Raw genomic sequence first — 72089 nt, 5'->3', positions numbered from 1 at the left:
CCTCGTGATGCACGGGTAACTTAAATAATTTCTACTCATCGCAAATTCATTAGACATAGACCTTAGACCTCATACCCTCTATGTTGCAGACGAAAACAATTCTAGCCATTTAGAATGCTATTCAATAATCAATTCTTGAAGAATATTTTATGTGAGTTATCAATAAATGTAAAAGTCCTTTAATTAGATATGGAATTGATTCGAATACACTTTCCCTTCCAGTGTGATGTTGCTCATTACAGAGCCACCAGTGGTTTACAAACAGGTATTGATCGTCCCAGCCCTACATGGGTCTGATGATACCTGGGGGTCTATAACTATCAGGGAGTTGATCTGGCCATCAGCAACCACCTCAGTTTCCCCCCATGTGCCATAAGACCACCATTTAGTTTGATATTCATGTCATAAAAATGGTTGAGACGTGCTGCTGTAACAATTAGGTTGGTCTTCTCTTATTATTCTCAAGTTCACAAAGGAAAATAACACAGCTAGTGAACGTGACAATTTTTCATCCACTGTTAAATTTAGTGATCTTGTAAAAATAGAAAAATCTAAATTATTTATATATGATAGATATTTTGTGACATCTCAATGTTTCTTTTCATGGTTCTTGTTCATTGTTCACTTAACTCTTTTTCTCCTTCTACCTTTCAACTCCTTCAGTCCTTTCCGGTAATATTTCTCATACAGAGGTCAAAGCAGACACAGCCTTACATTCCAAGACAGCAGTTCCTAAATTCTGTATGTTTACATTCCCAGTGCTTGATTTCAAATAATTCTGTTTGCCCACCCCATCCCAAAGTGATGCCTGGCATTTGGAGAGAATGCTTTTTGGACAAAAATCCCATTTTTTTACATGATAAGACATAAACTAATACATTTTTAGAAAGTTCTTTCTAAATTTCTAAAGATTTGAGCTCTCTGCTGATATTCTTGAAAGACAGAGACACATATCAGATTCCCTAACTAGGACTTCAGACATGGAAGAGAAATCATGAAGACACTGAGAGACCTGGGAGAAGAAAATTTCAGAGTGGACAGAACATTGGACCTAAACAATGACTGGTAAGTCTTATAATTCAGCCATCTCCTTGGAGGAATGATTAAACAAAAAGCCTCAGAGGATGTGCTAAAGATCCTTGAACTTGGAATAAGAATCCTTGCCATTCCCTGTGTGTCTTTGGGGAAACGGATTCCATTCTCAGAGGTTGGTTGTTGTACCCTCTATTAAACAAAAAAAGGTTTGGTACAATCATCTCTGAGCTAATTTCCAACTTCAGTGTTCTGTGACACAGAATTTAAATAATGTGTGTTTACTTTTCATTTTAATTCTCATTGCTTTATTGTTTGCTTCATCGGCAAGAATCCAATCACTGCAACTGAAGTGGACTTCATCTATCTATTTGCTACAAATAAGAGTATAAAGAGAATTTTTCTTGAGATTATAGAAGGTGCTCTGGGATATTTCTCAGCAAAGACCGGCAGTCACTAAATTTTAAGTCCACATTATAAGTAAAAAAAAAAAAAAAAGAAGTTGATGTAAATACCAAAGAGCAGTCTTGAGCAGAATCCACTCAGAGCGCACATGAAGAATTAGGCACCCAAGACAGACGGAACGCACAATCTTAGGATGAAAATCAGATCTCGGCCCAGAGATGGAAACAACATTCTCTAAACTCATCTGGCTCACTGTGGAACGGTAGATTCTAAATGTTGTGGAAATTCCAACTATTTTAGGCTAAAAAATTATTTATATTGATGCATCAGAACCAAAGAGCCCCGTTGAGCACACAATGAAGAAAGCAATGCTAGATTTACCTACATTTTCCATTGGGCAAACCTTCTTCTGGCTACAGCTAAGTGCATCTAACCAAGACAAACACATCTGTGTTAAACGGCTTTCCATTAAAAACCCCTCTATATTAAAGCCTCATCTCCTTCTCTCTCTCATATCATTGCCAATACACTTCAGAAGTTCATTTTAAAAGGCCCTGTGTTTTTCATGTCCCTAGTTATCCCGGTAATCTTAGGAGAACTAAAATCCCATCTTTCACTCGGGAAGAGCAGCAGTGGGGCTGGAGCATAGTCAAAATTACAGAAAAAGTGGGGATGGATAAAACACAAGAGCAAGGGAGAGAAAAAGGAGATAGAAAAGGGTTAGGGAGGTAGGGATGGTTAGGAATGGAAGAGGGAGGGGTACACATCAGACAAGACAAAAGAAGTCACAGGAAAAAAAAGAGGGAGATAAAAAAGCTAAAATTGAGGGAAAGAAGAGCCCACGAAAGGCAGATATGGCATGAATTTCCCAACACTACTCTAGAGGGGAGAAAATAAGCTGATGTTGAAAACAAATACATTATGACCCATGTGATATTTATTTTATTCATTCAATTTATATCATTTCAGTGACAACTGTATGTCTAAAGCTAAGCTGGAAAGCAAATGCATGTGGCCCCTTTTAATTCACTGGGTGGGGAAGGAGGGAGTTCAAGCCCTGATAGATGGTTATACAGTTTCCTTCCAAGAAGAAGCTTTCTTCATATTAGGACACGATTGCCTGTTTTCTTCAGTTTCTGAAGTTAAGTGGAAATGAGTCTGAAGTGACCTTATGCTATCCAGCCCCTCACGACGCACTAGAGGCAATGACTATTATTTTATCTCAAGGATGCGTTACGGTCAGATTAACATCGGTCCTTGAAACGTTTTCTGTATGTTTTATTAAAGGTCTTATGTTAAAGTTACAGGTCATCAAACACCTTTATAGTCTCACCTCAACAAAAGAAAATTCTGTGTTAAGTGCAATGTCAAGAGGTAGGGCCACTCCTGGAAGAGAAATGGGTGAGAAAAGTAGGTTTCACCGCCCCGTCTCTACAGTTATGAGTCAGTTACAATAGTACCTCATGGTATATAGTACCTTCCAAAGCTAAAGTTGCATTGCATCGGTTATCTTGTATTCTCTTAAAATGATCCCTCTGAGATAATAATTAGGTTAGAATATCCTAATTTAAGACTTTGGGAAAGAGGGTTTCAAGAAATTAACTTGTCCAACCTGGGATAAGCAAATGCATGTATAACTAAAGCTTAATGAGAGTTACAATCTCAAAGCATCTTTTTAATGAGAATGTAACATTTCTAAACTCATGATTTCTTTCCTAACCAGAATCCATTTCTAAAACATATTCACCATTTCTATATCAGAAAAGGCCAAAACTTCCAATCCTGGTCTGAATCATTCTCTCCATGACACAGACATCTGTGTGAGAAGACACATTTCTAACAAAATGAAAAACTGGATTGAGAGATCCTAGGAGATCAGGACACAATTGTGAAGTCTGAAAGTTGATTCCAACTTCTGATTCCAGTATGGGTTTTACTGAGGGAAAATAGGACAGATGCCTGTATTTAAGGATAATAAACAATGTTATCTTTCACCCACGTGGAAATGCAATATAAAAAAAATAAGATGCCTTTGAAGTTCTGTAATGAGCTATTTCTCCTTTTCTTTTCCAAGGTGTAGAAGCATTAGATTTTCTGAAACATTTTGTCAACTCCCAGATGACTTACCTATACACACTAAAACCACACCAATACTAAAACATTATTAAATGAGCTTATATATAATTACATTTTTATTTTTGTAATGCAAAGTATTCTTAGGGTTAGATAATGAAGTATAAGCAAACTCCAATATAGAAATGTAGAAATATAGAAAGACTCAGGACTCAAAATAGAATGAGTTTAATCAAGTGGAGAAAAGTGTGGAAAAGAGAAAAGATAAAAATTAATTTCTGTACTTCAGAAAAATACTGGTCAATTATGAGTATTTAAATGATGAAATAAACTAAGCTAAATGAAAATATTATGAAAATTCAAAATAGTGAGTAGCATATATTAATTTCCAAAAGAATAAATCTCAGAAAAGCCCCTTTCTTTTGCATTAAAATCTTTGAAAATGAAATATATTAGGCCATCAGACAATTTAAATATAGTGAAAAATATGGGATTTAAAACTGCCCTGGTTGTTCCCATTAGATTATATCATTAAGAGAATAGAAAATGTAGAAGCCATCGAAGTTCACCAAAGCCTCAAAACCACGTTGTTTTTTTACATTGAATCCACCATTCTGGGATGATTTTAGCAAAATTTTATGGAGAAAAAGAAAAGGAGTTGGTCTCCTCCAAAAATTGATGTGTACTCTTTTGTCTACTAGCCATGCTAATGGAATTCAACTAAGAAAATTAATTATATAGATGCAAACCAATTTTTAAAAAAGAATAATGATAATGCCAATACTGCCTTGATTGAATAAAAAATTTGGAAGCCCCAAAATCACCTGTAAAAAGATCAATCAGATATTGAAATAATATTTGAAATATAATCAGAATAATACTTGACATGTTGATGTCTTTGAAGCAGTCGATTTGTAGTGTCTGAGGAGAGACTGTAGCGAGAAGTTAGTGGAGTAGCTGAAGATACACATTTCTTTTGGGATGACTGACATAGTAGGAAACAGACAACTGCATGGTCTTCAGAGGAATGCAGGGTTTGCTGAAAGCAGATGTGTGACTACTGAAATCCCTGTTTTATTCCCACTCCATTCAAAACCATCCATTGTTCAGAACCCTTATGGTTTTCAAAAAATGATGAAATCTTCAAAATCTCACTGTCAGCTTTCCAAATCCCAGAATGCCTCACGATTGCTGACATAGGGGTGACCTGTTATTTTCAGGCAGACAATATTCAAATCCAAAGGTGATGATGAAGTCCTATTTCTTTTCTTCAAACCTCTAGCAGGAAATACGGTTTCTTTAGAAGGTGTTTACCTTCCTGAGGACAAGCACCTCCCCCGAGCTTTCTGTAGGGCCCCTGTGACGTCTCTGTTTCTGAGACTGTAAATGAGCGGGTTGAGCAAGGGAGTGAGGATAGTGTAGAAGGCAGACACAGCCTTGTCCTGCTCAGGGGTATGGTAAGAGTGAGGCAGCACATAGGTGTACATGGCAGCCCCGTAAAAGAGGCTGACAACCACCATGTGGGAGGAGCAAAGTGGCCACTGCCTTTCGCCTCCCCTCTGCTTCACTCATCCTGTAAACAGTCAGGAGAATCCTTGTGTAAGAGGCCGAGACGACAGAGAAAGGAATGAGGAGCATCATGATGCAGCAGACATACATGGCTGTCTCATAGGCTGATGTGTCCACACACGAGAGCTTCAGAAGGGCAGGTACCTCACAGAAGAAGTGATTGATTTCCCGGGAAGCACAGAAAGGGAACTGCATGTGACTGGCATGAGCAAGAAGCCATCTATGGACCCTCCCAGCCAAGCTGCCACCACAATCAATAAGCAGATCTTGCGGCTCATCAGGACAGGATAGCGCAGAGGGTTGCAGATGGCGACATAGCGGTCATAGGACATGAGTCCTAAAAGGAAGAACTCAGCCCCTGCTAAGGTCAAGTAGAGGAAATGCTGGGCAGTGCATCCTGCAAAGGAAATGGCCCTCTGGCCCACCATCTGGTCAACCAGCATCTTGGGCACAATGGTGGAAATGTACAGAATGTCCATGATGGAAAGCTGGCTGAGCAGAAAATACATTGGAGTGTGGAGGTGGGAATCCATGTGGATGAGAATGATCATGACGGTGTTGCTGGCTATGGAGATGACAAATACCAGGAAGATGAGGACAAAGAGAAGCCAGGGAACGCGAGTGTTGCTGAACAGGCCCAGGAGGACGAAGTCGGCATACATAGAATAATTGCCCCACTCCATAACTCTGTAGGTTACGCAAAAGAGAGATGGATATGATAGATAAAGCTGGGCACAAAAGACAAGTACTGGGTTTGCTTAAAACATGACGCAACCACAGACAAATCAAGACATATTAATCACATCCCATTGTGTAATGTCCCACTTTTTCTAAAACTTTCTGGGGTTGATTCCAGTTATATGTTGCTTGAAGAAATTAGTTTTTACCTTTAGGTCCTAAGTAGACCCACCTTCAATCATGAAGCTCAAAATTTTTAATTTCCTGGAAGAACACTCATAGCAGGATTATATTATGTCACATCATACCATCATTTACTTAAGAATGATATTCTCGATTTACTGTTACTTCTTAACTTGGAGGTCACAGTGAAATAATTTTACGTCCATTGGCTCAAGAATATTTATTTATTTATGTACTTGCTTATTTATTTATTTATGCTCAAGTACAGTCTTACATTGAGGTAGATATGCATAAAATAGATAAAAATAAGGGTTCAAGATGGCAGTGTAGAGATATTCTAAACTCATCTCCTCCCTAGGACACAGTGACATGTGAAATAAGTTCCTCTTATAGGGACCTAAAAACTGGATGAACAGAGGCTTCAGAACAAAGAGTAAAAAGACACCATCAAGACAGGTAGGAGAAACAGAGATATGGTAACACCAAAGGGGAAAAAAAAACCATCCAGCAGTGGCAATCAACACTTGTGAAAGATCACAAAGGTGAGGTTATTATTCTTGAAGACTGAGGAATTTCAGCTCCACATCAGGTAATGCAACACTTAGATCCTGCATAGGACAGACAAGCCCCCAAAACACTTAATTTTAAAAACTAATAGGGGAATACATCCAGGAAAACTGTAGAAGTACAGGGAATGGAAAACCTGCCCTCAAAGGTCTGACATGCAGACTTGCCCCCAAAACCACTGCAAAAGCACCAGATTGAAAAATGCATGGACCTTTTCATTACTAATCTTGAAGCTCGTACCAGAGAGGCAGGAATCATCTGGGACATTCCTGGGGGACTGAAACATTGATGAGAGACAATTTTGGGATCTCGGGCTACATTGTTAATACTAGTCCTTGCAGGTGCCACTTTAGAAAGTTCCACCAACATTTTATCACCAGTGAGCATGCCCTACTGAGAGCCCCATACACCCCTAAGCCTCAGCTGGACCTCACAGGCAGCTGAGCAATAACGTCACCCACCAGCACTCTGTAGTTGCCACGGACAGACCCTGCAGCTATGCTGGGGGGTAGCCCTGCCCACTAGTGCACTGCAGTGGTAACTGCTGCCTTATCCCAAAAGCCCACATAGAGGACACTCCTTGAGTGCTGGGCTCTGATGGCTGCATAGGATTGCTCTTCTGAGCCCTACACAACATTTGCTACATAAGCCACTGTTTTTGGTGCTGATAGAGATACCTGATTTATTTAGTACATAGAAACAAATACAGAGAATTAGGTAACAAAAGGAGATATAAAAATTTTTTTTCCATAACCTCAGAAAAAGAACCCAATAAAACAGAGATAAGCGTTCTACCTGATAAAGAATTAAAAGTACTGGTCATAAAAATGCTCACCAAACTCAGAAGGATGGATGAACACAATCTGGACTTCAGCAAACAGATAGAAAATACCAAAAATAATAAATAAAAATCAGAAATAGAAAGATATCACAATTGATGCTACAGAAATATAAAGGATCACAAGAGGCAATTATAAATAATTATATGCCAACAAACTGGAAAACCTAGAAGAAATGGAAATATTATTAGAAATATACAACCTACCAAGACTGAATTTAGAGGCAATAGAAAAAAAAATCTGACCAGATCAATTATTAATAAGATGATTGAATTCATCAATGACAATCTCCAAACAAAGAAAAGCCCAGGATCAGATGATTTTGCTAATGAATTTTTCACAAATAAAATTCAAAGAATAGTTAATAACTATCCTTCTCAAAATCTTCCAAAAACTTGAGGAGGAGTGAAAGTTTCCAACACATTTTGCAAAGCTATCATTAGCTTAATACCAAAATCAGACAAAGACAACACACACAAAAAAAGGAAATTGCAGGCCAATATTCTTAATGAACATAGATGCAAAAATCCTCAACAAAATACTAGCAAATTAAATCCAACAATATATTAAAAGGTGCATACATCAGAAACAAGTGAGATTTATTTGGGGGATCCAAGCATGATGCAGTATTCACAAATCAATTAATGTGATACATCACATTAACAAAATGGAGGATCAAAATCTTATGATTATGCATAAGAAAAACATTTGACAAAATTCAATAGTAAGATGAATAAGAAAAAGATTTGACAAAATTCAATATTCATTTATGATAAAGTCTCAACAAAGCAGGCATGGAGGGAATTTACCTCAATGTAATTAAGATCATATATGAGAAACCCACAGCTAATATTATTATCAATGGTGAAAAGCTGAAGTATTTTCCTTTAAGATCAAAACAAGACAAGGATGCTCTCTCTCACCGCTTTTATTCAACATATTACTAGCCACAGCAATTAGGCAAGAAAAATAAATAAATTCAAATTGGAAAGGAGAAAGTAAAACTGTCACTATTTGAAGATAATGTGATACTGTATATTAAAAAAAAAAAACGTAAAGACTTCATCAAAAATTTGTTAAAACTGATAAATAAATTTAGTAAAGTCACAGTAAACAAAATCACTGTACAGAGATCTTTGGCAATTCTACACACTAGTGATAAATTATCAAAAAGATAAATTAAGAAACAATCTCATTTGCAATCACAATAAAAAATAAAATACATAGGATTAAGCTTAACCAAGGAGGTAAGTAACTTGTACACTAAAAACTTCAAGATATTAATGAAAGAAATTGAAAAGGATACCAATAAAAGAAAATACCATATTGGCATGGATTAGAAGAATTAATATTGCTAAAATGTTCATACTACCCAAAGCAATATACAGATTTAATGCAATCACCATCAAAATACCAAGGCATATTTTTTAAAAATAGAACAAATAATTTAAAAAATTGTATGGAACACAACATACCCCAAATAACCAAAACAACCTTGAGAAAGAACAAAGCTGTAGGTAGCATGCATTCTAATTTCAGACTACACTACAAATCTATAATAATCAAAAGAGTATGGTGCTGCCACAAAAGCCCACGTATAAATCAATGGAACAGAACTGAGAGCCCAGAAACACACACACACACACATATAGACAATTAATATATGACAAAATAGCAAAGAACACACGACAGAGAAATGTCTCTTCAATAGATGGTGCTGAGAAAGGTGGACAGTCACATACAAACGAATGAAACTAGACCACTATCCTACATCATATACAAAAATTAACTCAAAATGGATTAAAGACTTGAATGTAAGACCCAAAACAATAAAATTCCTAGAAGAAAATGTAGGCAGTACCTTTATTGACTTTAGTTTTAGTGATGTTGTGTGGCTCTGACTCCAAAGGCAAGGAAAATAATTGCAAAAATAAACAAATAGGACTATACGAAATGAAAAAGTTTCTACACAGTGAAGGAAATCATCTTCAGAATGAAAAGTCAACCTATTTGAATGGGAGAGGATGTTTGCAAATGATGTATCCAATAAGGGGTTAATATCCAGAGTATATAAAGAACTCATACAACTCAGTGACAGACAGCAACAATCAACACACCAATTTAAAAAAGGGGCATAGGATCTGAAGAGATATCTTTATTCCAAAGAAGACATACAGATGGGCAACAGTTACATAAACAGGTACAAAACATCACCAATTATCAGAAAAATGCAAATCAAAACCACAATGGGATATTACCTCACACCTGTTAGAATGACTATTATTGAAGAAAGAGTAACAAATGTTAGAGAAGATGCGGAGAAAAGAGAACCCTTGTACACTGTTGGTAGAACTGTAAATTGGTGCAGCTAATATAGAAAAGAATATGGAGATTTCCACCCCCCCAAATTAAGAATAGAACTACCACATGACCTATCTATTTCACTTTGGGTATTTATCTGAAGATCACCAAAAACCAGTATTTTGGAAAAGTATATACACCCCTATGTTTATTGTAGCATTATTTACATTAGCCAAGGTATGGAAACAACTGAAGGATCCATCGATGAATGAAGGGATGAAGAAGATCTTTCTATATACAGTGGAATACTACTCAACCATAAAAAATAATGAAATCCTGCCATTTGTGACAAGGAGGGACCTTGAGGGTATTATGCAAAGTGAAATAAGTCAGACAGAGGGAGAAAACACCATACGATTTCACTTATATATGGAATCTGAAAAACCACAATGAACAAATAAAATAAAACGGAAACAAACTCAACGATACAGCAAATAGATTAGTGGTTAGTAGAGGGGAAGGAGGTTGTGGGAGGGTAAAATGGGTGAAGGGTCTCCACTGGATGGTAACTCGGTTTGTGGCAATGATTACTCTGTAGTGTATACAGATGTTGAACTATAATGCTATACACCTGAAACTTACATATATATATATATATTTTTTAGAAGGCTAAAAACAGAAGGTGTGTAACTGTATAGGGATGGAGTGATATGTTAGTGGTGGGAATCCCCACCATATACTTCTCTCCCACACTAGGCTCTAGTTCTCACAATTAGAATTCAGATTGAAAACCACCAATCCAGATCATACACTTTGGCTGTGAGATGATAATAACCTTAACTGATTTTACCTGACATTATCCTTGACACATTTGTACACTGTAAAATCTGAGTGTTTAGCTTACATTTTTTTAGGTGTTGGATATTTGAAAATGATAGTTCCATGTTGAATTAAAACCACAAGAGCTCTGAACTCTGAGAAATAAGTTGCAAATTATTAGAAAAAAGGCAGTCCAGGGAAAACTTTCAGAGTCAAGTGGTGTGTATTTTCCTTATTTCAGCCGGAAATCAGTGATTAATAACATACAACTCTCGTATGATTAGTTAAATGAAAGCAATAACTAATATATAAATTTTTAATAGAAAAAAGAGTGAAAAAGCTGATTTACATAATACTAGGGGGTATTGTCTCCCCAAAGAGGGGGTTTTCTGTTTAAACCTGATGTTTAATTATGCATAGATAGTTATTTTACTTAAGCAATATTTTATCACACTTAGGAACTGATAGGTTATTTAGACAAACAGTTCCTATTGGTACCATATAGATCTGCACTATGCAGTACGGCATCACAAACCACATGAGACTGTTGAGGACCTGAAACGTGACTTTTCTGAATGGAGATGTTCTGTAAGTACAAATTATATCGAGAATCAAAGACTTCTTAGTACGAAAGAAGATAAGCAACATATCACATTAAAATTTCTATATTGACTACATTCTGAAATGCTAATACTTTGGATATCTTTGTTAAATAACGTAGATTAAATTAGTTTTACCTTTTTCTTTTTTACATTTTTAATGTGGCTACTAGGAAATTTTAAATTACCTCTGTGGCTCCCAACAGATTTCTAGTGGAGAGCACTGGTCTAAAAGCTTCACTTTCCCAGAATATGATGGCTCCAAATATCTCCATCCAAGCAAGCCCACAGACTTGAATAGAACCCATATTAGAAAAAATCAAGCAAAAAATTCAGGTGTAATAGCAAATTAGAAAGTAGTAAGAACCCACTAATAACAGAGGGCTTAGTGCTTAGTGATTCATAAATATGATTTAATTTACTTTCCCCAATAGCCCTATGAAACACTGCTTTATCCATTCTACAGATGAAAAGCAATGAGACTTAAAGAGATTAAGAGATTTTCTTGGAAGCATATGACAAATCGGAGGCAGTATGCTGTTTTCCAATAATTCAAAGTAGATATCAATTCATTCATTTCATAAGTATTTCCTGTGTCACACTGTGTGAGGTATGGTTTCAATTTATGCCACAGACCATCTACATGTTTCATCAAAACTAAGTTATGACTGATAGATTCGTAACTATGAAAAGTATATTCTCAGCCAGGCTTTTCTGGATGAGACTCATATTACAGACTTTTCAGCTTTTAACTCTTGAGATATTACAACCTTTACACCAGGGCTTTATCAGCTGTTTTCCTGATGTGTGTCCTTCTTCAGTTTCTCTTTTTTTTTCCCCCTCTATTGAGCTAAACCACGGGGGAAATGAAAAGCAAGCCTTCAGCAGCAATTCACATGAAGGAGAGAGAAGAGAATGCCCACTCAACCCTGCCAATCAGAAGTTTGATAAGAACGAGTTCCTTAGAGAACTCTTCATTATTTCACTGTAAATTCAGATGGTGGCTGGTTAGTAGAGACCAAGCACAGTGATTGTTTCTGGTCCCTGGGAAATGTTAAAGCCCACGAGGGACAGATGGGCCCCCAAATCTCTCTTTCACTGCAAAGGTATCCCCAGCCCTGACCATGATTATTTAAAGCACTGAAACTCACTAATGAGTCCCTAGAGATCCCCCCAGCATTCTTCACAAAGGGAGAGATTTCAGCATCCTCCATAATTCCTCAAATTTTAAAAGCATTTTTGTCCCACTTTGTTCGTATTGACTCATGCCCTGAATTTAAAAAACTACAAAGCAGATAACTACACTAAAGAATATTTGAAAATAAGAAAAAAAAAAAGCCAACTGGAACACTTGATGCTCCCATATAATAACTATTAATATTACTTCTATGCCTATGCATAAATTTTTTTAATCTTAGCATACTTTCAATTATATGTACATTATATAACGTATATAATAATATATTAACACTATTATCAAAATAGTGTATTAAATCAATGCTATTATATAATAGTATTTTATACTATCAAGTATGCCTTTTTATGTAAAGTACAGTTTTTACACAGAATATTGAATAATTTAATACATAATTCCTCAGTTGGTTGACATTCACATTGTTTCTAAGCTTGCTTACAATGTGCAATACTGTGAGATTAGCTTTATGGAAATAAGTCTTGGAAAATGGGTTTATTAGGCTTTTGAAGTCCATCACCAAATTGTTACAAAGCTAGTGACTAGTGATACTCAAAGAACAACACTGGAGCACATTTGTGGCAATGATAATCTGGTACCAGTATCTAAACTTGCTTTAATGTGACTTTTTTTGATACTGAAAAAAAAATTATACATGTTATTATATGTAATTTTGTCTTTCTATTGGTTATTTTAGAGATTTCATTCTTCATGACCCTTGCCCTTTTCTATATTGGAGATTTCTCAAAAATCAATATTACTCTATAGGTAAGGACCTTTTTTTCTGTGTCTAATATTTATTGCAATTATTTTACCTAAATGATTACCTGCAATTATAACTTTATTTAATTTTTAGGTCAAAATGTTTTAAATACTTACTTAATTAAGACATTTATTTTGTCCCTTTGAAATCTGAGTTTGGAAGTTATTCCTCATAGAGGTAGGTCTGTGATTCATATGAAATTCTATTTTAATCCAGTTATCAAAATATTTCAAATGTGTAATATTTGAATTAAAAATAGAATCTATTTCACTCTTCCTTGAAAAATTTAGGACTATAGATTCCTCTTCAAGGAAGAACATAATAAATTTGTCCTTTCAGTTCATGCCAGTGAACTTTAATTTCTACTTATTCAAATAAGCAAAAGAGTTCAAATGCAAATGAAGACTAGGATTACCTCGCTGAAGTTCCCCACTTCCCTCTCTGTTGATGTGGGAAACACATCGTCATAAATGAAACCAATTTTCACTCATGTTGCATATGTAAATGTTGGCATAAAATGTGAATACTTAAAAAACTAATGGGTTTTAGTTTAGTCTTAAGCAACACTGCAATGGTAGTGACAATTAAATTCTGGGATCTCACCCTCTGCTTTCTCACTCTTCTCTCTCTAGTAATAGCAGATTCAACAGAATGTAGCTAGGTTTCTCCCTCCCTTCCTTCCTTCCTTCCTTCCTTCCTTCCCTCCTATTCTTCCTTCCTTTTCTTTTCTTTCTTTCTTCCTTCCTTCCCTTTCTTTCTTTCTTTCTTTCTTTCTTTCTTTCTTTCTTTCTTTCTTTCTTTCTTTCTTTCTTTCTTTCTTTCTTTCTTTCTTTCTTTCTTTCTTTCTTCCTCTCTTCCTTCCTCTCTTTCTTTCTTTCTTCCTCTCTTCCTTCCTCTCTTTCTTTCTTTCTTCCTCTCTTCCTTCCTCTCTTTCTTTCTTTCTTCCTCTCTTCCTTCCTCTCTTCCTTTCTTTCTTTCTTCCTCTCTTTGTTTCTTTCTTTCTTCCTCTCTTTCTCTTTCTTCCTTCCTTCCTTCCCTCCTTCCCTCCTTCCCTCCTTCCCTCCTTTCCTTCTTTCTTTCTTTCTTTCTTTCTTTCTTTCTTTCTTTCTTTCTTTCTTTCTTTGTTTCTTTCTTTCTTTTTCTTCCTCTCTTCCTTCCTCTCTTTCTTTTCTTTCTCCCTCTTTCTTTTCTTTCTTCCTTTCTTTCTCTTTCTTTCTTTCTTTCTTTCTTCCTCTCTTTCTTTCTTTCTTTCTTCCTCTCTTCCTTCCTCTCTTTCTTTTTCTTCCTCTCTTCCTTCCTCTCTTTCTTTCTTTCTTCCTCTCTTTCTCTTTCTTCCTTCCTTCCTTCCCTCCTTCCTTCCTTCCCTCCTTCCCTCCTTCCCTCCTTTCCTCCTTCCTTCTTTCTCTTTCTTTCTTTCTTTCTTTCTTTCTTTCTTTCTTTCTTTCTTTCTTTCTTTCTTTCTTCCTCTCTTCCTTCCTCTCTTTCTTCCTCTCTTTGTTTCTTTCTTTCTTCCTCTCTTTCTCTTTCTTCCTTCCTTCCTTCCCTCCTTTCCTCCTTTCTTTCTTTCTTTCTTTCTTTCTTTCTTTCTTTCTTTCTTTCTTTCTTTCTTTCTCTCTTTCTCTCTCTCTCTCTCTCTTTCTTTCTTTCCTTTTCTTTTTTTCTTTTTCCTTTTTCACATTGTCATTCTCCTGTTAAACTCTGCTTCCTGTCAAACACTGGAACAATTCTAAGTGACCGTTTAATTCAGATTTTGTTAAAAGTTTAAAACAGGCAGGAGAGCATGACAACTGGCATAAATGGGACCTCACCTGAGCAAACAGAAATAAAGGCAGACCCTCACTATAAGTCATTTAATCCTATGTATAGTCTAATTCATTATGATTCTCCCTTACCGTGCTTTTATATAAAACCCCACTTCTAATTGTGGAATAAAAAAAGCTTTTTCTAAAGTAAAATCATTTGGGCATCTTTAGAAGGGTAGAGAAATTTTGACAGAAACAAAGGATCATTCTTTTTTCTGAAAGCAGACTAATAACGTGATCATCCCATCAGCTCAATCTCAAGAAGAATTAAACTGAAGTCTTCTCTTGTCTATTCCCACCCTTGAAATCTATTTTCCTTGACATTTGGTAAGAAGTAGTATGTACACTAAAAATATTTGGGAACATAAACCTGTTTTCACATTCTATTTGCATCATGTATGAGATTCTGGATGCCTCACAAGCCACTCAAATTTTCTATCCTATCCAATAATTTCCAAGTATAAAATGAGAAAGTGTGGTCAGTTTTTTTAGGGCAGGATATGTAGAATTTCCTTAACTAAATTATTTTTAAAGATATTCATCAATTACCTGAGGAGATGGGCTTTTGGAAACAAATGAGATAAACTCTCGCCCTTATAAATACCTCAAAATTATAAAAGTGAATATACTTTTTCAAGAAAGTAAGCTTTGTTGAAGCCTTACATTAAAACAAATTTGCATAGAATTTTCCTGAGCAGAAAAATCACCTGTATTTTAATGTACATGACAGAGAATTGAGTCTATCTTAGAGACTGAAAGAAGAAATCAAAATATATAAAATTTATATGAGTCGTACTGATTGTAATTAGAATACTGTATAATTCTATAATTAGAATAGTGAAGTATTTCAACTTCAAGATTCCCTAATATGCCCCTAGTTTGAACCAGCTTCCCAGTAAGTCCAGAATCAGATACTATTTCAAACACCACATAATTAACTGAGAAAAAGTCCTCAGAGTTACTTACCTCACACGGTAGCCTCCCTAAAATCTGACGGTCTCAACTGAAGATGAATTACCTACTGTCTGGAGAAAAATCTTACAGAATTAAAGTAGTAAATGGAATTGCTCAGCAATTTTTAAGTAAGTACGGGTAACTTAAGAGGGAAGAATCAGACCTTTCAAACTGAAAGCTGGTATTCTGAATGGAAGCAAAACAAAGAAGGGGAAAGAAAAGCAAAGAGTGTGTGAAGTCACAAGTGGCTATAGATTCAAAGAATAAAATTATGCATTGACTTGAACATAGAATTGCATCTTGTTGGCCGAAGGTGTGGGCCGGTCTCTACCAATGTAAGATACTTTCAAATAGGCAAGGATAGGTGAATAGATTGAAAACCTAGAGATGGTCAAGCAGAGTCCTTAAATGCCTAGTAAAGATGGTACAAGGAAAGTTGGCACCAGCTACATGATGTAGGCTACTACAAGCGAAGAGTTCAAGCAATTTAAATAAGAGAGCTTGCATTATCAAGGTAGACTAGTACTCCCATTTGGAAGAATAATTGATATCAGAATATCAGTCCCTGGGCCATTTGTCCCTAACCTACAATTACACAGCTTATTTAAGGGATAAGCTCATTCACCTTTCTTTTTCTTTTTCTTTTTTTTTTACTTATAAGAATATAATCTTCCAATTTTCAAAGAATTATAGTAGTTAAGGTTTCCCCCAAAAAGTCAGGCATCAGGCTGTGGAACTCTGCGTTCAAATTAATTACTCCCCCCCCCCCACTTTTTTCATGGCATGATTTTGGATCACTTTCCCCCTTTTTACACTTCTAGTCTTTATGAATTCCACTTTTGAAAGTTAATGAAAAAATCCAACCCTCCTAGGGGTGCATTGTCTTGCTAAAGGCAGTACATTTTATGCCTACCCTGTCACTAAAGTATTCACTTGGTATGTAACCATCTGATCTTTCATATAACGTGTAATTAGTTATAAGAAAATGTTCATCACTGAAAAACATTCACAATATATAGAACAACAACTAAAACAATAAGAAAATAAAATTTTTGAGTTATTTCAAGAATAAGATACTCTTTCCCCTTTTTTTCTAATAATCTCACAAGTGCCCACATTCTACTCTTTGGGAAACAAAAAAATCTTTGGCCAAGGAACTTTGCTATGTTGTTATCTCCCTCTGCATTATCTGTTGAGTCTTTATCATGCAATTTACATTTAACACTTCCTGCTACGTACATAAATGAAGTTTGGATTTCAGATTTTCTGATCCTGAAGTTCTGAAGATTATGTAATATAAGGAGCCTTATTCATGTTTACACAGTTAGATACAAACATAAATATTCTCCTTGGGTAAAAAAAGAAATCCATTCAAATTACAAATTGAAAAAGCTAATAAATGCCTAAATGAAATTCATAAAAAACAGTAACATAATATTGTGATTTAACTGCTTGACACACAACTTTAACCATTTTTTCAACAATTTTGGACTGCATATTCTGTGGTTGAACTTTATAAGACAATGACATTTTCTGTGAAGAAAAGACAAAAATAATTCAATTATTCTAGTATTGTTGGCTGAGAATTATTTTCTTATACTTTAGAAAAGTTCCTGTGCTTCCTACATTTTTAGGATTGTGGTCAACTTAAGATAACTGTTATTAAATTATTTTCATATAGGACCTCCCTTAACTTGAGTTTCTCAGAAATTTGATCTTAGAAAATAAACACTACATTGTACATTTTCCCCAAGAAATGTGATCCAGGAAGCCAAAGACGGAGAGAGAGAAGTAGAGATTAAAGCAAGAAAAACGAATGGAATACTACTCAGCCATAAAAAAGAATAAAATAATGCCATTTGCAACAACACAGATGGACCTAGAGATCGTCACTCTAAGAGAAGTAAGCCAGAAAGAGGAAGAAAATTACCATATGATATCACTCATATGTGGAATCTAAAAAAGAAAAAAAAAAAGAAAAAAAGAGGAAAAAAGGACACTATGAACTCATCTGCAAAACAGAAACAGACCTGCAGACATAGTAATCAATCTTATGGTTACCAGAGAAACGGGGTGGGAAGGAATAAATTTGGGAGTTTGAGATTTACGAATGTTAGCCACTATATACAAAAACAGATTTTTAAAGTTTCTGCTGTGTAGCACAGGGAACTATGTTCAATATCTTGTAATAACCTTTAATGAAAAAGAATATGGAAACGAATAGGGAGCAGCATCCATTACCAGCTACCAGGACCCTTTTTGTGTTTTCCTCCAGACAGTGCTTGTATAAAATCAGAATTTATCTTTCCTGGTGACCCCTTCATCTTAAAGGGTGGGAGAAGATGCCTGGCAAAGATAAGAGCCCATCTGGCTGACCAGCATGAAAGCTCTTGTCTCATTAGAACCTTCTTTATAATAGTCATTGCACCTTTAGATTGTCTTTTGCAAGATTTTGTCATTTTTGTGGATATCTACATCTTCTGGGGCCACAGTTCTTAGACATAAATGAAGCAGATGGGCTGGAAAGTGGCATGCTCAATTATTTGGAAGTTGAGGATTCCACTTTCTTTGCTAAGACTTGGGTCTCTCGGTGCCAGACTCAAACTAATACCAAAGCAGCATCCACCGCTGGGTTGGGGGTCATGGGATGTTTTACTGTGTACCTCATTTGTTGCACAGGTTGACCTAGTGTCAATCTAACTCATTCCATTACAAACGTACTGTCACAGGTAGTCTGAGAAATAAATGACATGCACTCTAACAGCTTTTATGTGCTTTAGTCATGTCCATCAACTTTTATGACTTTTGGTTTTGAGATTCCGTTAGAAATAGCCTTTACCTCATGTGTACATTTAACACATCAGCAGAAACCAGAGAGATGTCACTGTGAACTGGCCAATAGTAGGCCTGTGCATACCACCAGCAATTCTCACTGTGAAACTGGGGACTGAGGAAAGGACTGACTCTGCAGACTCCAAAAAATTAAGACTGTGGACTGGGATAGTCCAATCAAATGCAATACTGGGGACTAATCCACCAGTAATTTCTAATGTAGAGTCTGAGGACAGAGCCAAGTTCTGAGGATTCCAATCAAATGGGCAAGTGCAGACTGAATCAAGGGCTAGGGGCTTGGGTTCTGTGTGGAAAATTCTGTCAGTTCAAGCTGACCTGGCCTGGATTGAAAAGCCAATTAAATCAGTACCCTGACACAGTGAGTGTGGTGCTCAACACCAAGAGGAGTTTCCCATGATTCCCAGAACTGTCAAGACATTGGAGAACTCAAAGTCTTCATGGGTACCAGTGCCTGTGTTGTCCTCGAAGCCATGAGAAGTATCCTTCAGATCCCATCACTCTCAATAATACTGGCAAAAAAATAAAATTCCACTGAGTAAATTTTACAGAGCTTATAAGTTGACAAATAAAATATGACATGTTTTAGCTTTTTTATTGTAGTATACTCAACAGTCAAAAATAAACATACAAAAATTTGAACGTGATCATTTTTCAGAGTCAACGCTGACTGTGTCATGCATCCACACCAAGGAACAGAAAACTATGAGCACCAAGAAGTCTTCCTTTGCACACCTTCAGCCACCAACCTTCCCAAAGCACACGTTAGTCTCGCTAGATCTGTACGTTATATAAATACACCCTTTGTGACTTGCTTCTTTAGTTCAACGTTATGTTTTTGAGACTAAGCAATGTTGCTCCCAGTGATGTTAGAACACCTACTCTTATTGTATTGACGATGTCACTCTTTATTTATTTGTTTTTTATTTCACCATCAGTGAGCTTTTGGGTCGCTTCTGAGTTTTTGTTTGTCACTGCGCGACTTTTGGTAACCCTTATGCACATGTGTCTGTTAGGAATTCACTCAAGTATGAACCTTCTAGAGCACAAATTATGAATATGTTCCACTGTAGTGGCTGCTGTCACATAAAATGTGGTGGAAATACAGATTGCTTGCTTGCTTTTTTGCTTGACTTTTGTTTTCATTGTCTTGCCCCCACTGGAATGCAAACTTCTTGAGCACAGGTGCTTTGTCTATTTTGTTCACAGCTATGATGAATGAGCAAATAAATGGATGGATGAATGAGGAAGCTGGATCTGAAAGACACAGCATCCTATCGATCACATTCCTTGAAACGTTACAGTCCAGGGCACTGATTAAAAATGTTACCCTAAAGAATTCCATTATATCCATGACCTCCACTGTTCTCATCAAATTGGAATTTATAATGAGTGTTTCATTTATAATGAGAGTAATAAAGGATGATGAATCTGACAAAGCATTTAAATCATTGCCTTTTAGACCAATTGACCAATATGATTATGATCATTAATAATTTAATAAAGTTACCCCTTTGATCACTGAGTGAATAGCTTATATAATCCAGTGGGACGTTGAACATGATTTGTCACATCCTTTCTGCCCTGAATTCCTTGGATTAGTGGGGATATGGATAAGAACTGTGAGCTAACTTCTATTACCAGGCTAACATATGCTTAATCTTGTTGACTTTGTGATATATTCAAAAAATATATTAGCATCCTCCCAGCTGGTACCCCTGTATGTTTCTCCAACATCTTAGAAATGCTTTCATGCATTCAGCCCTGTCATGTTGTCTTCTCTGGGCAATGTCCTTTACTCTCATCCAATTTTTACTTAACTGACAAGTAGTTCCTACTAATGTGTTGCAAACAAGCAGAAGTTAAATACTGTCTTTCTACATAAACTTTTAAAAATCGCCTAATGATTTTAATGATTACAATAGCTTTTTGAGTAAAACACTTTCAGTGACTTTTCCTACCACTTGACAAATTAGAACATATAAGACAGTTCTTATGGCTGGGGAAGAGTATTACTCTAAAAATAGAAGAAACAATGATATTTCTCTCATTTTTAGATGGTAAGCTAGAGTTACATAGCAGTAACATTCACCCCCAAAGTAATATCTTCCGTTCTGTACTCCTTAACATAGCTCATACCATTTAAAATTGCATACAGTTTATTTTAGTCCCCAAAGGCAAAATTGCAGAGCAAGAAATTTTAATTTGTGTTTTTGGAAACCACTGAGCATTTATTTTGAACACATGTGAGCAGGGAAGGAGGAAAGGAAGATGTGAGAAAGGAAAGAAGAGATGAGGGAAGGAAGACCAAGAGGATACATTTTTTTTTATAGATCCTTTTTTTTTTTCTGCACAGTTGAATGTACCCTCCAATTTAATCTTTCGTTGAGAGCACTGCCACACCGGCCACAGAGGCTCCCATTCACCACCTGCATGGGAAAGAATCAAGTGTCAAAAGGCATCCCCTGACACTCTTTGTACGCCCTTGCACCTGGCCAGTGCCCTCTTCATAGCTCCGGTCACATCCTTGTTCCTCAAACTGTAGATGAGTGGATTAAGCATGGGTGTGAGGATAGTGTAGAACACGGAGAAGACTTTGTCTTGCTCTGGCCTGTGGTAAGAGTGTGGCAGCATGTAGGTGTACATGGCAGCCCCATAGAACAGGGTCACCACTGTCATGTGAGATGAGCAGGTGGCAAACGCCTTCTTCCTCCCCTCCACTGAGCTCATGCGGTAGACTGTGGTCAGGATTTGGGCATAGGAGGCAATCACCAAAGAGAAAGGGATCAGAAGCATCAAAACACAGCACACATACATTACTGTCTCATAGACAGCTGTGTCTGCACAAGCCAACTTCAGGACGGCAGGTGCTTCACAGAAGAAATGGTTAATCTCCCGGGAGTTGCAGAAAGGGAAACTCATGGTAATGGGGGTCAGAAGGAAGCCATCCAGAGAGCCCCCAGACCAGGAACCTATTATAATCATCCAACAAACACGGCGGCTCATGAGGACGGGATAGCGGAGGGGGTTGCAGATGGCTACGTAGCGGTCATAGGCCATGAGGCCCAGCAGGAAGAATTCAGCTCCCACAAGGGTGAGATAGAGGAAGTGCTGAGCTGTGCATCCCACGAAGGAGATGGTCCTTTGACCCAGCAGGTAATGGACCAGCATCTTGGGCACGATGGTAGAGATGTACATCATGTCAATGAGGGAGAGGTGGCTAAGTAGGAAGTACATGGGGGTGTGGAGGCATGAGTCGGTGCGAATCAGGAATATCATGACCCCATTGGCCATCAACGCAGTGAAAAAGATGAGAGAGATGATGGCAAAAAGAAGGCCTGATGTGTCTTGTCTGTTGAACAACCCCATGAAGATAAAGTCCGTAGAGGATGTGTTGTATCCTTCCATGGATCCCATGATGGCGCTGTTGTGACCTAGAACCTTCCAAATAAAACCATGATATTTGCAGGAAATTAACATAGAATACAGACTGATTGTTAGGAAGTAAATTTCTAAGTTGGAAGAAAGCATTTAAAATATTTTTTGCAGAAAGAGAGTCACAGACACAGAAAACAAACAGAATGGAGGAAGGAGGGATAAATTGAGAGTTTGGGATTGGCAGATACAAACTACTGTGTACGGAATAAATTTAAAAAAAAACAAGGTCCCTCAGGGATCTGTAGTCAATGGCTTGTAGTAACCTGCAATGAAAAAGAATGTATAAACTAATACAATATTGTAAGTCAAGTATACATCAATAAAAAGTTAAATAACGTAGTTTTCACATTTCTTTGCTACTCATTCTTAGCAACAAACTATTCTAAAATACTTTTCAATAAAATTGATTATTTTAAATCAAAAGTTCTTTATAGTCATTGAATAAGATGATGTCAGCAATACTATTGTACCACAGTGATACATACAACAACCCTCAATGCTATACAGGAGTTAAATATACCCTGGTTTGTTGTATGTGTGTGTGTGTGTGTGTGTCTGTGTGTGTGAATGTACCACCTTGGATGCTTTTAAATTGGTATCCTTATTCAGTGCATCTTTATTATCATCATCATCACCACCATCTTCGAAACATCTCAGTACTGGCTGTTGATAGTGAATGTCGGCCATTTAGCCACAAATATGAGTGCCTTACCATTTGGGCTGCAAGTCAGTATGTTATGAGTGTTCTCTTGGTGCCATTTTGTCTATATCGCAGGCAAAACTGAATGGCGGAAATCAAGTGAGGAATGGAAATTACTCTTGCAAACCCAGATGTGAAGGGGTCACCCAGTACAAGAGGCATTCACTGATTCTAGAATTATTTTTGTTGATTTTTTAAAAAGAAATTTCCATTGTAGGATTTTGGCTAATTAGCTTTAGCATTTAGCATCAGCAGTTAGGATTCAGAGGGAATAGCACAAGAACATATGCACTGAAGTATAATCTACTGATTAGTTTTGGAAACTGGAGTTTTTTCATAGTTATCTGTAATTCAGAAAAACTCATTGACTCTTTTATATAATTTCAGGTGATGATAAAGGAAAAAATTCACAACAAATTGTTTGAAAGTTAAGGATGATTTTCCATATGTTTAAAGTTAAATATGTCAAGATGAGATATATTTTACCAACATGGTTGGAAGTTAAATTGATCCAACTAGTCTATGTTCCTCTAAATATACTACAAGTATGAGCATTTGAGTCAACTGTATAGAAAAAAATATTATCGAGAGTAATTATAATGATACTGTGAAGAGTTTACTTTGTGCCAAGTGTTTTGTATCTGTTGACTCTCAATTCACTATGTGCTCTTACACAAATTAGTTATCAAATAAAATGTGCTGACAACGTGAGTCATTAAATGTGAATAATTAGATTTTTAACTATGCGTACTCATTAATGTGAGCCGTGAAAATTAGTCATATTCAGGAGTATACCACATTAACTGTTATAATATGGACTGCTGAATTTTAAGAGACTTAACTCTATTTTTCATGTTTATCTTTTTAATTTTTTTTTTGTTTTGCTAATTTCGTAATCTTTGTTGCCAGGTCTCATAAATTTGCCTGACACCACGTACCATTTCATCATCCCTCAGAACCTGCCTCATTCTTCTTTTACTGTTAAAATATGCTTCTACAGGAAAAAACTTCTGTCCAATCTATGGAATAGCTTAAATATTAGTAATGTTTTAACTGCTCCCACACCTTCCACATTTTGGGTCTAACTTTTTTTGCGTGTACTAAGTTCTAGTCACAGAGGGAAGTTATGTATTGTTTTACAAAGTCAAGTAGCTTTCTTTGCTCTCGATCCACATTCATTCCTTAATCTTTTAATACTTTTTCTGCTGTTCTAGTGTTTTTCTGCCTGGCCCTATAGTTCCAACAATAACAGAGTCAACTCCAAAGGCTTCTCCATTTTGCAGCTAACTGGTCTTACCCTCTCGATTGCACATAAAAAGTTTAATTTGTAAGACAGCAAGCCCTGTTTGGTAAAATTACTATCTGCTGTCTCACTAGGGGGGCACATAATGAGAAGGCTACACATGAATTTCTGCTGGGCACAGATTTTATTGCTTTTCTATGATTTCGTACAAATGAAAATGATTATAAATTGTCTGAAATGATTCTGTGACTTTATACAGGAATTTACTCCTGAAATGAGGTAACAGACATACAGTAAAACAAAATTTTGAATCAGATAAATTGAGGTCTCCTGGCCATGATATAAATTAACTCTGTGACTGTGGCTTCTCTCCCTAAACACTCTAAGCCTCAGATTTCATTTATATTAAATTCAGATGATATAACATTCAGGATTACTCTACAGATCAAATTAAAAATCCATAGTTATAAGGTGGAATATTTTATACAATGCAAAGTAAGGGGCTAGTTAGTGTTAAGCACATATATGCTAGTTATCTCAAAATTATTAGTAAATACGTGAAAATTCCCAGTTTCTCATTAAGCAATATACATATCCAACTAAAATCTATTAATTTGCATTGTAAATACCTCGAGTTTCAGGTTTATAGACTCTGGCACTCCCAGTGGAAATAATTCAGCATTTAGATTCTGTATTTCCCCCCAGAAATCCTTTTACTTGAAGGAAATGTTTTTTGTATAAATCCTTAGAAAGATGTGTGCATCACATTTAAACCTGATGAGAACGTAATGTCTTTGAGAAGCATAGATATGCTGAGCCTGCAAGATATGAGAACATAACCAAAAAACAGTGATTGTGCAAAAGTGGCACGAGTTTATTGAGTTAAATTACCTTTAAGGGTGACTTAAATCACTTTTTTATTATACTATACCACGCATCACGTAAAAGTAATGCATTGTTACATCCTGACATTTGCAAATATCATCTCCTGTTTTGTCAGAGGTACACATTTGGTTGAGTGGGGATAGTTCAAAATTACTTTTTCCTACTTAACTTTAAGTTAGGATGCAATTTCTGCCTGTGACTGTGAGGGTCACCAAGCCTGTCCGTGAAATCAACTGACAATAGAATCTCAAAGTTGTAAACCGCAGTCCTCCCCGCTTATATGTGGCCCACTGGCGAGCTTTCTGCCACATGAAAAAGCGTGCTTCCTGCTCCTTCAGTGCAACAGCCCTTTGCCAGGAAGTTCTATATTCACTTGGATTAAAAGCTGCTCATAAAACCCGCTTTGTTGCCCTCTAGACCCACTCAGAGGTAGTTTTTTCCATTTTAACATAAGTCCTTCATAGTGTGACCATGACTATGTGAATGAAAAGTATTGCCAGCCATATCGGCAAACGAAGGATGCTGTGGCCATCAAGTCGTCAGCCACTACCTGCACCCCCTTTCCCCCTGCCCAATAGTGAGCAGAGGGAACTCAGGATGAGGACCAGCAGGCAGCCTGGCTTCTGCTGCCACCTGCAGTGGTGTACGCTGAAGGGACTCAGGATGGGCAAGAACAGGATGCTGGCCCTAGAGAACTAAGGTGCATATCAAAGGAATGATTTCAATGAGCCCAGATCTTTGCATGTTCCCATACACAGAAAAGTGCTAAAGCCTTTAACTTGAGATATCTGATTTTCTTTAATTAACAGTAATCTTTTGATGTTCTGACTACCTGGCCTTTGTTGCAAAAATGCCTATATATCCTGGCTTCTCCTTTGCCACATTGGAAGAGTCTCTTCGAATGATCTGAGAGGCTGCCTCCCGGGCTCTAGTCCTCAAGAAGTCCACCTAATAAAACGTAACTTTCAACTTTTTATGCATTCTCTTCAGTTGACAACCTCAGAGACTTTTTTCACCCTCCTCTGTGTCACTCTATGCTTTCCAATTCTTCTGTGCATTAATCTATATATCCTTTGCTGAAATACTCAAGTTTCAGGTAATAATTTGGGGTGATCTTTTGCAATGTCTGTTTTAAAATGCAGTATCTTAATTTCAAGAGTTAACCCTAGGCAGAATTTTCTAAGCAGAATACCCTGGAAATATTATTTTTTTCTGTTTTTATATCAGACATGTCACACTGTTGGCTCATTATATACAAATTATAACTTCCAGTTGCATCTTCCCATGAGGGGTCCTCTAGCAAGGCCCAATCCATACTTGTTCAAGTTTGCAAATAAATACAAATATTTACATATATTTCTAGATCCTCTCTGTGTTCCTAAATTCTGCTCAGCATTTCAAAAAGTTGGAATGATCGAGCATAAAATCAAATTGAATCATACAATTATTAGATAATGAAATGCTAATGTACTCAGACAATTTCATCAGGGGTCCATTACTCTTTGGGCTGTCACTCCAGGGAGCTATTGAGAACCACATTCCTTTGTTAACCATATACTCCTCCTGCCAGGACTCTTAAAAAGACCACACACCTGGATAAGTCCCACAACTAGAGAGATTCACTCTTTCTGAAAGGAGTTTCTTCTGTGCTTCAATATGGTGGCCACTAGAAGATTGCTTGTGAACCGCTGGCAGAGTGCATCTGAGGGGTGCAGGTGTCCACATCTTTGAAAATCATTATGGAAAAGTGATATGTGAAGTGCTTGCACTGCTGAAACCAGGTGGAGCCCTAGGCTTGTATATTTTATACAATGCAAAGTAAAGGGCTAGTTAGTGTTAAGCACATACATGCTAGTTATTTCAAAATTATTGGTAAATATGTGAATGTATGCATGTAAATATTTGAAAATTCCCATAGGGGTCTGCCTATGTGTCCTTAAGTCAAGTTCCTGTCATTCTCCAACCCTCAGTGTTCTTATCCATAAAAAGAATGCAAGCATACAAAGGATTTGACTCTCGAGTAGAGGGGAATGAAACACTAGCAGGGAATCAGAAAGCCTAGCTCATAGTCTGTGCTCAATAAATGAGGATTCAGTGCAAATTTTTCATTTAGCCCTTCAATTAGTATTCTCCTATCCCTTCTAATTCACATGGCTAAGGTTTGCTTAAACTATATATATATATTTTTTTAAAGGAGTAAAGGTTTTGCTAAAATTAAAGACAGAGACACAAAAATATTTTATAGAAAAGATTAGTTGCACAGTTCCATCTTATTGTATCCTTAAAACCCAAGATTTGCAATATGTACTCTCGATCACTCCCCAAATTAATCAAATAGCGATCTGCTTCTCAATGAACTTGCAGTGGGGATGGAGGGCGTGGGGCAGTTACTTCCCCACTGAACCTGCACATGGGATGTGCAACCTATGAGTGGTAGATTCCCTTACCTCTACGCCCTAAGATTTAGTTTGCATAAATCTTGTTAACATCATATAAAGCGTGCGTATTGTCAGACCCCTAAAAAATGATGTGGAAGCTTAGTCATTTCCATACCCAGCAAATATTTAAAGTGTCATTAAGACAGGCCAGGCGAGGTGCTCATCAAAATTTTATTTGTCACCTCTGATCTTACTGCACAGTTTTGAAAGACATGGATATTCATTAAGATATTAAGTAGAGAGGAATATACAGACTTGGTTTAAGTATTGCAGAAGCTCCTGGATGAGTCACTGAATTGCTTAATTGAATCAAGACCTTTTCATTGTTTAGGTAAAATCTCAAACCATTGAATTGAATCATTTACTTTTTATTTTTAACTTTTTTTTGAGTTATAGTCAGTTTACAATGTTGTGTCAATTTCATTTACTTTTTAAAAAGCCATAAAATTATTGATTTATTTTTCCTATATCCTTCCTTGTTTAACCTCATCACCCTACATTTCTCATATCTTTTTCTGAGACATGCAGTATGAATGCTACACATTAAAAAGACCATGTTACACAAGTCTCTTGGTGTGCATAAAAGAATTAAATACACATCATTCATATAAAATTTACCCAAATGTCTAATATGATCCTAAACTTTGTTCCAACTAAAGAAGATCATCTCTGTCACTTACTTGGAGCTGAATCTTCTCCAGATGGTCATTCAGGGTAAAGTAGGTTCATCAAAGGTGAAGATAGTCATACAAAATTTAGCAAACACAAAGACCCACAAACTACAAGAACTTGAAGTAACTGAAAAAGACATGGAATGAACAGAGACTTTTCAGAAAGTAGAAGGTGATACATTACTAGAAAAGACTTTGATTAAGCTTAGTGGATTTAATTTCTCTCCCATTTACATTAAGGAGGAAAAACACAAAGTGATTCATAGTCATGGGTATCCATAAATAGAAAGCTTTCAAGATCTCATCCAGCTGTGTGCTCAGGTCTTCTCTGCGCATTATCCATGAAGATCCAAAAGACAGAGGGTTTTACTCTAGGCTTATGAACCTGAATTTGCTGAATTATAAATTAGAGCTATGCTTAGCAACTGATGACAGAGTTAGCTCAGAAAGAGACGTGCAACTTACTAAGAGTTATTTTTTAATAGAAATCTACAAAAGGAAAATTTTAAAAATGCCCTAAAAATCCTTGAAATAGTTGTTTTTTTTTTTTTTAACTGCCAGGACAAAACACACAAGTCCAGCTTTCTAGAAAAATGTGTTAAAACACTTGCTTCCTTTCTTTTCAAGAGATTTTAGACACCAGTGAGGGACAATTGTGAAAAACTTAAAAAGCAGAAAGAAAGTTGCAGACCATTAAAGAATGCTGGACGGTATCTGGGTGTTCTGTGTTTCGGTTCCCTGGAGCAACAGGAAATGCTCGTAGTGAGAAGAGGCAGGAGTTTAAATAGTTTTCTGAGAAGGCCACGAAGTGAAGTGCTCTTGCAAAGAGCAGGTCTCTTCCCTGTGGATCTCAGCAGACCTTAATGAGACAGATTTGTCCCAGCTAATGAACAGAGCATTCATGGGGTGGAACAGCTTGAACCCTAAGTCACATGGGCCTTAATAAAAGTGTTTCCACTGCTGGGCTCCAAAGCCAAGATCCTGATTTCCTGAACATTTCATCAGAAATTTCCTTCAGCATCATGGATCCTAATGTGAAAAGCCATAAAGATGATTTTTTAAAATAGCCCAATTTCCATTATTTATCTTAGCAATTTATTGATAGTCTAATAATAATTATTTTATCTGGTATTGATACACACACACACACATATATATACTTGAGGAATTTGAAAAAGTTTAAAAAATTAAAAGTGCTCATAATACTCAGAGATAGTCACCGAAGTGTATCATAGAGATGATTATCTTTACAAAATTGCATTTCCATTGTATACGTTATATACATGACATTTACACACTGAAACCTACATATGTGCATATTTACATATAATTTGGCAATTTTGATTTTTCACAAAAAAATACTTAGGAAGTCCACGAAGTGAAATAGTCTTCCAAATGTAGCATTCATAAGCCACATTATTCTCCCCCAGGGATCTGCTCAATTTTATTTAACCAATGCTCCACTTTCATGAGTATGTGTTTTAATTGTGGCATTAATAAATCACGTAACGATGAACATCTTTTTAAAAATAAATCTTGTTTTAACTTGATTGAAGTTTTTTTGAATGCTTCATATCCAAGTTTTAACATATATATATTAATTTTATACAACTATTAAAGATTACACTTCACTTAGGGTTATCACTTAAATAGCCTATATTCCCCGTGTTGTGCAATGCATCTTTGAAGCCTGTCTTACACCTAATAGTTTGCACCTCCCAGCCCCCACGCTTATAATGCCCCTCCCTCACCTCCCCACTGGTACCCACTAGTTGGTTCTCTTTATATCTGTGATTCTGCTTTTTTTGTCATATTCACGAGTTTTGTATTTTTTAAGATTCCGCATATAAGTGAAAACATACAGTATTTGCTTTTCTCTGTCTGACTTATTTCACTTAGCATAATGCCCTCCAGGTCCATCCATATGGGTGCAAATGGCAAAATTCTGTTCTTTTAAGGCTGAGGAGTATTCCTTAAATGCATACACCACATCTTTTTTATCCATTCATCTGCTGATGGACACTTAGGTTGCTTCCATATCTTGGCTATTGTAAATAAAGCTGCAATGAACATTAAGATGCATATATCTTTTTTGAAAAACGATGTTTGGTTTCTTTTGGATATATACTCAGGAGTCGAATTGTTGAGTCATATGGTAGTTCTATTTTTCCTTTTCTTTTTATTGAGAAACATCCATCCTGTTTTCCACAGTGCCTGTAGTAATTTATAGTCTAACAATACACACTTAATTTTAAATCTAGATCTTGTAGTGCTTCCTTCATAAATTTTTCTTCAATGAGAATTAGTCAATTTGTATAATTATTTTTAAGTTTTACTTTTAATTTGCATTTCCAAAATATTTTGTAATGTCTGATAGTTCCCATTGCACTGATGCAGCCTCACAGCTCTCTTTCCACGTATATAAGTATAAACAGATAAGCATACACATACACACCCATTTACAACTTTAAATTTGTACCAAAATTTAATTGATTTTTTTTTCTAGTGAGGAAATTTCTTGAATGTTCTGGAATTTTTTTTTTCTAAATTGTCTGCCCATTTCATTTGCTCTTATTTAATTGGATTTTTTTAACTTCTTATGTTTTAAACACATTACAGTATAGAATAAATGAACAAAAAAGACCTACTCTATAGCACAAGGAATTATATTCAATTTCTTGAAATGAGCTGAAAATGGAAAAGAATTTGAAAATATATATATGTATGTACATGTATAACTGAATCACTTAGCAGTATACGTGAAACTAACATTGTAAATTGACTATACTTCAATAAAAATTATAAAAAAGTATGAACATATGTTTATCATATATAGTTCAAGTAGTGTTTGCATTTGCTTACTGTTTAAATTTTATTCATTGTTTTTTGTTAAACAGATTATTGATCGACTGACTGACTGATTTATGTTTTAGTTACTGGAACAAAGCATATCATCATTACTTCTTTCATTTTTATTTCCTCTGTTACATGCTTAGAAGATTTTCTTATAGTTTTAAACATGAAACTATTTGAAGTTATATTGGTTTTCCTTTGTGTGTGTGTGTGTTTTTAATATAACTCTTTAAATTTGAATCTGAGGGTATGACTGCGAAGCAGAAATATACAATATTCCCTCTGAATAATGATACATTTATCCTCATTATCCCAATGACACCAATTATTGACAAATTATCCCTCTAATGAGTTTGAATATCTATTTTTTTCATATATTAAGTTTTTACACTTATCAGGGACCCCATCTAGTGTACTGTACTGATCCTTCTCTTTTTTAAAACTATGCCTCACCATTTGGATTATTTCAACATGTTATTTGTTTTTGTATGTGGTAAAGGAAATGGTCTTTCATCTTCCTCTTCCAAAAGGATTTATAAATATTTGCTCACTTATTTAGGAAACATACATCTAGAACTGCATTATTATGTTTCAAAAACAAAAATAGAAAAATGATTTTATAGTTCTTATTAGAGTAGCTCTAGACTTATTGATTTAAAGAGCATTAAAATCTTTACAAAATTACTGTTCTCATCCCGGAGTGTGATAGGCCCTTTGATTTGGTTAGGTATTAGGTTAAGTACCTTTAAGAGCTGCAATTTGTGTATAGTGTGTGGCTATTCTTGCATTCATGTGTATGGGTATGAGTATGGATTCTGTATGTTTCTGTGTATTACTAATTATTTTTGTATATTTGTTATTACATTTATTCCTTACTATTTTATTTGTTATGATTTCTGCAAACTTTTTGTATTTGTCAATATTTACCTCTGGCATACTGAGGAACAGCTGGATTTTAAATGCTAATTTATTTTTAATCTGTTAGCAGACAATTTCTAATTAGTAAAAACATCTGGAAAGTTTCACATTATGTTTACTTTGCACACTTATCAAATGCACAAAAATAAACGTATGCTCTTCTTCATTCTAAAATGTAAAGATTAATTTTTTATTTGCCTCATACTATTTAGAATTTCCCAGAAATGTCAACCAGCATGGTGGACATGGGTTCTTTGTATTATTTTAGACATTCATAATAATGCATGTATTACTTTATCATTTTGTCTGGATCTTTTCTTAGTGTGAGACAGATAAAGTTCATCGTGGTAAGGAATTATACTTTTATTTTTGTTTACTATCTAAAATTTTCTATCTGCAATGATTGCTGGATTTAATCTCTTGGCAACCATTCTTTACAAGCAGTGTGTGTGTGTATGTGTCTTTATGTGTTTGTGTGCCTGAATTTCAGAGAGCACTTTCCTAATTCTTTTTTTTTTTGCAATAATATTATATATATATATATATATATATATATATTTTGAAGTATAGTCAGTTTACAAGGTTGTGTCAATTTCTCATATGCAGCACAATGCTTCAGTCATATAGGAACATACATATATTCCTTTTCATATACTTTTTCACCATAAGTTACTACAAGATACTGAATATAGTTCCCTGTGCTATATAGTAAAAACTTGTTGTTTATCCATTTTATGTATATTAATTAGTATCTCCAAATCTCAAACTCCCAATTTATCCCTAACCATAAGTTTGTTTTCTATGTCTCTGAATCAGTTTCTGTTTTGTAAATATGTTCTTTTTTTTTTTAATTCCACTTATAAGTGGTATCATGTGGTATTTTTCTTTCTTATTCTGGCTTACTTCCTTTAGAATGACATTCCCCAGGTCCATCCATGTTGCTGCAAATGGCATTATTTTATTCTTTTTTATGGCTCAGTAGTATTCCATTGTATAAATATATCACAACTTCTTTATCCAGTCATCTGTTGATGGACATTTAGATTTTTCCATGTCTTGACTAATGTAAATAGTGCTGCTATGAACATTGGGGTGCATGTATCTTTTTGCATTAAGATTACCTCTGGATATAAGCCCAGGATTGCTGGATCATATGGTAAATCTATTTTTAGTTTTTTAAGGAATCTCCATACTGTTTTGCATAATGGCTACACCAAACACCATTCCCACCAACAGTGTAGGAGGGTTCCCTTTTCTCCACAGCCTATCCAGCATTTATAGTTTGTAGACTTTTTAATGATGGCCATTCTGACTGGTGTGAGGTGATATCTCATTGAAGTTTTGATTTGCATTTCTCTGATAAATAGAGATATTGAGCATCTTTTTCATGTGCCTATTGGCCCTATCGTCACTGGAGAATTTCTTGTTTAGGTCTTCTGCCCATTTTTGGATTGGGTTGTTTGGTTTTTTGTTATTATGTTGTATGAGCTGTTTATATGTTCTGGAAATTAAGCCCTTGTCCATCTCATCTTCTGCAAATATTTTCTCCCATTCTGTAGGTTGTATTTTTGTTTTGCTTATGGTTTCCTTTGTAGTGCAAATGCCTGTAAGTTTAATTAGGTCCCGTTTGTTTATTTTTGCTTTTATTTTTATTGCCTGGGTAGACTGCCCTAGGAGAACATTGCTGAGATTTATGTCAGATAATGTTTTGCCTTTGTTTTCTTCTGAGAGATTTATAGTGTCTTGTCTTATGTTTAAGTCTTTAATCCATTTTGAGTTTATTTTTGTGTATGATGTGAAGGAGTACTCTGACTCCATTGATTTACATGTCATTGTCCAGTTTTCCCAACACCATTTGCTGAAGAGACTGTCTTTACTCCATTGTATGTTCTTGCGTCCTTTGTCAAACATTAATTAAACAAACACTTGTGGATTTATTTCTGGGCTCTCTGTTTTGTTCCATTGGTCCATATGTCTGCTTTTGTAATACAATGCTGTTTTGATTACTGTAGCTCTGTAGTATTGTCTGAAGTCTGAGGGAAGGGTGGTTATTCCTCCAGCTTCATTCTTTTTCTTCATTACTGCTTTGGCAATTCTGGGTCTTTTGTGATTTCATATAAATTTTAGGATTATTTGTTTTAGTTCTGTGGAAAATGTCCTGGGTAATTTGATAAGGATGGCATTAAATCTGTAGTATGTTTTGGGTAGTATGGCCATTTTAACAATATTAATTCTTCCAATTCAAGAACATGGGATATCTTTCCATTTCTTTAAGTCTTCTTTGATTTCCTTAGTCAATGTTTTGTAGCTCTCCGTGTATGTCTTTCACATCCTTGATCAGATTTATTCCTAAGTATTCGATTTTTTTGGATGCAATTTTAAACAGGATTGTTTCTTTACTTTCCTTTTCTGATATTTCATTCTGAGTGTAAACAAATGCCAGTGATTTCTGTATGCTAATCTTGTATCTTTCTAACTTGCTGAAATCTTTTATTAGCTCTAGTAGTTTTTGTGTGGAGGCTTTAGGGTTTTCTGTATATAGTAACATGTCATCTGCACATAATGACAATTTTACCTCTTCTCTTCCAATTTGGATCCCTTCCCCCCCCCTTCTTGTCTAATTGCTGTGGCAAGGACTTCCAATACTATATTGAATACAAGTGATGAGAGTGGACATTCTTATCTTCTTCCATATTTTAGGGGGAAGGCATTCAGGTTTTCACCATTGAGTATTATCCTGGCTGTAGGTTTGTCATTCTCACCAATAGCTTTTATTATGTTGAGATATGTTCCCTCTATACCCACTTTGGTGAGAGGTTTTATCATAAATGGGTGTTGAATTTTATCAGATTTTTTCCTGCATCTATTGAGGTGATCATTTTATTGTTATACTTTCTCTTGTGGATGTGGTGTATCACTTTGATTGATTTGTGTATGTCAAACCATCCTTGCATTCCTGGGATGAACCCAACATGCTCATGTTGTATTATCTTTTTTATGTGTTGCTGGATTCTGTTTGCTAATACTTTGTTGAGGATGTTTGCATCTACGTTCATCAATATTGGCCTATAGTTTTCTTTTTTGGTAGTGTCTTTGTCTGGCTTTGGTATCAGGGTGATGGTGGCTTCATAGAATCAGTTTGGGAGCATTCCCTCCTTTTCAATTTTTTGGAAGAGTTTGAGAAGGATTGGTATGAGCTCTTCTTTGTATGTTTGATAGAGTTCCTCCAGTGAAGTCATCTGGTTCTGGACTTTTGTTTGCAGGGAGGTTTTTTATTGCTGATTCTATTTCACTTCTACTGATTGGTCTCTGCAAATGATCTAATACTTCTTAATTCAGTTCTGGTAGATTGTATGTTTCTAGAAGCTTTCCATTTCTTCTAAGTTGTCAAAATTATTGCCTTATAGCATATAGTTGTTCATTGTATTCTTCTATAATGTTTCATATTTCTGTTGCGTTGGTTGTAATTTCTCCATTTTCATTTCTTATTTTGTTTATTTATGTCCTTTCTTTTTTCTTCTTGGTCAGCCTGGCCAAAGCTTTGTCAATTTTGTTTACTATTTCAAAAAAACAGCATTTGGTTTGATTTTTCTACTGTTTTTAGTCTCTATTTTATTTATTTCATCTCTGATCTTTATTATTTCTCTCCTTTTGCTGACTTTAGGTTTTTTGTTTTCTTATGGTTTTCTTTTTCTAATTCTTTTAGGTGGTAGATTACATTGTTTATTTGAGATTGCTTTTCTTTTTTGAGGATGCCTGGATTGCTATGAACTTCCCTCTTAGTATCAGTTTCCCTTAGTTCTGTCTGCCAAGCCATTCCCACTTTCTCCTCTGAGCCTTGGGAGTTCCGCTTCTGTCCTCACTGACCTCTTGGCTAGAGAGGAGGCATCCTAACATGAGGGTGCCTATCTTCCTACACCACTCTCTCCCTGCAGAACTGGTCCTGCACTGATTTTTTCTTTTCTTTTCTTTTCTTTTTTTCTTACTGCATTTTGTGAGAATCCTCCTGTATTTCAAAGAGAGAAACACACTGCCAGAGTTCAGTAGGTGTTCTGTGTGATTCAATGGGTTTGCAGATGTAATTCTTGACGTATTTCTGGGAGAGGGCAAGCTGTGAGTCTCTACTCCACCATCTTGGCTCAAACCCTGCGATAGTGTTGAGGATGCTTACTAGCAAGGAATGGAACAGTAAGTAAAACTGTTTTAAACAGAAGATCCTCATCCTGTGCTAGTGCTGAAGTTTATAGTAGACTGTGTAAGCCAACTCAGATCTCTGAGACTGTTTTCCCATTTCTGGAACGATCATATTGAGCAAGATCAGTAATCACACATACAAGACATTTGTGTCTGGCACCTTATGCCCTGGACCTCATCCCCAGAAACCTGCTATGTACCTCCTGGTTAATGGGATTGCATGACTCTTCTTACAAAGCATAAATGTAGATTTTGTTCTTGAAAAATTTCTTGACACAGTGGTCCAGAAAGCCACTGGCCTACCATTGGCAAGATCCCCTCTAGGATAATTTACTCCCTTGAATTCTCTTCCTGTATGAAATTTTCCCACATTTCCTTTGGCCAATATTTATGAAATGCCTGCTGCTTGTCAGGCCATTGGGGAGGTCATCTAAGTCACTGGCTCCCTTCCCTACCATAGTCCCCAATTCATCTGCACTCCTTCCCAGGGATAGTCCTATGCTTCGTAGGTGGAACCATTGACTTCTTAGGAACACGGCTTGATGCCAAAATTCGCTCTATTTGCTACATACAGCTACATATTTAAAGCACTGAATGTGTTCATTGCATTCTAAACATCAGAACATAAACCAAAACAAAAACTTAAAAACTGGCCATCGTCTACCTCAAGCTGATGAAAGGGCCTGTGTACTACTCAAATTGTTGGCAAGTTTTTTTTTGTCTTGTGGGAACCAGCAATTATTTTGTATTGGTAATCTGTGAGAATATATCCCATTTCACTTATGGACAAACTGAAGGCAAGGCAGCCCAGTCATCTAAGAAACAGTGAGTGTCTGGCAGCTCTAAGAGCCAAATCAATCACTCTTCCAGTCATTACTAATTCTTTTATAAACACAAGTTGCACATTTAGCTTGCTGGTTTCCACCACAGGAAGGTCTTAAGACACTTTCCACGGGCTCTGACACTGATATTCAACCTGACTTTCTTGCAGGCATGTCTGTATAGCTCACCAGTGGAGAGATTGTCTTCACGTTCCATCAAAGGACTTCAAAATTTTCCAGTGTCTCTGCAGAATTAAGACCACCTGAACTTTATAAACTTCTTAGTGTATTGGACATGTGATGAATTAAAAAACACCCTCTGGAGAGAAAACCATTCTGCTCACTCTAACGTGGGCTTCTCTTGCAGCAGTAGTCTTCCGAGAAATATAGATGACTCATTTCCCCTCCTTACACAGGTTATATATGCCTTATTATATATGCACGATGGGAAAGAAGTATTGACTTGAAATGCAGAGTACCAAGGAAATGCTACCGTATGCCCAAGGGGTGAAATTAATTTTTCATCCCCCCCAAATTCTAGCCTTACTGCTCCCCCACCTCCAAAATACACATAGCCAAATCCCCAAAACAAAGCCAATTACATTAACAACGTCTTATAATTTAATGTCTGGTCTCCATCCTGCTTTTACAAATTCCACCATTCTAATGATTTCTTGAGTGAAATGCAGCATCAGAGAGTGACCTGGGTTTTAGGAAGTTTGTTTGTTTTTTTTTTTTAATTAATAAGGTTTATATTAGAAGCCTTTTGATTTACAGAAAATTTCACACGGAGTTTGACCATATACTTCCTCTCTTTTCCCTATTTTTAATATCTTTCATCAGTATGGTACATTTGTTGCAATCGATTAACTGATTTTCATACATTATAATTAACTAAAGTCTATAGTTTGCATTAGGATTCACCCTATGTTCTATAGTTCTGTGAGTTCTGACCAATGCATCATATTCCATTACAGTATCGTACAGAACAGCTTCATTGCCCTAACAATCCTCTGTGTTCCATTAATTTGTCTCTTCCTTCTCCAGCCCCTAAGAACCAATCATCTTTTTATCATCTCCTTATTTTGCCTTTTCCAGAATGCTATACAGTTGGAATCACGTATTATGTAGGCATTTCAGACTGTCTTTCTTCACGTAGTCTTATATCTTAAATATTCCTCCTTTACTTCATGGCTTGGTAGCTCATTTCTTTTTGTTGTTGAAAACATTCCGTTGTGTGAATGTATCACACTTTATCTGTTCATCTACTGAAAGGCATCTTGATTAATTATTGGTGATCAAATAAAAAGCTGTTATAAATACCACATGCAGGTTTTTGTGTAAAAAAATCAGTAGGGTAAGCCCTGAGAAGCACAATTTCTAGATTATATGGTAAGACTGTGTCTGGATTTGTAAGAAACTGCCAAACTGTCTTCCACAGGAGTTATATCATTTTGCATTCCCACCAGCAACAAATGAGGGTTACTGCATTTCACTAGCATTTGCTATGGACAGTATTTTGAATTGTAACCATTCTAATAGGTGTGTAGTGCTATCTCATTACTGTTTTAACTACTACATTTAAAAAGTATGCACTATTTATTCTTAATTTTATAATTTTCCTAATGAAATTTATTTTAATCCCTACAGTTGGGGTATTAATTTTACACATTATCAATTTCCTTCCCTTAGTATAATGAATAAGACAACATGCTTATGTGTGTGAGAAAGATAGAGAAAAATATAAATGGAGGAATTTAAAAAAAAAAAACCAGGAAAAATAATATAAACATGAAGGGCAATCACCTTTGTTATGAAAAGCTAAAGTAATGGTTGGTATTTAGTACATATATCATATTTGATCTTATAAAGAAAACCATTACATTAAGTCAAACTTTACAAAAGAGGAAATTGGGTCTCTATTACATATATGATATACAGAAGTTCACATGGTCTTTACAAGTGGAGCCCAAATTGGTTCTCAGTTCTCAGGACCATGCCTCATCTCTTCTGGTTTATTGCTTTCTTGTGCCTCACCATCCTCTGGGTTGAAAATGGCCCCTCCTATCACCTGGCAAATGGTACTTTCCAAGCCAGTCGGACAAGATTGGAGGCGATGTACCTTCCAGATAGAAAGCCTCAGAAAGTTTGCCTCTGGCTTGCAAGTGATAACCCTGCTGAATCAGATGGGAGCAAGTCCACTTCCTTGATTAACTAGTTAGTCCAACCCACAGTGTTCCAAGGTGGATTTTTCCATTTGGTTAAAGATTTTGTCTACCACGCAGAATCTTTTTCAGTGTGATAGGAGGCATGGTTATGTTTACCTCACCCACCATCACCCGTGTCCTGTCAGCAGTAGAACATCCTCAAACCCAGCTGGGATTTTGTCAAATTGGTTAAAGCACAAAATCTGGCACAGCACCATGCAGAGGTGGTCTAAGGGACTTGGGATATGGTCCAAGTGTTTACAACTGGGTGTACAGGTTAGTACAAACACATATATTCTGGGTTCCAGCTTCCTGGAAAGAAATTATATTGTAACTTCCCAAGAATTGTCCAGCTCCAACTTTCAAATGAAAAGTGAATTATTTCCCTCCCATTTTATAATTTTATATAATGTAAAACTTAGTACCATAGAAAGTGAAAAATATGCTGTCCACTATTTCTTTGGAAGAAAAAGACAACATATCCACACCACCACTAACACCTAAAGAGAGATTCCAGAAATCTAATAATTTCAGTGTATTGGAGAAGAAACTGAAAACTGATCACTAAATTTGCAAGTTAATGGAGCACTGCTTCCTCACCTGCTCTCACTGTGTCTGCATTATTTTCCACATAACAAATATAATATCATAGAATCCTTGCCCAGCAGATACTTAGTCTTTGCATTTCTGCAAAAATACATGATTCTTTTTTTTTTTTTTCCCAGCTCCAAATTTAAAGGAGGGATGTTTTCAGGTGTTACTCAAGGAAAGGATATTCAGATATTCTAAATCCTGGTGTGAGTTAATGTATGTATTTCCTTTGAAGTTTTATGACACGATAATTTCTTTCAAATGTCTGCACACCTAACCCTTTCATAAACTCCATCAATGGATCATTTGTATAATGTAATCAAATTTGCCATTCTTATGAGGCTACTGAGGGTGGGCAGAGTATGTAATATTAATAAGACATTTGGGGACCCTTATATACATAAATTACAGCCAGATAAGTGGTATGAGAGAAGAATTGGAATGGATAGATGCAAGGAATAAACATCAGTGCTGTTTTTGAAACCAAGCAGGACCCTGTAGGGCATTCCTGGGTACCAAATTTGTGTGCCTCAATTCATTTTTGTAAAAAAGGCTTTAGTCTCCTAGGCTTTCCCTGAGTTCCAAAGAGCAGACTCAAACCGTTATCAATTAGAAAAGTGAGGAATTGCTGAAACAAAGGAAAAATAGTCAAGTAAGAAAAAATAATGATAGCTTAAACAATAGTTCAGCAATAAAACAGAATCACAGGGCTCCTAGTTCTTCCTCAAGTACACACCAATTCTTTGAGTTCTGCAGAAACTAAGACCCTTACCCAGGCAGAGAATGGTGACTACAATGCTAATCACAAGCATGTAGACCCCAGACTGGTTGGAACAAGAAAGTTGATGATTAAGATTCCCAAAACGTGACCCTGTCACCTCAACACCAACACATCAGAAGAATGTCCATGAACTTATCATGCACCCTGGTACCCTCACCTTTAAGTTGCCTTTAAAAACTCTTGCCCCAGAGCCATCAGGAGTTTTGTTCTTTTGAGCGCTAGATGCCCATTCTCCTGGATTGGTGGCCTGCGATAAATGCTGCAGGCTCCTTCACCACAACCTGGTTTCAGTAGACTGGCTTTGCTGCATGTTGGGCAAGCAGACTTGAGTTTGGCTCGGTAATGTTTATAGCATTCTTGCATTATTAAAGCACAGATGTTACAGTGGCTTCACATTTTTGATAAGAGTACTGTTGATGGACCTTTTGACATAACTGGCATTGGTTGCTGCAAGCATTATCCGTAGTATCCATGGCATAACCCCATTCCCCCCTGAGCAGGCATGGAGAATTTAGATTGTCAGAATTCTCCTACTGTCCCACCACAGGGCCCTCGACATCTTGCCAAAACCCTCCTAAAGGCCCCAGTCACATCTCTGTTTCTCAGGCTGTAGATGAGAGGGTTTAGCAAGGGAGTGAGGATAGTGTAGAAGGCAGAGAAGACCTTGTCTTTGATTGGGGTGTGGTATGATTGGGGAAGCATGTATGTGTACAGGGCAGCCCCATAGAACAACATCACCACCATCATGTGTGAGGAGCAGGTGGCAAAGGCCTTCTTCTTCCCTTCTGCTGACTTCATCTGGTGCACCGTGATGAGAACCCTGGTGTAGGACGCGAGCACCACAGAGAAGGGGATAAGCAGCATCACAACACAGCAAAGGTACATCACCATTTCATAGGCAGCTTTGTCACCACAAGCCAGCCTCAGCATGGTGGGTGCCTCACAGAAGAAGTGATTGATCTTGCGCGAAGCACAGAACGGGAGACTCATGGTGATAGGCGTGAGGAGGAAGCTGTCCAGAGTACCACCAAACCAAGAGCTGGCCAAGATTATCCAACAGACCCGAGGGCTCATGAGAGCAGAATAGCGGAGGGGATTGCAGATGGCCACGTATCGGTCATAGGCCATGAGTCCCAGCAGGAAAAATTCAGCCCCTACAAGGCCCATATAGAGGAAGTACTGGGCTGTACAGGCAACGAAGGAAATGGTCCTCTTGTCCATGAGATAATCGACCAGCATCTTGGGAACAATGGTGGAGATATACATCATGTCAATGAGAGAGAGGTGGCTGAGCAGGAAGTACATGGGGGTGTGGAGGTGAGGGTCCATGTGGATCAGGAAGATCATGACTCCATTAGCTATCATGGCCATGAAGAAGATGGCACAAATGATGTTGAAAAGGAAACCAGAGGCTTTATTGTTAGTGAAGAGCCCTGTGAGGGTGAAGTCACTGAAAAATGTCTCATTTTCTTCATCCATGATGTTGAGTTGGACCTGGAGGGATAAGAAAAGAAGTCTGGGCTTAATGAAAACTGTGGTAGATAAAATGAACCATTAAAAATGTCTGTACAAGCATGACTGAATTAAAATGTTTTATATAACTGATATCAAGAATATCGTTTTTTGAGTGTGAGGGGGGGGTGAGTTTGCAGCTTCCTCATTGTGGTTATTTCTTCTTATTGAAGACCAGTTCTAAAGTTTGGTCCCCATGGCGTGAAGATGACTGGTCATCTGGCAATTAACACTTGGTTTAAGCAAGTTTAATTATTGTTTCAGAACATCTGGGCCACAGAGAGGATCTTCCCCTGGAGTTGGCTCCATTTATTTGAAATGTGGATACTACTGCAAAACAATTGATTTAATCATTTCAAATAAACCTACAGTTCAGTAAGATGTTTCACTGAATTGGGAATTTTTGTGACAATTTTAAAACCAATCAACCTCATCAGGAAATAACCATTAAGTTGTAGATATGATTGAAAACTATAACGAACTGTAATGAATTGGATCACAGCATTGTCCATCTGACTATTTATCAGTCGCTCATCCTTATTTGTATCTTCACTCATTTGTCGATTTTTCAATCAATCACACACTAACCTTTAGTTATGGCGAACAACGTGTACAGTGTTTCTAAGTCTAGTGTTGCTGCTGCAAACAGAAGAGGAAATGTTTCATGTGAGTTATGGATTTAGTTGTGGGAGAATGAGAGTGAATTAATAAAGGACAATGATGGGTAGTAAGAAATGCTACAAGGAAAAAGTTTACCAGGGATAATGAAGGATGACAACTGAGCAGTCCTGTGAAAGTTAAAGGGAAGGGTATTCCTGCAGACTGAAGAGTAAATTTAAAATCCCTAAAGCAGAAAGGAGCTTATTACATTCAAGACATTTCATGCAGAACATCATGAATGAGGAGGGTAGTGAGGTGTCTGAGGTCAGATTTTTAAGATGTGTTAGCCAAGGCAAAGGGTCAAAATTATTTTTAAATATCTGTTGAGAATTAAGATGCAATTGACAGCTTGTAACCATCTGTTTAACATTCAAACACATGTTCATTCTGATTTTTTCTTTTTCAGTTTCCCTTTTGTGCATTTGAGCCAATGATTCTTCCCCTTTATTCTGCAGTTTTGTGGACTTTGAAGGCTTCACAACAGGTGAAATTCCATCCAGGTTAGTCTGGGGCAGTCGAGGTTACATCTTCTGTCCCTGGGTCCTGTCTGGTTTAGCGTGAGTCCTGCCCCCTTTCGCTCTCAAGAGCATCCTAATTTGGTCAGTCATAAGCCTTAGACGTGGTACCTGAAAGAAGTGTCTGAAGGACCATGTTGGGTACAGGGTAGCAGGAAACCCTGCAAGGTCTCAATGGCTGGAGGGAAATCCACACTACGGGCAGTACATTTGCATATTGAATATATAATGAGAATAAAGGAATCCCTTTCAAAAATTCCCCATTAGCTTCACCATTTACCAGTCTTCAAAGGCCAGATCTAATTTGTGAATTACTTGGGTGGGGGTGCATAATAATAACCACTGCAAACATGAGTTGTTCTATAGGAAGGAGCAGGTAATGTAACCATAAGTGAGTGGAGCTGACAGCCAAGTTGCTGGTCTAGGAGCAGCATTTTGAAGTAAGGGTTCTCTATGGTTCCAGTTCCTTGACCTATAATTAAGGGTCATCCTTTCTTCACCATGTACATGGTTTGGCCTCTGTTCCCCCATCTTCTCTGTAATGACAGAAATGACACAATTTGCAAGGTCTAAATCAGTTAGCACACATCAGTAAGCTGGTACCTCAAATGCGTTACCTGCCTAATAAAAACTATTGTCCATATTACTAGATACACTTGAATTGTCAGTAATATGTGAATCAAAAAGGAAGATATTCTGAAACGTGTTAATGGGGAATAAACATTAACATATATCCAGATATTTGTATAGGTGAAACAAAATTGAGAAGTAAGTATAGAGAAGAAATTGCAAACTGTTCCTTACAGTGGACACTGAATTCAGTTTAAACAGGTATGTTTAAAAGGAATGTAAATATGATTACAAACTTGCTCGAATTCAAAATAATGCTTAACAACAAAGATCTATTGCAAGATATGAAAATGTAATTAAAGTGGGGGCGGGTATAGCTCAGTGGTAGAATGCATGCTTAGCATGCACGAGGTCCTGGGTTCAGTCCCCGGTACCTTTGTTAAATAAATAAATACATACATATATACGTAAATACATAAACAAAGCAACCTAAATCTCCCCTCCCAAAAGAACAAAAACAAACAGAAAATGTAATGAAAATTTTATATAAAACAGATTCAGTTTACATAGGATGGAAAATTAGGGAGTACCAGAATGTAGCTTGCATGAAGTTATTTTTTTATTCATTCATTCCACTATTTATTGTGATCTGTTGGTGGAGGAGCTATGATACAACAACAATGTACCCTCTATCTCGGAACATATATTCTAACGGAAGGGACTGACGGTAAATAAACATGCAACCATCAAGAGTTTAACATGTTCCTCTCAGCAAACGAGCCAGAGAAGATAGATTTTCTCACTCATGACTGGAACAAAAGAGAGCTACAAGGAAAAGCACAATTCTGAAAAGCACTAACAAAACCAGGCCGAGTATTAAAGTGAGACACGAGCATGTGTGTGTGTGTTCAAAAAACACTAGAAAATTACATAATATAAAAAGGCAGGAGGTAAAAGCATATAATGAGATTAGACAGGAAACAGCTAATTCGATATCAACATATGGGGTAGAAACACTTCCTTTTGAAGAAGAGGCTCACTCTTTAAGGAAGCAAATCAGAAAAAGTACCAAACAGAAAAAGACAGACTGAAAAGATGCAAAAAAAAAAAAAAAAAAGAATGAATATAAAAATATAATATAAGTCAATACTATAGATGGAGAAAAGAGATAATTCTATTATTCACGTTATAAATGGAGATATTTTATGTGTTTAATATGTTCTATTAGTTTCTAAAGGACAATCTTTTAAGGTAAAATATGTTAGAATTATGAAATAATGGTAGGTTTAAATCTAATTTAAAATATATAGATATATGCCAACCACTACTCAGGGCAAAAAGACACTCAAACTTGTACTTAAATCAAATATACTATGAATGAAAGCCTATAGGACATAGCCAAAGAGGTACCCAGACAAAATTGTATAGCACTCAATAAAGCATTTTTATATGAAAAATATGTGGTGTAAATAAAGGTTTAACCTAGTAAGTTAGAAATATATCCACAAAATAAATTTAAAGATGAGGAAGAGAATATACCAGTTTTAAATAGATATTCATGGATTCTAAAATGCATAGACTGCATATATAAAGAGGTGATTCTTTAAAATTGAAACAAAGTAGACCAACTTCTGACTATGCTAATGATATTTGGGGGGAAAAAAAGGATGAGATTAAGAATTAAGAATGAATTAAGAATGAGAAAAATAGCAAAATATTTATGATAGGATGTTATTTCAACATTGTATTAATATAGTGAATATTTCGATAAAGATTAGTTTCAAATATACTCTAGATATGTGTCTATAGGCATAATATGCATGTATAACTATAAATAAATACAATGCATATATATCCAAATTGCTAAGAAAAATGGTAACAAGATCCACAAAATTTGGAAAAAATTAAGTAAAATATTTTAATAGAGCTATGTGTCCCTCAAGTTCCTAGTTTAGAAAGCATTCTATAAAAATCTTCTAAGAACAGAGAATTTCAAAATTGTTGCAGTGTGTAGAAAGATATGGGTTTTATCCCCATTTATTTTATAAATCTGTATAGCTTGCAAAACACAGTCCTTCCTAATTGTAAGTCAATTTCAATTATACATGTAGATTAAAATTCCCCAAATTAATATGTCATTAAACCCAGCAATACGTTAAGAATAGCACATCTAAGAACCGGTTCATATAAGCCCACTCCTTCTCTTTCTTAAAGCCCTTCAAGTCTCTGCATTGTTTGTGAGCTACAGGTAAAAGTACCGAATGTGGTTTGCCTGGCCCTCAGTGGCTTGGACCCTTGGCCCTCTGCTTTCCAGGGATCCGTCAATTCCTGGCTCTTACCTCCCAGAAACTAGCCTGACTCAGGAGCTCCCCCTGCCCGGAACACAATTCTCCCCACTTCATCTGGTTTCTCCGGCCTCTGTTTTCAGCTCACGTGTGTACTTTCCTCAGAGAGGACCCTCTCTGGTGTCAGTGACAGCATAAAATGCCCTAATTACATGTTAACATACTGTTCATAATAACAAAGATGTTAACAAAATATCTGTACATAATATTAACAGAAATGCTGAAATAGCTGGTAATGTGCCAAACTTGGAGAAACGTGTAAAACTAATAAAATGCAATTCTAATTAAAATCCCAATAGGAATTTTTCTGGAGAAACTTGGTAAAATGGTTCTAAATTTTGATCTGATAGAATGAGGATGTGCTAACTGTCCAGAGGGAACAATGTTACAAAATGGCAATATTCAGCCTCTGTGGGGACCAATGAAAAATGCAGAGACTGAACAACTGGATAAAAAAGCGTGTTTAGAAATAAACGCCCCTAGCCCCTGCGAAAAAAAAAAAAAAAGCGCACACAGATTATAGCACATTGGTAAATGTTGCACATACGATTTTTTAAAAGATGGATTTCAGAATGCGTATACAAAAATGAAAGAAAACAATACGTCACTCTAAAAGATGCATCATTGACATAAAAGTTATCTTGAGCTGAAGGCAATTAAAAGTAGCAAACTCGGGAACAGCTCCTTCTTTTCTTTCTAAAGGCAGAATACACATTCTATTATTGGAGACAGACTCAGCAGGAAACTGCAAACCTTATTCATTTCCTCCCTTATATTATACTCCCACAGCTTGCCACTCACAGAAGCATAAAACTGCTTCCCTTAGTCTTACTATTTTTCTACAAATGTATTTTTCTTCGCTGAAGATGCTACATATGCCACAGTTCTAAGCCAATGGCTTTGAGTTACTTTTGTGTTGAGATTTCTCCTGTGCGTGGTAAGCTACATGTATTAATAATTTGTTTTTCTTTTATTAATACATCTTTTTGTTGAAGCGCCCCAGCTGAAGACCTAACACTGGTAAAGCATTGCCTTCTTTATAGAGACAAGAAAATTGCACCCTAGAGATAAAGAATACAACTTTTCTTTGAACTCACAATCTTTAGCCCAGGTGACTCCAAAAACTTAAATAAAAGAAATCAATACATTTCTAAAATGAAGCTTTTATGTAATGTTTGAAGCTCTTTAACAAAGAAACCTTGTTTTGGAATCAGAAAAAAAAATATGTTTAAAGAATGACAGTAACATTTTAGGGTTTTCAACGCGAAGAAGTGGACTCATGCAGTCCCACGCATTGCTAGTGTAAGGATAAATTAAAACAAAATTTCTGGAAGTGTCTGGCAATACTTATCAATTTTTAAAAGATATACACTCTAATGTTATGAATTTGTTTTAAGGAAATATATAGTACGAAGATGTGATTATATGCAAATGCGTTAATCATCGTTTTGATTGTGAAAATAAACTGAACACAATGTAAGCGATCAACATCACCAGACTGACAAAATTAAACATTATACTCCTTACCTTGGACCCTTTGATACTAATAATGTAGATTAGTTTTCCTGTCATGTAAATATGTGCATAATATATTTTTGAGTAAAAAAAACACATTAATATTCTTTTACGGAAATATGTATGCCTAGAAAAACTTTCATCACCCATAGTTGGTTTAGTGAGTTTTGCACTCAGACAGGGAAGAATGAAACCGAGGGCAGAAATCAGGCTTAAAGTAGAAGAACAACCCACAGGAGGTGCTGAATTGAATGGAGATTGAAGAATCAGGAAGACATTTTACCAGAACATCTTAGAGTCTGGTTTATTTTACTTACAGTGTACGATGCACTTTGTATGTCATGCTTTTCCAAATCAGATAGACTCTGATGATCAGAGTTCCATGACACTTTCAATCTCTTTGTGATGCTCTTAAATTTCTGATGAGGAAGAACACGGCTCCCCATTTGCGCCCATGACATGTCTTCAACTTGTTTCCACAGCTCACGGCTTTCTGCCCAATGTTTTCGTTTGTTGTGTATTTCTCGAGTTCCAGATACAGTGTGAGATTTTTGACAGTCGAGTCACCTTCCAAGTGGTCTTTATAGTCATGGCCATTAGCGCAGTCTTGCACTTACTAGGTGGTCTGTATATCAACAGATTACTCCAAAAACGTAATGATTCCTATGGCTAATATTTTCCCATTTCAGGCTTGTACGTGAGGGGACAAAGGATGTGACTATTTGCTTTTATAGCCTCTGTGATATCACATGGTACCAAAGATCTAAATTCAAAGACCTCTTAAGTCAGAACAAAACTGGTCTGTGGAGAGGAAAGACAGATTTGACGCCAAGCAGAAAGGTGACGGTGTTGGCCAAGGTGTTTCTGTCTAACATCAAAAGTTGTGTTAAGCCTGTGCTTTCAACACAGCTTGACTAACAACATCTGACCGACCGACAGCCACAACCATCTGGGAAGAGGGCTCCCATCTTCTGGGTGCTGCTGCCTGCTGTGTCCAGAACGGTTCACAAAATGCAATAAACATAACCAGATCATGAAATAGTGAGTGGCTCCATAGCAAAGCTAGCAGTGTTAATTACCATTTGATTATTTTTTGTGTGAAACAGTGATGCTGGTTTCAAACAAGTGAGTGGCTATTTTGTAATTGAAGCAACAGAAAACTTGAAGCCTAATCCAAGTGTTTCTATGATTATTTCTGCCCAACTGCTGACCCCACCCCATTTAACTGTAAATATTTCATTATTACGTGAAAAATAAATATTTAAGAGTGCTAAATGAATACTTTGCAAGTACTCAGAAATAGCTAAAATAGTAGTCTATGTTTTTTAGGTTTGACAGCTAGGTTTTTGTCCACAGTTTTGGCTTTATTTAATTCAGTCAAAATTATTTGCCTCTACATCCCTGGATTCTATTTTATCCATTTCCAACCCAGTCTTCTAAAGGTAAAGCATCCTGTCTTCCTTATACTTCCACCAAAATTTCTAATTTCCAATACTATTCAATTTAATTATGTTTTCATCACCAAAGTCTTTGTGCTCCAAGCTTATGTAACAGCAAGTTTGAATATGCACAAAAAATGAATATGCAATAGACATGTAAATTGTCACAAACCAGTAAATTTATTATGAATTCTTCCTGGCCCCCATATGTATTATCCATGAGAGCCAAGAGGCTTTCTTACCCTGAGGATGGAGGTAAAAGCTGATGGCAATGTCTCACTTGCAGGTATAATATATTTAGAGAGAGGAATGTTAGTTAAAAGCAAGATTAGTTACGGACAACTTCACAAAAGATAAGACCTTAGAAACTGAAAGATAAAATGGAACCTCTTTGGTTTTCCTGTTTTCTGTCTCCACATTGGCTTCTTGCCTTCCTTGAAAAGACGACAGGAGATCCAGGTTGAAAGACCCAGAGAATCAAAACGGAGATTGTTAGTTAGAAGTATTTAAAGATGACCAAGTTAGAAGTATTTAAAGATGATCAATATAACTGAAGCCATGTATTTCATACTTCAGCGCCACAGACAATTTGGGGCACACAGCAGCAGGGAACTAAAGCAGGAAGAGTTTAAATAACCTTTAGAATGATACCATGACCATCCTGAGAGCTCTCATGGCGAGGTCTCCTTCTAAGAATCCAGAGGGGATATTAATTAAACTGATTTTGGTTGATCCTGAGAAATTTAACCCAAAAGTCTAAATGGCAAGCAAAGAAAGTGCTCTAAAGCTGAAAGGATTAGGCTGACTTCTCTCCAGTTTTTTTTTTTTTTTTTCCAATCAGCTTGAGATCAGCTGTTTTCTGAATGTTTCATCACATCACATTATGTATTTTATTCCCCTGGAGAGCAAATTAGTAATAGTGGGAAAACCAGCAAAGTAAGGAGAAAAGTTTTTTTATGTGGTCATTTTTTTTTTCTCACTTCCGTAACAATCATGAACTCTAATTCTTACATTTTTTTTTCTTTTGTGAAGCAACTTTCTGATATGGATCATTCGTTGACTAAATGATAGCAAAACAACTTGTGTAATCGCAACATCACTGGCCAAATTTGTAAGAAAATCTATGGGGAAAGTTTTTGCCTATAAGAATCCGATTTACAGAAATGATTGTCATCAAACCCTCTTGAATGCCTGGTCAAACATCAAGTTGATGAACATTGCTTTATCCTAGATTAGAAGTCAGAGTGAAACTTTTGTTTAAAAAAAATAAGCCTTTGCTTTATTTTTTAAAGCAAAAATTCATGTGAAAAATTTGAAAAAATATGGACAATACTTCATCACCTTAACACATAAAGCAAAGTGTGCCAGTCAACTGGAAAGTTTAGACATGCTCATTCTTTTTTTTTCTGACAACATCATACTCAGGTCTGGGATGAATACTTCCTGTGACCACCTGAAATGGGAAGTGTAATAATCAGGAACAGTAAATAAAACAATATTAATATCACCTGTCATTCCACCAAAGAACCAGTGTTATATTTTGTTGTATATGCTTAGGAATGGATGGAACTTAGCTAGGTTATATTATTCAGTGTATATTTACTTTCTCTTTACTGTATATCGTAACTAGTGCTGCCACCTGCAATCTGACTTCAATGGTTTCATGGTAAAGAGAAACGATTGTAACCAGTTTCCCAGGCTGAGTTCATATTTTGGCCATTGTGCACAGCAGGGCATTGGATAACTGTACAGAAATAGTTGTGTTCAAATCTACTTCTTTAGAAGAGTTTTCAAGAAGTGGAGTTGCTAATACACCAGTATATATACATATTTTTTTCTAATACACCACTACTAACTCATGAGTCAAGGGATAGAAATCTATATTGCTAAATAAACCCCAAGATGAATTTTATAACACTTAGTAGAAATATACGACAAGAGTGTCTATTTCACCGCCCTTGTGTGGGGTTTTCTCTGCTGATTCCGGTATATATGCATGTATATGTGCATGTATGTGCATTCGTAGACCAGAATTTCTGTAAAACAACTAAAACGGATGTAGCAACACCACCGCCATCATCACTTTCATCATTACAATGTGAACCCTGGGTATAAAGTATTCCATTCCGTATTTTAAACTAATCAATCATCATCCCTTGATATGGTCAGTTTCTCTCTGGGGACATCAGCCTATGAGTTACGGGATGAATCCTTGCTGTGACCATGGGAAGAAAGTAAGGAAATGTCAACGGGGTATTATATGATGAAGTTATCATTATTTTATATGAAGAAATTGAGATTACTGATTTGAACAGACAGATCAACCAAAAAACCAAATTTAAAGTGTGTACTATGTCCTAGGCATTATATTAGGAATCACTGACATACTAGTAATCAAAACATAAACAGTCGGTGGCTAATTGGAGCTAGGAGACTTGGGATGAGGCTCGCATTAGTAAATGCATTCAAAGTGACTAGTTGTTATTATCACTAATTTATGTTATTACCAACACGATGACTGTTTTACGCTAAGGAAATATGTGCCTTTCAGTTTTTACCACCCGGAAGTAAATCTTGAAACTCCAGGTCATTATATTAATCGAAGTTGGTCAGGGGAGAGACCCTGAATTATAAAGAAAAACTTGTTTTTCCTTATTTATTTTTAAAAATATTTTTTCTTGATCTTGTGATGCATTTGTGAATCAGGTACAGTGCAAACATACAAAAGAAACTGCTAGAATGATACGGAAATAATGAAGCACTGATGCAATAAAGTTAAAATTTTTTTGAAATGAATTCAATGCACAATGTATTCACACTGACAAACAACAAAAAAAAATGTAAAGAATAATATTTGATTTTAAAAGAATGATAAATCCTTATTAGAAGTACTGAAAATAAAGTAGAACATTAAGTAAAAAGACTACAAACGTTATTGAAATTCTCAAATATATGCAAACAAAAAAGTATCTAATATGATAGAACATCAATGGAAAAAAAGCCAAACATCTAGCAAATATAAATGTTGTAATTGTCTTCTAAATGTGATTTAAGTTTATTTGCTGTTAAGTTATTTGCTGTTAAGTAAGTTGCCACTGGGTTCAGTTAATTTTCAAAGGCTTGGATCGGATCCTTCAAATCCTACATTTTCTGAAATAGGTCATGAATGTGAGTGAACTAATGCAAAAATGGTAAAGGACCAAAATATTCGAATCTTGTAGACACTTTTTATGTTGAAGAAAACAAAGGTTCTATGTCATTTTGGAGATGAGGGAATACACAAGAGAAATCACATCAAGTTTCCACCCATATTTGCCAAGCTTGGGCAGAGAATGTAGATCTCTTTGATTTAATTTGTGATCCATCTATGCCGTGCAGTTTTTTTTTCCCCCAGTAATTAAAATAAGCCAAAAATATTGAAGGAGAATGAGAATCAGATATGCTTTTTTTCCCTAAACCTAGTGCTGAATTAAAAGCAACTGTAGTGAGAAATACTGAACACGCTGGGAATTTCTGTAAGATTTATAGGAGGAAGGGTTCACAGATGTTGTCACTGACTTGAACAGAATTTCAACTTTTCTGGCTTATCTTTCCCTTCCCCGTCACGCTGATCTGATGGAGGGTGATGAGGAGGGATGGAGGAGGTGTAGGGGATGGAGGATAAGGGCATGATGCAAACCCACAGTGCTGGTGGTCCTTGTGCAGACAGCAAGGCAAACTCCCGCTGCCCAACGGCCGCTCTGGTTCTGGGCCTTTCTGAGCACAGGCTGGGAAGGTGGGCTTGGGCAAGTAACTTCAATTTTCTGAGTCTTAGCTTTGTCTCCTTTAAGGAGGAAGGAGGGAATAATGATGTTAATGATAATAATGATGATAATGATAATGATGATGATAACCTCCCGGTGCTCTTATAAAGGTAGGCAGGTTCCCGTACACACACGTCATAAGAGAGTCCAAGACAGATGCTGAAAACATTTTTGTTGGGTGGCCAATGATTCTGCTTGTGTAGTTTTTAAATGATCCCCATTTTTTAATGTGTATTATCAGATTAAGTTCCTACAAAAAACTTACACATTAAATACATGTCCTTTTTTTTTAGAAAACTAAGGCTCAGAGAAGATATTTTTCATCCAATATTTCAGATTGAGAGGTCAAATGATTTGCTAAAATTGCCCTGCGAATACACAGTAAAGGCAGGTTAAGAAGGCAGTGGTTTTAAGTCCAAGGATATTGTTGGTTTATTCATGAATTAAGGGAAAAGACTTCCTTGAGAAAACTGGAAAGCTGAAAATCAGAACAACAACAACAACAACAAAAAAAATACACTAAACCCTGCACGAAGCGTTTTCTGCAGGAGAGCCCTCCTGCATCCCGAGACGTCCCAGGCTTTGCCTAGGAGCAGCAGCAGCAGCAGTCACGTCCCCAGCCACTAGGTGACAGCACTGCCAAGTCCTCACTGGTCCCCTCAGGGGCAGAGGTGACTCCTCTTCCAGCCCAGGTGGGTCTGGGTCCTGTTCTCACTCTGCTCTGCAGGAGGGGTGCTGGGAGACCAGGACAAACACCTCTGAGATAGAGGGCACTTGTCCTGTGGATGGTAAGGATGCTCAGATGCCTGCATTGGCTGCAGAGCTCAGAACTCTTTCCAGGATGGGTGACCCCTGCAGAGCTCAGGAAGCAGGCATCCTGGAGGGGATTTTCCCATAAGGTCTTCGAGGGCTGGGGAAGGGAAGGGACCTGAAGAGAAGGAATATCTTCACTGGGCTGCCTAACTAAGAAATCACTGTCCAGGTGGAGACATCATTGAAAGTCAACAGCAGACTTGGCTAACAGGGACAAGGACAGGCTGGACAGAGACACCAATAAGGCCAGGGTGTTTCTACAGTGTGAGGTCACCAATCACTCTGAGGATAGACCCAGAGGCAGCGGATGCATCCTGTCCCAGTTCAGCCAGTTGCTACACAGCTGGGGACATATGACTTTAATGTCTCATCTGCAACAAAAGGGCAATAAGGATCTATTTGAGATGCCCCATCTTTGTGCCTACCTTGCTCTTAGAGTAGCAAGATTGATGTGGACTTAACATAACAGCATCTCCATAGCAGTGAGGAGGTACCTTTTAAGAGAATCAGTTCGTTCTAGAGAGAGCATCGTTCATCCAATAAGCATTGAAGTTGAGAAGCAGGCAAAGGGTTGAGATCAAAGTACAAAAAAAAAAAAAAAAAAAAAAAAAAAGACCCACATGATCTCTGCTGTCTGGAGCCTTCCTGATGGATGAAAAGATGAACAAAATGTTTGTCAGGCAGCCTTGAAGGGGAGTCTTTAGATGAGGATTCTGGCCAGAGGTCACTCGGGATGGGAGAGCTCTCTAGGGAGGGGATTTGAAGCTGACACTGAGGGACACGTTGCATCTGTGAAGAGTACAAGTGTAAAAGGGACAACGGGCAGGGTGGGCACCCCAAGTGCAGAGAGCATGCAAGGGGTCCAGAGGGACAAATATGGGTGTCTTCCAGAAGTTTGGGGAAGACAATGAGTTTGGTCTTGGATAGATGGTGCTGGGGAAAGGACAAAGTGACCTTGAGAAGAGTAGGAAGGACACTCCAGGAAAAGGAAATCTACTAGTCACTGGATTCAGGGTCCTATTTATACAGTACTTGAACATTTTCCCTGAATAAAACTCCCCACAGGCCTTGAGAAAACCTGTGAAAACAGCCTTATCTGGCTTATTCTACATGGGGATTCTATCTTGCCTGTGAAACATCCTTGATTCCAATAACCCTTTGAATGGGGCCATTTCCTCTTTTATTCCTCGCCTCCCATTTTCTCTTGATTCATTTCAATTAGACTGTTGTCTCCATCCCTCCTCTGAGGCCACTCCCCAAAATCCACAATGACAACATAATTTCCCAATACAATGCTAAATTTTCAGTGTTCATCCTTCTTAACCAATGAGCAGAACTGGGTCTCCTGGATCTGCCCACACCGCTTAGAACACTAACTTCACTTGATTTCTGGGATTTATCACTCTCTTTCTTCTCCTTCTTCATCAGAATCTCTTCTTTTGGTTACTTTTGCTGGAAAAGCAGGGTTGGTCAACACTACTCCTGACTGGGTTTCTGCTGAGAGGGAACAGCTGCTGTCTGCAATTTGGGGACACCATGTTGGCATTGACATGGTCTTCCCAATGTACCTTTGTCTGTGAAGTTCCCTACAAGGGGGTTCAGTAAATTCCAGGTCCCTTACATGCCACAGAATTTTGTGGGGATACCTGAATGTATGTGTGTGTGTGTGTGTGTGTGTGTGTGTATTTTAGTGGAACTGCGTAGTTCTTATAAATTCGTCATAGAGGTTATGGAACATTCTATTTTGAACACATCTATAACTTGTGGCTCTAAAAACATATTTAAATAAATTATTTCTGTTTGATAGAGTAATTAAAAGAAACCTTTGGGGGAACATGGTTCCATACCACTTTTTGTTCTACTTTGTTCCGTTTGGTTCTCTATGTCTCTACGGTGTTGTAAATGGAACCATCAAATGTGTATCATTGTGGTTCAGCAAATTGAGGGATGATGCTAGTTTTTAATTAATTTAAACTTATAATGCATATTTATTGATTCAGTTTTACTGCATCAAACTTATAGGGAATTGATTTTCTAAAATTGTTTCCCAAAACACTGCAAGATGTTTATTTTACAGTCACGAATCTACTGTGTCAAGAGGAAGAGGGAATATGTACTTTTGAAACAGTAAGTTGGACACAGCCAACTGGAAAATGGAAGACACGAAACCGTGTCTGTGGTTTTTACGCAACAGGTTCACCAAGGCCGCTCTTACCCCAAATATTCTCCCTCCCAGTTCCTTTGTTGTTGAAGCGGGACTCATGCCACTTAGATCAACACCACTCAGCTCCCATCCTCACTCGCCTCACCTCCCTGTCTCCAGTGTCAGAGTTCCCCTGTTGATTACCACCGATTTAGCATTTCAAAAATACAAATCTGACCATGTCACTGCTGTTTGTACAACTCTGGGTCACAGAAGGTCGAGAAATGAGTCTATAAAGTAAGGCAGGAAAGGAGGAGCTATTGGAGCAGTTAACTCTCCTGCCCGGGAATCTATCTGACCTTTGTTGACCCAGTTTCTTTTCTTTGTCCTTGAGTGAGTTCCCCTGACCCCAGCCACCTAAATTCATCCGAGGGTAACATCTGCTCACCATTCAACACTGAGTTCCAGGGTCTGCTCTCAACCTTTTGTTTATAAAATTTACATGTCACAGACAGAACTGATGTGTCTTTATGAGCTGTAACTTTTCTGCATGCATATCAAGTCATACCATGTATTTAATTGAATCTATTTGCATATAAAACTGTAGGTTCAAATTCCTTGGGAACAGCAACCATATAGCATTCAGATTTTAATCTCATTTAGCTATTATTTTGGGTTATAACATAGCATAGGAAATACTCATTAAATATTTGAATAAATGAGTTTGGATATTTGATATCCTGTCTCTCTTTCTTTGTGCGGTAAATTACATACTTCAAAACTCAGCTCAGATAGCACCTCATGGAAGGAAACTCCCCTAAGCTTTTCTGCCATTCAGAGTTTATAGTTTTTCCTCTGTCCCTTATGAAATTCTGCATTCTAAACTTACCACCTGGTGAGGACAATTAACCTCCCGATAGATGCCTCCAGGGTTGGACCACGTGAAACAAGCTAGCCCAAACAAAGGTGGGCAGAGCGGGGATGGTCTCAGTAGTAATTAGCCACGTTGAAATGAACACGTATTGTAGACATTATGTCATTTACATTGTCACCAAACAGAAGACAAACCCAAAAGGGGGGTGACTGATATTTTAACTGTTTACATGGAATAATTACATATTTACATAAGAGCAGCATGACCAAGAACGGTAAAAGCAACAGCCACATACTCTTTACCCAGACTCACCACTTACTGACTTTGTACCATTTTGCTTCACCATTCCTCCCCATCAAATCAGTTACATAGCATCTCATGACCTTTTTCCTTTAAATATTTTTATTATGTGTTTCCTAAGAATATAGATATTCATCTATAAAGTCATAGTGTAGTTATCAACTTTAGTACATGTAACATCAATACAGTATGATTATATAATACATTTTGAACGAAGGATTCAAAAATTGAAGAGTTTTCTTGTACAGGAAAGGAATTCTTTTTTTTTTTTTTAACATTTTTTATTGATTTATAATCATTTGACAATGTTGTGTCAAATTCCAGTGTTGAGCACAATTTTTCAGTTATACATGAACATATATATATTCATTGTCACATTTTTTTCTCTGTGAGCTACCATAAGATCTTGTGTATATTTCCCTGTGCTGTACAGTATAATCTTGTTTATCTATTCTACATTTTGAAATCCCAGTCTATCCCTTCCCACCCCCTGCCCCCTTGGCAACCACAAGTTTGTATTCTATGTCTATGAGTCTGTTTCCGTTTTGTATCTATGCTTTGTTTGTTAGTTAGTTAGTTTGTTTTTTTAAAAGAGGGGTGAAAATGAGATGAGACACCATGGTATGAAAGCCTGAGGATTAATGTTGGCATAGGATTCTAAACTTTTGATGTGTAGGGAGAAGGAAAAATACATTAATATCAAAGTTTCTTACTTTACAGTTTCTTGAAAGACCATTCCCACATTCAACATTTTCTTCAGAGCTCCCGTAACATCCTTATTCCTCAGACTATAGATTAAAGGGTTTAGCACAGGAGTGAGTATGGTGTAAAAGACAGATACCATCATGTCCTTCTCAGGGCTGTGGTAGGAGCTGGGGAGCATGTAGGTATAAACGGCAGCCCCGTAGAAGAGGATGACCACAGCCATGTGGGAGGAGCATGTGGCAAAGGCCTTCTTCCGGCCCTCGGCTGAGTTCATCCTGTGGATGGTGAGGAGGATAAAATAGTAGGAGCCTGAAATGACTGTCACAGGGATGAGGAGCATGAGGACACAGCACAGGTACATGAAAATCTCATAGAGGGAGGTGTCTGAGCAGGAGAGCTTTAATACAGCAGGGACCTCACAGAAGAAATGATGGATTGCCCGGGATCTGCAGAAGGGGAACGTCATGGTGATGGGAGTAAACAAGAAGCCATCCACTGAGCCCAGAAACCAGCAGCCAGATGCCAAAGAGAGACACACCCTATGGTTCATGAGGACAGGGTAACGGAGAGGATGGCAGATGGCCACGTAGCGATCATAGGCCATGGAGGCTAGAAGGAAAAACTCTGAACCTGCTAGGGTCACATAGAGGAACATCTGCATCCCGCATTCAGGGGCTGAGATCTTATTCACATCCAAGACTTGGTCCATGAGCATCTTGGGCACGGTGACGGAAATGTACATCACATCCATGAGAGACAACTGGCTGATGAAAAAGTACATGGGGGTGTGGAGGTGGATGCTGGAGTGTATCAGAAAGATCAAGATGCTGTTTCCAGACAAGGCCATCAGGAAAATCACCAAAATGACCGCACAAAGGAGAGCTGGGTGCTCTGTCTGGCTGAAGAGTCCCACCAGGATGAAACCTGACATGTCATTGCGGTTGGTCATCCAGGTGCTGTTCTCCATGAGGTTCCCCCTGGACCACCGAAGAGAGCTTTGAAGTTAATGGATCCTCAAAGGAAGCTACCCATTGAAATGAATAGTTACTGACTGTGTGTGTATGTGTGTGTGTGTGTGTGTGTGTGTGTACCAACCCAGTTGTGCTAACAGGAGGAAATCCCTTTGTTCTGTATACATGGAGATTTAAAATTACCTGTAAGTCTATGAATTATCAGAAAACTAGGGGCAGAAGAATTGAGATTATCTGATGATGAAATGCTTTTCATGGAGAAAAATGGACATTTGCATAGTTGCTGGCCTATGAAAACACACCAAAAAAAGTGAATTATTTTAAAAGAAATACTACACTTCTGTAGAATTTCTGTTATAGAACTTGGAATTTCTTTCTCTCTCTGGTTTAAGAATCCAACTTGGTTCTTAAAAACTCTTGGAGGCATATTCCATATGAGAAAGATTTAAAAATTAGCTGAAACACAATTTAAAGAAAATCTATACAAAACATTTGAACACCTTGTCCTACAGGATTAGATGATACTGTGAGGTGTTGTGGTTGTGCGGAGTGAGCCTCGGGTCTCCAGGAACAGATTGTGGTCCTCACCAATAGTCAGTCTCTCAGATATCCTGGGGGCACCGTGAGAGAAGCCCGGAATCTGAGGCTGGGCTACTGTGGGCCTGGAGCATCCTGCACCCACTGTTTCTCTGTTCATGCTATATAAAAACAGGCTAAAAAATAGTGTCGGATCTCAGGTATGATTAGGATTAGATGAGGAAAAATAATAAAAGTCTTAGAACACTACCAGATACAGATGAATAAACCTGTAACACATCCTGTTTGTTTAAAGTGTTAATATCTACCATAGTAACTGTGCGGAATCTATGTAAGAGATGGCTGTTATTATGAGTCTCCGATGATATAAGATGCATTACATCAGCTCACCAGTTTTAGTGTCTTTGTGCATTTTAGAATTTGGATTTAGTAATTTGTGTACAAATGATGTATGAATATGTTTTACATATATACATGTATGTATTATACATTTATTAATATATGTATGCACATATGCATCCAATTATTTTAAAGAAAAACATAATTTTAAGTAAATATATGTATATAAATATATACATATATGTATGTAAATAAATGTATATACATATATATAAATGCATGTATATAAATATATACATTTAAATAAATATATGTATATAAATAAATATGGATAAATATGTAATATATATTTCTTATTTTAAACCTGTTTAAGCAGAGATTTATATAGGAACCCACCTTATTTCTGTCTATTACATGTTTTTCCACGTTGAAATTCACCTTCTGCAAGCATCTACCATTTGCCGTAAATCTCAGGGGTCAAGAAATGGGATTTTGAGGGTCACTGCCATTTCTCAGACAAGCCTTTAGTTGTTTCCCAAATGTTTTCTGCTTAAAACATATATCAATGAATTATTCATGGAAGCTGTGATGAAGAGAGGAAAGCTGTACACTGAGATATTTCTGACTCTAATTTACTGTTTCCTCCCCTATCTTGCTGATTGCAGCCAGCCTCTGTATTGGACGCTGAAGCTGAATTAAAGACAAATTAAACTTAGTTAGCTTTGAGGAGATCACGGTCAGTCTATTCAGGGAGAAATATTATGTAAATGTGATGTAAAGTATGATTTAAAACTAGCTGCAAAATTTAAAAAAATAGACACAAAGAATGTCTCACTCAGTAATAGTTTCTTCCACACTTTCTCTTACAAAGATTAAACTTTTGCAACTTCTCAATTTCTGACAAAAACCATTACCAGCAAGAAGGAAGTATTGGCTCCTCTTTCTGGGAAGAGTTTAGAGTTGGTTACGATGCAGGAATATTTCAGAAAGAATGTCCAAGTTTCAAATACATTTTCTGATAATTCCAAAGGCTAATTATGATATTCAACTTATGAACCGTTCCAGGTTCCAGAGGGCTGAAGCAATAGATAATACTGCAAAAATTCTTTGATTTCTTAATATAAACATCCAACAAATCCAGGACACATTGCAATAAAAACTTACACATTTAAAATATAACCTTTCTATCAAACTCTGCCCTCACTGGCAGATGGAATTTGGCTCTGTGCAAAACGTAAAAACAGTTCAGTAAATTTCAAAACACACCTCTTGATTAAGTCTATATTGTGGTTAAATAGTAGCAAAGACTGTTGAAGTGACCAATAGATATGAAGACTTTGAAGTTATTTACTGAGTGAAAAGAGGGGGATCAGGAGGGCGCTTGGTGGGCACTGGACGAAGCTCTGCTGCCCTTTGGCAAGTGGGGTTCACTGTCATTAAGCCATAATGGACAGCCCACCCAAGACACCAGACAGAGAAGGGAACACACTGTACAGCAACTGAAAACATAAATATGATTAAGACATTTATTTTTGATGTTTTCTAACCCTCAGAAATCACCCATATTCCAAGTAAAATCAGTAACCTTTCCTCTATAAAGTTTCAGGATCAGAAAAACAAATACACCATTTAATAAAACAGAAAGAATATATATTATTTTCTCTACAAATAGTTGAAAACCAAAAACTGACTTCCTAATATATTGCAGTAAATACATCTTATATAAAGAGCTTCAAAAGAAAAAGCACATTTGCTTTTCTCCTTAAAATAGTTCTTAAAAAGGAAAAATATTTTTAACAACTAATAGAATGTGCGAGAAGCAGAAAAGTCAAGAACAATCATTACCCTTTTGCTCTTGAAGTTCTGTCTCCTTGTTTGGTTTAACCCAGCATCAGATGACGTCGCTGGGCTCATCCAGATGGGTTGATAAAGTGTGTTCAGGTTAAGTGCGCAAAGCGGACTAGGAGAGTGACATCACCCCTGGTTCTGCTATGCCCATTGAGTGAGTGGATCAAGGTTTTTCTGTTGATAAATCCCTTTGAGACTATAAAAAGGAATGCATTTAAGAGAGCTAATAAAGAAGCTAACAGATCGTCCTGTTGGACTTTTCTGGATTTTTGCCTCATGTCTTTCTATAAATCTGCTTTTATTTTTAATCTCAGTATGTATCACAATGTTAACCAATATTAACAGTAATTGCAAATTTCAACATCACTAATAAATTATTAGGTATGGAAGTATTTTAGTTTCTAAGTAGCCTTTTCATTCAGCAAAATATATTTTCTTCTATGCGTGAATTACATTTTATTCTCATTTGAAGTTCATGAAAAATTTGTGAAGTAATTTTTTTTTTAATCCTTCACTGACACAGACTTTGAAACTCATAGTTCAACTGATTTGTCATAGAAAATAGAATTACTCAGTACCATGGTCAAAGCTAAAATTGTCTTGATCACTCTTAATTAGATTACTCATTGTACAATTTCTTTTGCTATTCATGTGAAATCTGTATTAGTTTAATATTACATTTATTTTTTATCATTTTTCCAATTCATTTAATTTTAAAACATTGTTTCCCAGTTTCATTGAGATATAATTGACATGTAACATTGTGTAAGTTTAAGATGTATGATGTGATGATATATATTGCAAACTGTTTCCCACGATAAGGTTTGTTGTTAACATATCCTTCAATTTCACATAATTACCATTTTGTTATGGTGAGAACATTAAAGCTGTACCTCAGAGCAGCTTTCAAGTATACAATACAATATTGTAAACAGTAGCCAACATGCTGTAGCATGCATACATTTAAAGTGTACAACACTTTGAAGATGTTGATTTGATAACATCTAAATTGCAAAATGATTAATAATGTAGCTTTAGTTAACACTCCCATCATATCCTGTAATTATGATTCTGTGAACCATTTCTTTTCTGTGATGAGAACATTTAACTTTTACTCTCCTAACAAATTTCACATATATAATACATAACTGTTAACTATAATCATAAGGCTATGCATTAGATCCTCAGAATTTCTTTATTCTCTAACTGTAAGTTTGTTTTCTTTGGCCAACAGCTCCCCATAACTCCTACCCCAGCCCCTGGTAACTGCCATTCTACTCTTGGTTCCATGATTTTGGCTTTTTTTAGATCTCACATATAAGTGATATCACACAGTATTTTGTCTTTCTCTCTCTGATATTACATCTAACATAATGCCCTCAAGTTTTATCCAATTGCTGCAAATGGCAGGACTTGATCCCTTCTTGTGGCTGCATAATATTCTCCTATCTATTTCAATTTCACATTTTCTCTATCCATTCATCTGTTGATGGACACCGCTTTTTTTGTACTTTGGCTATTGTGAATAATGCTGCAATAAACATGAAGTGTAGAAATCTCTTTGACACCTTGTTTTTATTTACTTGGATACATACTGAGAAGTGGGATTTCTGGATCATACAGTAGTTCTATTTTTAAAATTCTGAGGAACCTCTGTACTCTTTTTCATTGTACTAAATCCTATTCCCAACAACAGTTCCTTTTCTTCACATCTAACATATGTGAGGTGAACTGATTGTGCTTTTGATTTGCATTTAGTGATAATTAGTGATATTAAACACCTTTTCGTGTAACTGAGGGTTATTTGTATGTCTTTGGAAAACGTCTATTCAGTTCCTCTGCTCATTTTTACGTTTATGAACTCCATTAATTTACAGCATATTTACCTTTTATCAGATATAAAGTTTACACTTTTCTCATTCCATAAATTCCTTTTTAATTTTGTTGATTGTTTCACTTGCTATGCAATACTTTGTTAGATTTGTACAGTCACAATTACTAATTTTGAATTGTGTTGCCTGTGGTTATTAATGCCAAATCCAAAAAAAAAAAAAATTGTCATGGCCAATGTCAAGAAGTTTTCCTCTGTTCAAATCTAGGAGTTTTATGCTTTAAGGTTATTTGTTTGTTTGTTTTGTTTATGTACTTTAATTTTATTTAATTAATTAATTTTACTTTATTTTATTTTATTCTTGTGGTTTTGGGTGTCCTTTTTCCAATATCATTAAATGAAAAAGAAATATCCTTTCCTCCCAGTTTATTATTGGCATTTTTGTCAAAAACTACTTTAGGTGAAAGTTTATTAACTGGTTCTCTAGTCTGTTCCCTTGATCTATGCATCTGTCTTGATTTTATTACTTTGTAATGTAATTTGAAATTAGGAAGTATATTGCCTCGAACTTTGTTCTTCTTGCTTAATATTTTTTTTAGCTATTTGGAGTCTTTTAAGGTTACACATTTTAGGATTTTAAAAAACTTCTTTGAAAATGCCATTGGACTTTTGATAGGAATTGCTTTGAATTCGCAAATCCCTTTGGGTGCCACCAATAAATCCTTTCCATTTATGAGTGTGGGATATTTTTCTACTTAGGGTCTTCTTCCATATCTTTCATCAATATTTTATGGTTTTTAGTATACTTTTCACCTCTTCAGTTAAATTTATTCCTAAGTATTTTATTCTTTTTTTATAGCTATTGTAATTAAAATGGTTTACTTAACTTTTTACTTTGTTAGTGATTTCTGTATGTTGATTTTGTATCCTGCAACTTTATTTAGCATGTGTATTATTTTAAACCATTTTTTTTTAGAGGAGTATGTAGGATTTTCTACATATAATCTGCAAACTGAGACAATTACACTTCTTCCTTCCCAATATGGATATGTTTTATTTTTTTCTCTTGCCTAATTACTCTGGTTCGGACCTCAATACTAGGCTAGAGTGAGAAAGCTTGTGTTTTGCATGATCTCAGAAGAAAATCTTTCAGCTCTACACCATTAAGCATGATGTCAGCTGTGGGTCTCCATAAATGGCCTTTATTATGTTGAGGTACATAACTTGTATATTGAATTTGTTGAGTATTTTTACCATGAAATGAAGATGAATTTTGTCACATGAGCTTTCTTTATGTGTTGAAGTGATCATAGACTTTATCCCTCATTTTGTAAATGAGGTGCATAGCATTTATTGATTTTCTTATGCTGAAGCATCCTTGCATCCCAGGGATAAATTACAATTGATCACAGAGTATGATCTTTCTCATGTATTCTTGAATTTGGTTTGCTAACTTGCTGTTGAGATGATCAGGCATATTGGCCTATAATTTTCTTTTCTTGTATTATCCTTGTCTAGTTTTGTTATCAGAAAATATAAAATAAAATAAAATAATTGAATGAAATAATTTTGAAATGTTCCCACCACTTAAAAAATTTAGAATATTTTGAAAAATATTACCATTGTATCTTCTTCTGTTTGTTAGATTTTACCAGTGAAGCCATATGATCTTTAAGTTTTCTTTTTGGGGAGGATTGTTATTACAGAATCATTCCCCTCTCCTGTTCTGGACAGATTTTCCATTTTTTATGATTTTATTTTTGCACATTGTATGTTTCTAGGAATGTATCCATTTATTGTAGTTTGCCCAATATTTAATCATATTAATATTCATAGTAGTTTTCTTATGATTCTTTGTATAATTCATTCTCTTTCATTTTAAAATTTTACTTATTTGAATCTTCGCAGTCTCTTTTTTTAGGTAGTCTAGTTAAATCTTGTCCATTTTATTTATCTTTTCAAAAAAATCAAATCTTAGTTTCACTGATCTTTTCTATTTTCCCTTCATGCCTATTTTACTTGTATCTGCTCTGATCTTTTTGGTTTGCTTCCTTTAAGCTTTGTTTTTTAAACTCTTTCCAGTTCCGTGAGATACAAAGTTCGATTCTTATTTGAAATCTATCTTTTTTCTCATGTAGAAGTGTATTACTATAAACTTCCCTGTTAGAACAGGTTTTGATACATCCCATAACTTTTGTTATCTTGTATTTTATTTTCTGTTTGTCTCAAGATATGTGTGTGTGTGTGTGTGTGTGTGTGTGTGTGTGTGTTTATTTGTTTATTTATTTAAATTTCCCTTTTGATCTATTCTCTGACCCATTGGCTGTTTAGGAGGGTGGTATTTTTATGTATCTGTGAATTTTTCCAGTTTCCTTCTGTTGCTGATTTCTAGTTTTGTATTATTGTGTTCAGAATTGATGCTTGACAATATTGCAGTCTTCTTAAATTTGTTAATGCTTTTATCGTGGACTGTTATATGGTCTCTCCTGGATACTGTAATGTTCGTGCTTGAGAAGAATATGTACCCTGCTGTTCAGTAGAATGTTATCTCTATGTCTTCTAGGTCCATTTGGTTTAAGTGTTATTCAGATCTCCTGTTTCCTTATTTTTTTTTTCTTTCTGGGCCACACACCCATTGTTAAAAGTGAAATACTGAAGTCCCATGTTATTATTCTATTGCCATCTATATTTCCACTGTAGATCTGCTAATATTCACCTTATATATTTTGGTGTTCCAATGTTGCATGCACACACATATACAAGTATTGTAGCTGCCTTATAATTTTACACTTTTATTATTATACAATGTAGTTATTTATCTTTTGTAATTGATTTTGTTATTTTTCTTAATTGAACTAGAGCCAGTTACAGTATGTCAATTTCGGTGTTCAGTACAATGTCCCAGTCATGTATATACATACATATATTTATTTTCATATTTTTTTCATTAAAGATTGTCACAAGATATTAAACATAGTTCCCTGTGCTATACAAAGGAAGCTTTAAAATCTATTTTTATATATAGTGGCTAACATCGGTAAATCTCAAACTCCCAAATTTATCCCTTCCCACCCCTTTTCCCCAGTAACCATAAGATTCTTCACTAAGTCTGCAAGTCTGTTTCTGTTTTGTAGATGAGTTCATAGTGTCCTTTTTTTTTTTTTTATATTCCACATATGAGTGATCTCATATGGTATTTTTCTATCTCTTTCTGGCTTACTTCTCTCAGAGAGATGATCTGTAAGTCATTCATGTTGTTGCAAATGACATTATTTTATTCTTTTTTGTGGGTGAGTAGTATTCCATTGTATAAATACACTACAGCTTCTTTATCCAGTGACTTGTTTATAAACATTTAGGTGGTTTACCTTGTTTAAATAGAAGGAAGCCTGTTACAATTAACTAGTTTGACTTCACATTTGTCTGAACTGAATGAAGTATCTATGCCTTTGTTATTGTTGCTATTTTTATTGCCATCATTGTATTTAAATATGGTCTTTCTCAGCATTTTCCAGAAAGCAGCTTTTATGTCCTGGTTCTTCAGGCTGTAAATGATGGGATTCAGAGTTGGTGGTACCACAGTGTAGAAGACAGACACCATCAGGTCTGAAACAGAAGGAGACTCTGACACTGGCTTTAGGTAGGCAATGGACCCTGTATTGAGGAAAATAGTAACAACCACAAGATGAGGAATGCATGTTGAGAAGGCTTTTGACCTGCCTTTCACGGATGGGATGCTCATAGCTGTGGAGAAGATGTGGATATAAGAAACCAGGATTGAAATAAAACACACGATCCCCAAGGATGTTGTGACAATGATGGCTCCAATCTCAGCAACGAACTTCTCTGAGCAGGAAAGTTTGAGCAATGAAGGAATCTCACAGAAGAACTGATGGACAAAATTTGACCTACAAAACGGTAGTGAGAAGGTCACAGATGTATTCAAGAACCCAGAGGCAATCCCGCTGAGCCATGAAGCAGCCAACATCTGCTCATAGGCTGCTTTCTTCATGACAACCTGATAATGTAGGGGGCGGCAAATAGCCACATATCGGTCATAAGACATCACTGTGAGCAATGCCAACTCTGCACATGCAAACAAAACAACCAGAAAAACTTGTGCCACACACCCAAGGAAAGATATGGAACTATTTTGGGTCAAAGACTGAATGATGGCCTTGGGAACTGTGACAGAGATGAAGCAGACATCTAACAGTGACAGTGTCCTCAGAAAAAAGTGCATAGGACTGTGGAGGTGCTGATCCGAAGTGGTAAGAAGAACAATGAGAAGATTGCCAACCAGAGCTGCCAGGTAGATGAATAAGAACAGAACGACATGGAGGACTTGCCCCTCCCGGCTATCTGAAAATCCCATGAGGACGAATTCAGTGATGGACATGCTGACATTGGCCATGATAATCTTCTCTCTGGGACTGGGCAGAAGAAAAACACTGTGAGAATCTTTGTTTAGAGCTAAATATTGTGTAACTTCATAGTTTGAGTTTATATTTTATTTCTGTTCAGTTTACTAAAATGAAATTGTTGGATAGACACAAATTAACAAATATCTCTCTTAGTTTTCCAATTTTAGTTATTCATGGTCCCATATCATAAAATATGTGAGACAATATGGAGGTGTAATTTTTATTTGACAATATATAATAAGATCTACAAAGTTTTGATGAGTCCATGAATTGGATTGTCTGAATGACAGACCAAGAAAATAATTTGAGTTACTATTTTCAAAATTTTATTTAAGACTCTACATAATCATTTATAATTTTCTAGATATTATTTCAAGCACCTTGTGTGCATCAACTTGATTAATATTCAAAACTCTCCAGGGAAAACAATAATTAAGTCTTTTTTTAGAGGGAAAACATATTGGCAAAATGGCTTATTAATTTGCCAATTGTCAGAAAGTAAGTGAATGGAGCCAGGGTATGAATCCTTCCAGATTTTCTAAAGCCTGGACATTCATGCGCTGCACTATTCACTCTCTGAAGACTGTTGAATAAGACTAAAATTGATCTATGTATCTAAGAGCATACTCACAAGAGAAGCACCAAAGACACGGGAGGTTTTCAGGCATTATTGGGTGATTATAATAACAAAGGGTTCAAATTTAAGGGCTTTGAGATTCTTCACAACCATGCCAAGAACTAATCATTTCTACCCATCAAATGAAAACAGTGGGCTGAACTTTCCAGTGTTCTAAATTGCCCCTTGTATCTTTCTGGTTCTTTCACTCTACCACCTTTGAGAGATTGAGTGAATAAAGAGAATCAGAAAAGAGTGCCAATAAACAGCAACACAATAACTAAACAGCCCCCCTAGCATCATGTTTAGCCAGAAGAAACAAATCCTCACACTGTCCAATCTCATAGTTACTTAAAGTTTTGGTGGAATTAACTTCTTTATTCTCGTCAGTAGCCATGGGGTCTCAAACTAGAAAATAACAAAAATATTTGAGACACAAACAGTTTTTGATCATGCTCTTAGCAATAGAAATGCTTAAGTACCCCCTTTAATCATTATGTTCAATATCACTAAGGAACGTGAAAAAAAATAGTTTCTATTCTAGGCATCATTGTGAAAACCAAAGAATTGTTACCCAAAGCAACTTGAAACAGTGCCATACAAACGTATCAAAGCAGGAAAAGAACTGAAAGATACTACGCACCTTAAATTTTCCAACTCAGAAAAGCCCATGGGCAAAGAGCAGTTTTTTACCTCTTGGATATAATCTTAGTTGAGCTCAAATTTTTAACAAAAGTTTTGACTTTTGGGTTTGAACTTATATTAACAGTCTTGTTGAAAATATTATGAAACAGCAAGTAAAGGAGAAGAGTTAAGGAGTATGCATACAGCGTTGAGATTTATAAATAAAGAGTTTAAAGTTCTTCCCGAAAGAAGTCCCTGACTGCAAAAAGTCCCTGCGAACACAATCTTCAGAAAGAATATCCAGAAAGAATTTATAGCCTGAGAGTAAAGTGTGTAATATTTTGTTAAGGAGTAACATTTGAGGTAATATTTTAAGAATCAAAAATATTCTTAAGAGACATGAAACACACTGGATTATTTTTTACCTAACCCAGGGGGCTCATTCCAAGTTTATACCCTACAGAACAGAATATGGGGAGTCAAAGCCAATTTTATCTTAATTGCATTAGTCGCTTGTAGAAAGAGAGCTCCGTGGGGATTGCGTCTATTCTGGAATTATATTTAGAGACATAAGGGCTAGAAGGATACTGAGAGATAAAATACAGAGTCTAGCTTGGTTCTTGGAATTCAACATTATTCTACTTAGAATCTGAGTTTGGTATCATGTGGATTGTTGAAATTAATTATTACACTTTGAAGACAATGAATCAGGTCTACGGAGTGAAAGAATGCAATGATCCAATATTACATAACAATTTAGTAGTCACTGGACATTGTGTCAAACGTTATATTAAGAAAATATAATACAAAACTACTCTTTATTTAGAATTATTTATATGAGGAATGCACTTGAACATGAAATACATAACATCAACTTATTTGATATAATAAAAATAGACTATGGGTATGAACACAAAGACATATTGCTGTGAAATTAACTTTATAGCAATATTTGAAAAAATAAAATCAACTAGTTTGAGAATGAGAACCAAAACCATATGCCCATGTATTCAGTCCTGACACCAAGAACAAAAATTACCCTTACTATCTATATTGGAATGAATTTGTACTATGTATTCTGTTTTAATTGCATAGTCTAATTTCTCCAGGAGTCTCCTGCTTATGGAATTGTTCTGTTTGATTGTTTTTTTTACATAAATTTATGAGATTCATCAACTTTTCAGTTGAAAACATCAACATAAATTTTATTACCTGATTCATCTGATCCTCATCTGAAAATCCCCATCTTGCTGTTTCCACCAATCCAGGACTGTCATTTTCTGATCCTTACACAATTCCAATCAAGTTTTCCTTCCTTCCTTTTTTGAAAAGTTCTAGTTCACAATAAAGTCTAATGCAATTTTTCCCCCTTCAAGAAATTACCAAAGCTTTGCGAGGTGGTGTAGTCCCTTACAGGACGTTAGCATTGGAGTTAGTGTTGGTTAGTGTTGCAGAATCAGATTTCAACAAAGGGATACAGCATATAGGAAATGCCCAGGTGGAAAGTGAGGTTACCTAAGAAAAAGCTTTCCACCAAGGAAGCTGGGGCACGTTGCTGTGCTATTGAAGACTTATGAGAATTCCACGTGACACAAATAGTGATAAAATTTCCAAAAATTTTTAAACAATTATTCTGATCTTTACGCTATTTGAATTTATGTGTAAATGCTATTTTCCTGCTTCTTGTAAACTTTGTGAATTTATTAACTAAAATATTCCCCACTGCTACAGTGTACTAATGGTTGAGTACTTTTCAGTACTTTTTTGCAATTTCCTCTTCAGTCCTTAGGTTGTGCATAGTTAACTTAGTATGATATGCTTATCAGTGAATTTCTTTTGCTTTTGTCTGTGTAGAAAATACATTTTTTCTGAATTTGCCATTTTCATAATTATTTATACCATAGAAAAATCTATTATTATTATTATTGTAATATTTATTATTTGGTATTCAGTATTTGGTGTTATTTTTCTCAAAACTATACTGGTAATTTATTGATTTTAAGGAGCCCAGAGGACTTATGTCTACCTTGGTCTGGGCAAATGACGTGACCTTTATCATAGCTTCTGTAAAAGACAGGTATTTATATCTGCCATCTTCAACTGAGAGAAATTGAAATGATGGTGTCAAAGTTTCCATTTTTCTGGAGAGAGAGCTGAGGTGTCAAATATTGAGTAGTAGATTAAAGCAACAAGCCAGATATGAAAATATAAGGTAAGTCTTTCTTTGATGGCACAAATAAAGGATAAACTAGAGAATGCACCAGCTCTTCCCTATTCTATTTTTATGCACAAACAGGCCTACTGGTCAAGGGCCAGAAGAATCAGTGCATATGTGGAGTTTATCACTTCTCAGGGAACCCAAATAAAATGTTCTTGCAGGAAGAGGGAGAAAAGGGAGGAGTAGGATTAGAAAGTATGGGATACTCAGAGCAGAGAAAAGTATCTTGAAGATTCCTCCTTCCTCTCCATAGCGTAGACTTGGCAGAGGTCCATGAGGAACTACTCAGTTGAACCCCAGGAGCAGAGATCTCAAATTAAAGGCATTTGGGTCAAAATGTACAGCTAAACTGTACTCCACCTAAGTCACAAATATTTTTGAGACTATAATGTAGTGACTGTGGATCAAGTCTGGTATGGGGATGACAAATATTCCCTAAGAGGTCTGACAAGTAAAATCCTGTAATGGTCAGTGGTCAAATGGAAGGACCACGCATAGATATTTGAAGAAAAGCCAGGCTCCTCAAAATCACTGGCAATCATCCATTTGTAAACAACACATACGTGAACAATATCATTATAAGGAAAGTGGACAGGGTAACCACAAATCAAAAACGTACAGTAGAGTCACAAAAATCAAAAAGAAACCAAGCTAATACAAAAGAAAATTATCAAATGACAAAAAGAAAAAGAAAAAGAAAGGAACAAAGAAGAAATACCAAATGAATTGAAAAACAAAGTTCAAAATGGGCAATAAACACACATCTATCAATAATTACTGTAAATGTCAGTGGACTAAATTTTCCAGACAAAAGATATAAAGTGGCAGATTGGAAAATAAAACAAGACTCTACAATATGTTGCTGACAAGAGACTCCTTTAGGGTGAAGGATACATGGATTGAAAGTGAGAGGATGGAAAAAGATATTTCATTCAAATAGAAATTATATGAAAGCAGGGGTAGCAATACTCATACCAGACAAAATAGACTTTAAAACAAAGTCCAAAAAGAAAGATAAAGAAGGACACTATATAATGATCAAAGGAGCAAAAAAAAAAAAAAAAAAAAAAAAGAAGAGGATATTACACTAGTTAACATACATGCAACCAATATAGGAGCAT

The 72089-nt window shown here is 36.3% G+C and overlaps 5 protein-coding genes across 5 annotated transcripts; all 5 read right to left on the bottom strand.

The window, feature by feature from the left end:
* Nucleotides 1–4820: 4820 nt before the first annotated feature.
* LOC105093494 (olfactory receptor 2T27) lies at nt 4821–5841 on the bottom strand. Its single transcript, XM_010985367.3, is given in 3 exon segments — nt 4821–5042; nt 5044–5276; nt 5279–5841. Coding segments are annotated over 3 exon segments (939 nt in total). The 5' UTR covers nt 5763–5841.
* Nucleotides 5842–21077: 15236 nt separating this feature from the next.
* On the bottom strand, nt 21078–22043 carry LOC105093535 (olfactory receptor 2T1). The gene has a single exon (XM_010985406.2). The coding sequence runs from the start codon at nt 22041–22043 to the stop codon at nt 21078–21080; it is 966 nt and encodes a 321-aa protein (XP_010983708.2).
* Nucleotides 22044–40885: 18842 nt separating this feature from the next.
* On the bottom strand, nt 40886–41845 carry LOC105093534 (olfactory receptor 2T6). The gene has a single exon (XM_010985405.3). It carries the CDS (start codon nt 41843–41845, stop codon nt 40886–40888), a length of 960 nt encoding a protein of 319 aa, XP_010983707.3.
* Nucleotides 41846–57564: 15719 nt separating this feature from the next.
* LOC105093532 (olfactory receptor 2T4) lies at nt 57565–58527 on the bottom strand. Its single transcript, XM_031441381.2, has one exon. The coding sequence runs from the start codon at nt 58525–58527 to the stop codon at nt 57565–57567; it is 963 nt and encodes a 320-aa protein (XP_031297241.2).
* Nucleotides 58528–66459: 7932 nt separating this feature from the next.
* Nucleotides 66460–67616, bottom strand: LOC105093531 (olfactory receptor 14A16-like). Its single transcript, XM_010985404.2, has one exon. It carries the CDS (start codon nt 67498–67500, stop codon nt 66460–66462), a length of 1041 nt encoding a protein of 346 aa, XP_010983706.1. The 5' UTR covers nt 67501–67616.
* Nucleotides 67617–72089: the final 4473 nt, after the last annotated feature.

The sequence above is a fragment of the Camelus dromedarius genome, chromosome 3 (assembly GCF_036321535.1).
Source record: "Camelus dromedarius isolate mCamDro1 chromosome 3, mCamDro1.pat, whole genome shotgun sequence".
NCBI lineage: Eukaryota > Metazoa > Chordata > Mammalia > Artiodactyla > Camelidae > Camelus > Camelus dromedarius.
The sequence above is the reverse complement of the archived record's forward strand: the minus strand, read 5'-3'. Positions and strand labels throughout refer to the sequence as shown.

What these genes read in the sequence shown, in the direction of transcription:
- LOC105093535 (XM_010985406.2), bottom strand. Translation starts at nt 22,043, where the DNA reads ATGGGATCCATGGAAGGATACAACACATCCTCTACGGACTTTATCTTC.
- LOC105093534 (XM_010985405.3), bottom strand. Translation starts at nt 41,845, where the DNA reads ATGGATGAAGAAAATGAGACATTTTTCAGTGACTTCACCCTCACAGGG.
- LOC105093532 (XM_031441381.2), bottom strand. Translation starts at nt 58,527, where the DNA reads ATGGAGAACAGCACCTGGATGACCAACCGCAATGACATGTCAGGTTTC.
- LOC105093531 (XM_010985404.2), bottom strand. Translation starts at nt 67,500, where the DNA reads ATGGCCAATGTCAGCATGTCCATCACTGAATTCGTCCTCATGGGATTT.